The following is a 72,089-nucleotide window of genomic DNA, read 5'->3' on the forward strand; positions in this document are numbered from 1 at the left end:
ACCACATCAAGTCTTTCAAATATTCTATCCCTAGATATAAAATAAATATATATATAACAAGCCATCAAAACAGTCCCGAACCCTTGTTCCATAAAAACCAAAACTCCAATCTCAACCACAGACTAAGGTCTGTAAACCTAAGGCTCTGACCTCCACAATATGGAGCAATCTAATGCGAAGTGTCAGGGAACAAAAAGGGGGGGATTGTAATCCAATGGTGAATATAGGAAAACGGAACAAAACGAAAAAAAGTTATATCAAATATGAACATATATACATGTATATATATACTCCCAACGATTCAATACTAGAGTGCACGTACAGTAAGTGAGACCAAAGCATACCACAGTCTCTGATGTTCATGAAAAAGATAAGTAGCCGGTGAGGTGAAACAAGTTCAAAGCGTGGAAAAAATTTGTAGTGCGCAAGGGCAAAGACAAAGATATGCAGCAGGTCTGTGAACCCAAGACCTGGCCAGAGACAATATGGCAGTGAGCATATAGCCCCAAAACAACAGTGTAAGAGCCAAATAGCCCCAAAACGTCAGTGTACGGATCTAGAAACCAAGAATTCAAAGTGCGTTGTGCAATAATATAGGGATAATTCTAGAACATGAAAAATAAAGATAAAACATGACAAACCTAGGCGGTAGACCTATAGATGAAATAAAGGAACATTAACTCTCTATGTTCAGAGTGGTCACTGGCGCGGCCGTGCAAGCCCTACTTCATCATTCTCTTTGATCTGCCCTGAGCAGGGCAGATCAAAGTATTGTAGTGCACCTGCGCAGGACCTCAATACTGGCCTGTGTGCATGACGGAGGACGCGTCACGCACGCCGGCTTCAGAAGAAAAACTAAGATAGCTGAAAGAGGAGGCGCCAGTCCCGGAGAACAGCGCCACCCATCTGACCAGTTTACACCACACCGACCCCCTTGGTGAGTATTATAAAGTTTTTTTATGTTCTACACAGCAGACTGGGTTCCTATATACCACATGTTAGAATGCTGTATCTGGTGGTGGCCGCAGCTTATAGGGCCCAAATCTGGTGACCGGTTTACTTTAACAGAAATAAACACTTGAAATAGAGCGCTTTGTTTGTAATAACTCTTTATAATATATGCATTTCCTTTTTGTACTGAATTACTGAAATAAATTAACTTTCAGGATATTCTAATTTATTCAGATGCACTTGTAGATACCCTATCCAATCCAGACAGGCAAAGAAATCAAACTATAGATGTCCATAAATTTAGTGATGTGTAATAATGAGAAATGGGGGGGGGGTGAATTGAACACGCTTACTGAAATGTATTTATTACATCATACAGAAACCTTTGTTGGTGATGACAGCTTCATCACTCACACCTCCTGTATGGAGAGACTGGTTGCATGCATTGCTCAGGTGTGATTTTTGTCCATTCTTAGGCCCTGTGCCCACGCCCCACACTGCGGATTTTGACGCGGATTTTGACACAGATTTTCAGAAATCTGCAGCAAAATCTGCATGTCCATTGTGGAGCCAGCAAAGTCTATGACAATTTAGAAGTTCTGTGTCCACATTGTGTATTTTTCCCTTGCATATTTGGTGCAGATTTCTTTTTTGTCTGCACCAAATCTGTACCAAATATGCAATGGAAAAATAAGCAACGTGGGCACAGCACTTCTGAATTCTCATAGACTTTGCTGGTTTCACAATGGACATGGAGATTTTGATGCAGATTTCTGAAAATACGCGTCAAAACTACACAGCGTGGGCACTGGGCCTTACACAAACACTCAAATCCTGATGGTTTCTAGAAGCTCCTTCCATGAATTCTGCCCTTCAATTCCTTCCATAAATTTTCTTTAAGGTTCAGGTCAGGCTGTGCCATTCTGGCAACTTTATTTTCCTTTCATTAAAACCAATTGAGGAGGTTCCTTGGTTGTATATTTGGGATCGTTGTCCTGCTGAAATGTCCAACCTCATCTCACCTTCATCATCCTGGTAGATGGTAACAGATTTTTATTTTTCTTATGTATCCTCCCATCAATTATATGAAGTTTGCCAATGCCGTATTGTGGGGGTGGGGGGGGGACAATAAAAAAAACCAAAACATCATTTTCCCACCTCCAAACTTTACTATTTGTATGGTGTTTGGGGGGCAATATGCAGTGTCTTTTGTCTTACAAACATCGTGTTTATGATGACATCCACAGAGTTAAATTTTTGACTCACCTAACCAGACTGTATTCTCCCAGTATTTCACAGGCTTGTCTAAATGTTAAATTATAAAAATTTGGTTGAACATGCAATGAAGACTCGCCTGCATACAGGCATTGAAGGTTGAGTGAAGATTGGTGACATGTGAAATACCTATATTTCAATCGCTGTATTTATCTCGGTGCTTTAAAAGTAACGATCCATGTTAAATGCTATGAGAAGATGTTGGGGGAGGGGTAGAATTAAGACCTGCCTTAATAATTAAAAAAAATAATATGTGCTTAACCCCTTAAGGACAATGCCAGTTTTGTACTTAATGCCCAGGCCATTTTTTGTAATTTTGACCAGTGTCACTTTAGAAGGTTATAACTCTGGAACGCTTCAATGGATCCTGGTGATTGAGTGTTTTTTTTCGTGACATATTGGACTTCATGTTAGAGGTAAATTTAGGATATTTTTTTATTTTGTGAAAAAAATCTGAAATTTGAGAAAAAAGTTTGCAATTTTCAAACTTTTAATTTTTATGCCCATGAACCAGAGAGTTATGTCACACAAAATAGTTAATAAACAACATTTCCCACATGTCTACTTTAGATCAGCGCAATTTTTGAAACAACATTTTTTGGGGTTAGGAAGTTAAAAGGGTTCAAAGTTCATCAGCAATTCCCCATTTTTTCAACAAAATGTACAAAACCATTTTTTTTTTTAGGGACCACATCACAGTTGAAGTGACTTTGAGAGGCCTAGGTGAAAGAAAATACCCAAAAGTGACACCATTCTAAAAAAACTGCACCCCTCAAGGTACTCAAAACCACATCCAAGAAGTTTATTAACCCTTCAGGTGCTTCACAGGAACTAAAGTAATGTGGAGTGAAAAAAAATAAAAATTAACATTTTACCTAAAAATGTTGCTTTAGCACTAATTTTCTTACTTTTTCAAGAGGTAACACCAAAAATTGGACCTCACACTGTTACCCACTTTCTTATGAGCGCGCCGATACCCCACATGTGGTCAGAAACCTTTGTTTCTTCTTTTTTTGACAGTTGCTGGAATTTTCTCCTTTTCTTCATGTGTTCTCACCCAGGTCAGGGTGTTTCCGTGCACCAGAGGTAAGATTTGGGAGTGAAGAGGGGAGAGCTGAAGTTTCTTCTTTTTTGACATTGCCTTTGACCTTTTCGTGCTCCCCCTAATAACGTTATTTCTAACTGCACGGGTTATTCAACCTGCTTATTTTCCACTCCTTATGGATCTACCTCTGCACAGGAGAACTAAATTTAATTCCATTTTTAACTCTCGCAATGGCACTACTTCTATAGAGGCTACTGTTAAAGACAATGAGGAGCTACTTCAGCTACACAGATTGTTGGAAAAACACAAATCCAGAGAAGCCAGGTTATGGTGGGATTCCACATCATTACGCTCATATGTAGACAAGAATATGATACCTCGTGGCCTGAGGATTATTAAGTCTCCGACGTTTGCTACATTCTCTGAAAATTTCCTATCAGATTGGAATACTATTCTTTCTAAATGTTCCATCCAGTTAATGGAGCTTATTATTAAGCATGAGGAACAGGAATTAGAAGCGGTTAAAAAATCTATTTTGGAAACAGAGACGTTGTTGGATAAATTTAAGGACATTTCTGATTTTACCACACTCAATGACAACTTGGACAAACATCTTAATATTTTGGATGATAAAATCGCAGAAAGGAAAAAATGTAAATTCGACAGAGACACTATGGACTACCAGACTGACAAGATTTATACTTGGAGGAACCAACAGCACCAAAGTTCTATTTTAAGATCGCAATATAAAAATAGGTTTTTCAAAAAAACCACAACAGGAAAGTTAGTTTTGGCGATACCAGTATTTCCTCAGCTACTACAAATTATTCAGTGGATATTTCTTCTGATTCTTCTTCGGAGGGAGTTATGACACCTGCTCCACTTGATAAAAGGTATAAAAAAAGAAAAACCATACTTCAAAAAACGCACCAGGAGAGGAGGTCGCAAACATCGGAAACACCAGATATCCGGACCGCAGGAAGCGGAGATATTAACCTGTCCAGTTTGGAACCTCTCAGCCCAGATTCTTTCACAGCACCACTTATCAGTATTATCTAAAGGACTTAGTTTTTGTCCCACGAATAAATTCAATCTCTTCAACACGCTGCTGGACATTAACAAGTTGGCCAGAAACCTGACTTTGAAGTGCCACTTCACCGATAATGAAGATCTACAGGATGATTCCAGTCTCACTCTGGGTTCTGATATGTTTGATTCTAATGTGATTCCTAGGTGTTGTGAGTTGAAAAAACTTTCTGATTTGAGGCAACTTGAATCAGAATCCAGAAATTATGACTTTCTTCCTGACAGGTTTATCACAAGTAATTATTTATTTTATCCTGTTGAGTCCAGACCATCTGTATTAGATATTTTTCAGGAACATATTGAAGAGGATTTGGTTGCTCTTGATAGGATCACAGGTGTCAGAAACAACAATCTCAACCCCCAAGAGGTTTTGGCTTTACAAGACTTACAATCTAACACTGGTTTAATTATCAGGGAAGCCGACAAGGGGGGAGGGGTTGTTGTTTTGGATGCACTTTTGTATTTTAAAATGAACCATGCCATTTTGTCTGATGATCATACGTATTTACATTTACAAGGGGACCCAACCAATTTCTTTAAGGTAAAAATGGATACAATGCTTCAGGCTGGTTTGGAGGGAGGCATTTTTACACAAAAAATTCATGATTATCTTAAAGTGGACCATCCTGTGATTCCTGTGTATCATGCCCTCCCCAAACTACATAAAGGTGTTTTTCCCCCTCCATTCAGGCCCATTATATCCGGCATTGGTTCCCTTGGTGAAAAACTTGGTGCTTGGTTGGATCATTTTTTGCAGCCTTTAGTTAGAGAATTGCCAGGTTTTCATAGAGACACTAAATCCCTTATCAATAATTTGAATTCTATACAGTCAGGGCCAGAAATATTTGGACAGTGACACAAGTTTTGTTATTTTAGCTGTTTACAAAAACATGTTCAGAAATACAATTATATATGTAATATGGGCTGAAAGTGCACACTCCCAGCTGCAATATGAGAGTTTTCACATCCAAATCGGAGAAAGGGTTTAGGAATCATAGCTCTGTAATGCATAGCCTCCTCTTTTTCTAAGAGTAATTGGACAAGGGACTCTAAGGGCTGCAATTAACTCTGAAGGCGTCTCCCTAGTTAACCTGTAATCAATGAAGTAGTTAAAAGGTCTGGGGTTGATTACAGGTGTGTGGTTTTGCATTTGGAAGCTGTTGCTGTGACCAGACAACATGCGGTCTAAGGAACTCTCAATTGAGGTGAAGCAGAACATCCTGAGGCTGAAAAAAAAAGAAAAAATTAATCAGAGATAGCAGACATGCTTGGAGTAGCAAAATCAACAGTCGGGTACATTCTGAGAAAAAAGAAAATTGACTGGTGAGCTTGGGAACTCAAAAAGGCCTGGGCGTCCACGGATGACAACAGTGGTGGATGATCGCCGCATACTTTCTTTGGTGAAGAAGAACCCGTTCACAAAATCAACTGAAGTCCAGAACACTCTCAGTGAAGTAGGTGTATCTGTCTCCAAGTCAACAGTAAAGAGAAGACTCCATGAAAGTAAATACAAAGGGTTCACATCTAGATGCAAACCATTCATCAATTCCAAAAATAGACAGGCCAGAGTTAAATTTTCTGAAAAACACCTCATGAAGCCAGCTCAGTTGTGGAAAAGTATTCTATGGACAGATGAGACAAAGATCAACCTGTACCAGAATGATGGGAAGAAAAAAGTTTGGAGAAGAAAGGGAACGGCACATGATCCAAGGCACACCACATCCTCTGTAAAACATGGTGGAGGCAACGTGATGGCATGGGCATACATGGCTTTCAATGGCACTGGGTCACTTGTGTTTATTGATGACATAACAGCAGACAAGAGTAGCCGGATGAATTCTGAAGTGTACAGGGATATTCTTTCAGCCCAGATTCTGTCAAATGCCGCAAAGTTGATTGGACGGCGCTTCATAGTACAGATGGACAATGACCCCAAGCATACAGCCAAAGCTACCCAGGAGTTCATGAGTGCAAAAAAGTGGAACATTCTGCAATGGCCAAGTCAATCACCAGATCTTAACCCAATTGAGCATGCATTAAGTGAAATGCATGCTCAAATCCAGACTTAAGACGGAAAGACCCACAAACAAGCAAGACCTGAAGGCTGTGGCTGTAAAGGCCTGGCAAAGCATTAAGAAGGAGGAAACCCAGCGTTTGGTGATGTCCATGGGTTCCAGACTTAAGGCAGTGATTGCCTCCAAAGGATTCGCAACAAAATATTGAAAATAAAAATATTTTGTTTGGGTTTGGTTTATTTGTCCAATTACTTTTGACCTCCTAAAATGTGGAGTGTTTGTAAAGAAATGTGTACAATTCCTACAATTTCTATCAGATATTTTTGTTCAAACCTTCAAATTAAACGTTACAATCTGCACTTGAATTCTGTTGTAGAGGTTTCATTTCAAATCCAATGTGGTGGAATGCAGAGCCCAACTCGCGAAAATTGTGTCACTGTCCAAATATTTCTGGACCTAACTGTATCCTGGCAAAGTAACTACATGTGGCTGACTTGTGACATTGTAAGCCTTTATCCTTTTATTCCACATCATGTAGCTACTGACTGTTTGCAGTTATTTCTCAGAAAACACAGTTCATATCCCATTCACATACAAAATTTTATCATCACTGCAATTAATTTTTTACTAACGCACAATTATTTTTCTTTTGATGAAACATTTTTTCTGCAGAAATGTGGCGTTAGCATGGGAGGGAAATTCTCTCCCTCCCTTGCTAATATTGTTGTAGCCATTTTTGAGGAATTTTACATTTTCAATGATGATAATGAATTTTCAGATCATATAATTTTTTACACACGTTACATAGATGATGTATTAATTATATGGAGGGGGGGATGTGGTCACTGCACATTCTTTCATAAACCATCTCAACCAAAATTCTTTTAATCTCAAATTCACATTTCAAACAAATTCCACCAGTATCAATTATTTAGATGTCACTTTGACAGGTAATGGCAGTGTAGTGGAGATCCTTCCTTATCATAAGGATACGGACTCCAACTCCATTTTAATGGCTAGTTCATGTCATTCTCCGCATGTCATCAAAAATATTCCGCTTGGTGAACTCATCAGGTTAAAGCGCAATTGTTCTTGTTCGGAGGTTCTACAAGCAGAAATGGACTGTGCTGTTACTAAGCTCAAACACAGAGGCTACCCGAAATGGTGTCTAGATCGGGCAAAAATTATAGTTAATGAAATAGATAGATCGGATTTATTTAGAGAATAATAAAAATAAGAACAAGCATAATAGGAATAATGGTGTGACGTTTATAACGAATTTTTCTCCTCAATTCCATGGTACAGTAAAAATAGTACAAAAACATCTGCCTATTTTACTTAGTGATGATTTATTAAAATCGGATTTTCACTAAGAATAAAATCAATTTTGTGGCCAGAAGAGCCCCTAATCTTGCCAACATTTTATCCCCTAGTTTGGTTGTCAGTAAAAGAGACAATGCCATCTCTAAAAATTGGTTATCCTGCACAGGTTTTTTTGGCTGTGGGCACAACTTTTGCATCTCGTGCAAACATGCAAAAAAATGCAAATCATTTACATCTAATCACACAGGGCTCTCCTATAACATCAACAGCTTTATAAACTGCAATACCCCAAATGTGGTTTATTTGATAGATTGTATTTCCTGCCACGATCAATATGTTGGCTGCACTAGCTGTCCCCTTAAACAAAGAATACGTAGACACATGTCAGACACATTAAATACATCTGCGGTAAATGTGTCTGCTGTTTCTAGACACTTTGCCTCTGTTCACAACAGATGTCTTGACAATCTTGTTTTCACAGGCATTGAAAAAGTTTCCAGACCTATTAGAGGGGGGGGGGGATCTTAAAAGAAAGATTCTCAACAGAGAATCTTTCTGGATTTTTAAATTGGGCACGAGAATGCCGCATGGTCTAAATATGAGGAGAGATCTTGTTATGCAGTATACTTGAAATTCCTATATTATTTGTTCGTTATAGGACCTTTTCAGCACCAATAATTATATTATATTATACTGTAGTGATTATCAGACATTTGATGGTTCAAGGTCATTCCCTTAGCACTTGAATTTTCACTATATAGTAATATGGGCAGTAACGGTTTTTCCTTTTTTTGATCCTGTTAGAAAAAAATCTTTGTCTTTAAGAGCCCCTTTTCTATAAACTATACCGGGCATATATATATTTTTTATCATGTGATCTCTCTGGTTACTTCTGTTTTTTAATCAGTTTATGTATATATATTGGTGTTTTTTCTCTTTATTTATTTTTTGTGGTGCTGAATTTTCAGTGCATTGTCTCAGTTTCTATTCTCTCTTTTTTTTTTTCTTCTCTGTGCTCTCCACATCAAATGGGGTGGGTGGTACCACATCTAATCAACTCAACCTGTTCTTGTTGTGCACAGACTTTAAATTCTGTCTTAGGCTACTTTCACACATCCGGTTTGAGCCCTGCGGCTCAATCCGGCTGTGAAAACTATGCAACGGATGCGGTGAAAACACCGCATCCTTTGCATAAGTTTTTACATGCGGCCGGTCCGGTTTTTTCCGGTTGCGGCATGCTACTGAGCATGCGCAGTGGAAAATACCGCATGCGGCGACCGGATGCGGTTTTTTCCGCATCGCGCCGCATCCGGCCTCCATAGGGATGCATTGAAAAATGCGCCGCAGCGGCTAGATGCGGCGCGATGCGGTGTTTTTTGCCGGAGCAAAAAACGTTGCAGGGAACGTTCGATCCGGCCGCCGCATCGGCTACATCTGCCGCATGCGGCAAAAACCGGACCGAACGCAAGCCCCTGCGGCACAATGCGGCACTAATGTAAGTCAATGCAAAAAAAACCGCAATCGGCGTTACAAAAGCCGGTTGCGGTTTTTCTGCAGAACGCCGTATTGTGCCGCAGAGCAAAAATCCGGATGTGTGAAAGTACCCTTAGGGCTGCTTCTCACTTGCGAGTTTCTCGCAGTAGAGCAATGCGAGAAAATCTCGCATTGGAATCGGACACATGTTAGTGAATGATTCAGCTCTCATCTGCGCTCCGACAGGTACGGAGGACACCGGGGGGGTGGGATGGGGGGGGAAATATGGGGTGACCTGGCAGGACCTGGGGAGCAGTTTTCTGTCATATGTGTCATAGCACATTCGACAGAAACCAGAGGAAGAAGGGTAAATGTGTTCGGCGCGCCGGTGTGCGCGTGGCCATCTTGGATTTTCGAGAGGGGGGGGGGGGGAGGCAACCTTTGGCGACACCGGGGGACTGGAGGGGACCAGGGAGGAGATATCTCTTCTGACATGTTTGTTTATGCCAGATAAATCATTTTTTACCGGCGCTGCCATTTAATGTAACCTGATCACCGGTCATCAGGTGAGCAGGGACCGGAAAAACCGGCCTGAATCATGATCTCCAGGGTCTCAGCTACCCCCGGCAGCAGAGACTCCGGAAATTTTCCGACTCTGGGGGGCGCTAGACCCTTTTTTCCCCAACCGCCGTTAAAAAGCGGCGGATCGGAAGTAGTACCCTAATTTGTCGCCGTTAAAAGGCGTATCGGTGGTCGTTAAAGGGTTAATTTAAATAACTGGTGTATGCTTCTTAAAAGAAGAAGTGGTGCATCTCTAATGATTCAATTACAGTAAAATGTTATGGGATGTAAAATGCCTTCTTTGTCTCCCTAAATAATTGTACAAGTATGGCATGCAAAATAATCTGCACCTGACCTAGAAGAAATTACATTTCCCTCTTGTTACTTTTCATTGAACGTCCTGTTTACAGTTAAACCACAAGACATACAAGTATACACACACACGAAAACACCACAATTGTTTTTTTAAACAAGCAAAAAAGTATTTTATTGAAAACTACAAATATTTTGCTTACAAAAAGTGAATTTGGGATATCCAAGTTTTGTTCATAAACAAATAAATACATATTTCTCATCAGTGTACAAAACATTTTACATATCTTCCCAGTCATGACAGCCACAAACGTCAGCCTTAATCTAGAGGAGAACCAAAGCCTCACTTTACTGTACCTTCCCCCACATTTACAACAGACAGAACTGCTCATCTCATGCCAGTGACAGATCAGGTGACAGTGGGTACACTTGCTATGGCATGGAGATTAAACCCAGACTTCAACATGTATTGAAAAACACTGCATACAACAGAAGCATGATGTTTAGGATTGTCACCCAGTATAGTGGCCACATGAGAGCTCCATGTACTGGGCATACTGGTCTTATTTGAGGTGCAGGAACCCCTCCGCTCCCATCCCAAGCACCACTGGGGAAGATTAACATGTTACAAGATGAAATCTGGAAATTAATGGTTTGAGGTAACATGTGCCAGGATTACTAAAAAGCACCCCCTTCTGGTGGTTTTAAGCTTTCCTCAGAAGGGCAGCAGACATCAAGTGATCACTGGCATGATCGTTAAATCTAAAAATATATCATTTAGTGGGATCACACTTAAACTTATCTACCCGTAATTTTCAGTACCAGAAACACTTGTGTGAAATGCTAGAATATATTTCACAGGCTTAGCCAAGAATCATTTAGCACACCACCTATTACTTTTAGGGCCATACTCATAGCACTCTACAACAAGGACCCATAAGCACAGGGAAAAAAAAAAAAAAAGTCTCCATTTAAACCTGGCAATAAACCTGCTCACAGCTTGAGAGGTAATCTCCATGTAATCTGCTGAGCAATGCTTCGCTGTCTGCCAGGGCATTAAATGTTAAAGACTATAGCTGCTTCAAAAGAGGACAAGTAAAATTCAGTAGAAATGTGACATGATAGCCAATGACATCTAATTACAAATAGTAAACCTACTGCAAGCAATAGTAAGCACTGGAGCCACTCCAGTATTATAACAATCCAGTTGTATGATTTCATGAATTAGAGGAAATAACAGATAATCCATAAAAACTGTACATGTTCAATCGAGGATCAATTGCAAATCCATCCAGTTATTTTAATATATTTAGTTCCTTTTAAATCCAATTTAGTAATGAGGAGGCTTCAGTAAACTTCACGTTCTTAATCTTCCTCTCCCCACAAATATAAACAGGCTCAGTATCACGCTTGTAGTTTGTTAAATACTCAAATTACTTGAATACATTTCAAGCAAAATTTTTTACATCCAGAAATTCACAGCAATAGTGGTGGAGAAAAGCTTTGTTAATCAAGTTCTCCGCAATCTGAGATAACTAGTTTTTTGGAAGGACGTCCAGTCTTGCTGCCAAGAACTTCCATTTTCTTTATAACCTCAAAGCCATCTTTAACATGTCCAAAAACCACATGTTTTCCATCCAGCCTGCAATGACAAAGACAGTAGGTATAGCTAGGTATTTGTAAAATAAAAAAAAAAAGTTTATACAAGTTCTATAATGGTGCGTACAGGTCAAAAGACCAGGTAGAGGATTATACTCACCATTCAGTTTTTGTAGTGCAGATAAAAAACTGAGACCCATTGGTGTTCGGCCCTGCATTAGCCATTGAGAGGATACCTATACATAGGGTGGAGGAAATATAATTACTACATTTAGATGTGGTACATTCAGATAGAGGCGTTTTATAAATATCAATTTTAATGTGAATCCACTGCCAAGTCTGCTCACAGATTTGTAGCAAATCTCACCATTTACTTTATGCATAGTCTTCCTCATTTTTATAGATTTCCTAAGCAGTGTGTGGATAGGGTTTTGAAAACCCTTCTCCACATGTATTTATTTATAAATCTGCAACAATTCGGTCACATCTGAAAATGAAACTTACTGATTTGTCATTTTATAACAAGCCAAAATATGGAGATTGGAGGGAAAGTTAAATGAATAAAGCAACTATGCACAATTTATTGTACAAGGTGTTGTGACAACTCCACATCTCAGGATGCTGGTTTACTGCCAATTACCAGGGTACGTCACTGCGTTCACAAGTAAAGCAGTGGCTATCCATTGCAGCATCATGTTCTAATGTGCACAATGAGTAACAGTCTGTGTAGCAGAGGACAGTAGCATGTGCTTTAGGGTACGCCCACACGAGCATATGAATCAAACGAGTGCAATGCGAGAAAATCTGATATTCAATGAGGGAGGGCAGATGGTCAGCTTTTTTCTCATCCAGACTCTGGATGAGAGAAAAGTCGCAGCATGCTGAAATTGTCAGTGAGAGCCATGTCACCCACACAAGTCTATGGGTGCAAGTGAAACATCAGACTGCACTTGGATTATATCTGTCTGCAGTGGGATAATTGCATCAGCTGACAATTGAGGAGATGGGGGAAGGGGGGGTGGGGTGCGGGGGGGGGGAATTAATCCCATCCTCTCCTCCACAACTCTACAACTGAATGACACTCGGCTCATGCTGGAAGCACAGCAGAAGCCGAGGGTCATTAGCAGGTCGCATCGGATATTATACGTTTGAGTGGTGCTTTTCTGGTTTAATTTTAATAGCAGGCAGCTCTTGCATTGCTCCAAGATGCAGACAACGAAAAGGAGCCAAATATATATCTGCAGTTTGCAGTGATGACTTGTCCAAATTTTAAAACAGCTTTCTAAAAGAGAATCTGTCAGCAGGTTTTTGCTAGCTCATCTGACAGCAACATAATGTAGGCAAGGAGATAGATTGTTTCAGAAGGGCTTCAGCCATTTATCTGTGAGAATCAAAGAATTTCGATTCATACAGTAGGGCTGCCGCCACCCACACCAGACTCTCTATAGAGATTGTGCATTGACTGAGATGTCAATCACAGAAGGGGTGTGTCCATGCACACCAGTTTCTAGTCCTGTAATGGTAATTAACCCTTTAGTTTACTGTAAAGCAACACACAAAAGCTTAGATTAACTCTTACAGCATGCTGTCCTCCACTTAAATAACCTCCCGCTGACAGATTCCCTCAATGACAGATTAACTTCACTGTGAACTACATAGATAGCCCCTTACCTGGTCCAGTGTGTTTCAGATTAAAGTTCTCATCAGAGAAACGACTTCCATAAATAGATTTGCCGCCAGTGCCATTATGGTTTGTGAAATCTCCACCCTGCATAAAGACACATTTTTACTTATATGCTGTAATAAAGAGGCTACATTAGCATTATATATGTACATTAAAAAAAAAAAAACTTGCAGCAATGAATGTCAGGCAGTTGTTGTGGATGCAAAAATGATCATGAAGTGCAAATCATTAGTGCATCTACAACTACAGAGTAGAGCGCGAAGGGGTTCTGGGGAGGCACACCTTAGCCGGCTTTACAAACAAGGTTCTCTCTGAAATGCTAGGGTTTCAAAAGTAAAAACATACCAGACTGTACTCTGATCTATGCTGCATGTGGCTCTGATCTATGCTGCATGTGGCTCATGCTCCACTCTTAGGCCATGTGCGCACTTTGCGTTTTTTCATGCGTTTCCGCAGCGTTTTGAACGGCAACGTTTTAATGCCAAAATGCATGCGTTTTGATTTTCAAGCAAATCTATGGGAAATGGGGCTTTCTTGTGCGCACAATGCTGTTAAAAAAGCAGCGTTTCAGTTGCAGAAAATTTGTCAACTCAGCGTTTAAAGAAGCAGCATGTCAATTGTTTTTGCCATTTTGGCAGCGTTTTGCTAACATTAGAGTCAATGAGAACTTTCTAAACGCATCCAAAATCAAATTCTAGCATTTTACATGCTTTTTTGATGCAGAAAGCTTGCATTTTTGACAAAATAAACGCATGCGTTTGACATATTAAGGGCATGATATGTCTCTTTACACACACACTCCGACTATTTACATAGTTACTTAGGTTGAAAAAAAAGACCTAGGTCCATCTAGTTCAACCTTCCTCCACCAATTCTACATTTGGTCACTTAGTCATTTATAACCAACAATGTTGTGTGTACTGAGGAAATCCTCCAGCCCTTTTTTAAAAGCTGTTATAGTATCTGCCATTACTACCTCTTGTGGTAGTGTATTCCACAGTCTGACCGCTCTAACTGTAAAGAACCCTTTCCTATTTAGCTGTCGGAATCGCTTTTCTTCCACTCGTAGCGAGTGCCCCCTGGTCCTTAGTACTGTCTTTGGAAGAAATAAGTCATGTGCCAGTCCTTTATATTGACCACACATGTATTTATACATATAAATGAGATCTCCTCTGAGACGTCTTTTTTCTAAGCTAAACATAGCTAACTTTTTCAACCTGTCATCATATGGGAGGCCTTCCATTCCTTGTAGTAGTCTAGTTGCCCACTTTTGAACTGACTCCAACTTCTGAATGTCCTTTTTAAAATGTGGACCCCAAAACTGGATCCAATATTCCAGATGTGGCCTTACAAGTGATTTATAGAGGGGTAACATCATTAATTTAACATTATTTTATACATAAATATTAGAACACAGTTATTTTCTTAAAATTAGCTATTTTGTTTGATATTAATGATATTTCTAAACTTTTTTCCCCATAGTGTTTGAATGTTTAAACTTTATTTAGTGTATTTGTATTCAAAACGCATCTGACTTTCAGCAATGAAAAAGCATGTAAATCGCGGTAAAAAACGCGGCCAAAACGCATGCGTATTTTTAGCGTTTTTGTGGTCAAAACCAAATTTGCCAGACAATTTCTGCCAGAGGATGCGTTTACAACTGCAACTAACTCAACGCAAAGTGCGCACATAGCCTTATACATACTCTTTTCACTGATCAAAAAAATAACTGTTTACCTCAGTAAAACATTGGTTTGCTTCATAGGTTAGTTATGAAACTGAGAAACTGGGAAAAACTAAAAGATGACAGATTACATACCTGGCACATAAAATTGGGAATTACTCTGTGAAAAGTGGATCCTTTATATCCAAAGCCCATCTCTCCAGTGCAAAGGGACCGAAAATTTTCTAGGGAAAAAAAAAAAACAAAAAAAAAAAACCACATTAGTTTTAAACACAAAAAATAAAAAAAAACAAAAAAAAAAAAAAAAAAAAAAAAAACACAAACTTGGGGCCAAACTTCCCAACAACCTCATCCTCATAACGAGGATGCCAAGTCTTCATATCCTAACAGAACAGACTGCAAAGCTCTTGTCACAAGTCTCTAACACTCTTGACAATGTTTTCAGAGAAGTGAATTATAGACATTCCTTATTTTAGTCCTCAAGAGCCACCAACACATCATATCTTGAGGATTTCCTTAGTATTGACCAAGTGATGGAATTAAGAAAATTCATAAAAAAAACCACAACCTGTTTGTGACTAGAGGACTGGAGTTAGGGCGCTTTTCCATCTCCGATTTCCTGGTGAGAGTGCGATCCAATAAAATAAACATATATATAATCCGAGTCTCAGCTCACGTGTGTGTAAAAAACCAAAACACCGCACTCGCATGTTATGCAAGTGCAGTGTACGTAAAGACAGACAATGGAGGAGATGGAAGAAAAGTGCTCCCTCCCTCTACTCTGTAGCTGTGATGCGATCGCAAGAAGTGACAAAAAAAAAAAATATATAAATTATAATTATATATTAAAATTTATAAACAATCCTGTTGAGAGAGAGAGAAAGACCCAAGACCAGCACTTGCTTTAGCTGACCCACTCCATCCATGCAATACATGGGTCAGTCATTCTAAATTGCAGCATGAAAATATTAAAAAAAAAAAAAAAAAAAAATGTATTTCTTGCATATACACCTTTACTATACTCCTGTGGTTTGGGATCATTGTCTTGTTCGAAGACAAATCTCCATCCCAGTCTCCAGTCTTTTTGCAGACTCCCAACAGGTTTTTGTCAAGAATGGCCCTGTATTTGGTTCCATCCATCTTCCCATCAATTTTAGCCATCTTCCCGATCCCTGCTGAAGCAAAGCAGGCCACTCTTCCATAAAGGGCAGATTTGTGCAGTGTACGACTGCTTGTTGTCCTATGGACAGACTCTCCCACCTCAGCTGTAGTTCATCCAGAGTGATCCTGGGTCTCTTGGCTGCATCTCTGATCAGTCTTCTTGTTAGAGATGAAATTTTTGAGGGACGGCCGGGTCTTGGTAGATTTGCAGTGGTATGATACTCCTTCCTATTCAATATGATTGCTTGCACAGTCCTTCTTGGGATGTTTAGTTTTGGAAATCTTTTTGCAAATAAATCCTGCTTTAAACTTCTCCACAACCGTATCACGGACCTGCCTGTTGTGTTCTTTGGTCTTCATGATGCTCTCTGTGCTTTAAACAAAACAGACTATCACCAAGCAGGTGCATTTATACGGAGACTTGATTACACACAGGTGGCTTATATTTATCATCAGTCATTTAGGACAACATTGGATCATTCAGAGATCCTCAATGAATTTCTGGAGTGCGTTTACTGCACTGAAAGTAAATGGGCCGAATAATATTGCATGCCACAATTTTCAGTTTATTATTTTTTACAAATATTTAAAATAAGCAATAAATATCATTCAACTTCACAATTGTGTCCCACTTGTTGTTGATTCTTCACTATAACATTTCAATTTTTATCTTTATGTTTGAAGCCTGAAATGTGGGAAAAGGTTGAAAAATTCAAAGGGAGCTGAATACTTTTGCAAGGCACTGTAGCTGACAGTTGTTAAAAAGTTAAAACATTATAAAACATTGATGGAGTACATTATAATTACCACAAGACATTCTAATCAAAGCAAGGTGATAATACGAGTAAATTGACCCTGATTGAAGGTGCGCCTCCATATCAGAGACCTTACATAGCAATAGAAGTACAAATATTTTCCATGCCATATCAATAAAAATCTGAGTTTGACATAATCCATGATCATGGAACACATTGGCATCTGTGGGTAATACTGCAAGTGATGGTAGCTGGCATCCAGCAGGAGCACAATATCTCCCAGAATTAGGGATGTATCATTTATGTGCGGCATGTATAGAATGCTGGAAGGATGTTTGGCGAGATCGCGGCCATGTTGTTTCTCTAGGTCGTTTCTGGAGGCCATATCGCTTTCAGCAGAAATGAGGGCTAAAACTGGATTAGGACTGAATAAGGCTGCTTTCACACATCAGTTTTTTTGCAGTGCCGCACAATCCGGCTCAAAAATCTATGCAACGGATGCGGCGAAAAAAACGGATCCGTTGCATAAGTTTTTCCATGCGTCCCGTCCGTTTGACTGATTCGGCTTGATATGGAGCATGCGCAGTTCAAAAAAAACGCATCCGCCGGCCGGATGCGTTTTTGCCGCAGGACGCCGCAATCCGGCGTCCATAGGCTTGCATTGTAAATCCGTTTTTTTCCGCCGCAGACAAAAACGTTCACTTGAACGTTTCATCCGGCCGCCACATTGGTTAAATATGCCGCATCCAGCAGAAACCGGACGCAACGCAAGGCCATGTGGCACAATCCGGCGCTAATAAAAGTCTATGTGGAAAAACCGCACCCAGAGGCAAAAAAAAAATAAAAAAAAAAACGGATGCGGTTTTCCCGCAAAGCGCCGTATTGTGCCACACAGCAAAAACGGGATGTGTGAAAGCAGCCTTAATCAGCAGTCCTCCTCTCCGTACAGTGGAAGTAGAAGTGAGGGGTTCGATAGACCTCTTAATAAAATCTCCTCCACTAAGTGTTTCCTGATGCTTTAACCCCTTCACCCCCGGCCACTAAAACACCCTAATGACCGGGGGATTTTTTGGAATTCTGACCAGTGTCACTTTGACAGGTTATAACTCTGGAACGCTTCAACGGATCCTGGCGATTCTGAGATTGTTTTTTTCGTGACATATTGTACTTCATGTCAGTGGTAAATTTAGGCCGATATTTTTTGCGTTTATTTGTGAAAATTTAGGAAATTTTGCGAAAATTTCGCAATTTTCAAACTTTGAAAATTTATGCCCATAAATCTGAGAGATGTCACACAAAATAGTTACTAAACAACATTTCCCCACATGTCTACTTTACATCAGCGCAATTTTCGAAACAAGATTTTTCTTCGTTAGAAGGGGTCAAAGTTTATCAGCAATTTCTCATTTTTCCAACAAAATTTACAAAAGAATTTTTTTTAGGGACCACATCACATTTGAGGTGACTTTGAGAGGCCTAGGTGACAGAAAATACCCAAAAGTGACCCCATTCTAAAAACTGCTCCCCTCACACTGCTCAAAACCATATCCAAGAAGTTTATTAACCCTTTAGGAGCTTCACAGCAACCAAAGCAATGTGGAAGGAAAAAAAATGAAAATTTTACTTTTTAAACACAAAAAATGTTACTTTAGCCATAAAATTTTCATTTTCACAAGGGAGAAAAGAGAAAGTACACCATACAATTTATTGTGCATTTTCTCTTGAGTACGCCAATACCCCATATGTTGTAAAAAATCAATTGTTTGGGCGCACGGCAGTGGTCGAAAGGGAAGGAGCACGATTTGAATTTTTTGAACGCAAAATTAGCTGCAAAATTAGCTAATTTTTTTCCTGAGTACGACGATACCTCATATGTGGTGGAAAGTAATTGTTTGGGCGCATGGCGGGGCTCAGAAGAGAGAGAGCACCATTTGAGAGCAAAATTGGTTGGAATCATTAGCTGACGTAATGTTGCATTTGGAGACCCCCTGAGGTGCCTAAACAATGGAGCTCCCCCACAAGTGACCCCATTTTGGAAACTAGACCCCTCAAGGAATTTATCTAGATGTTTAGCGAGCCCCAAGGGTCTCCACAGAAGTTGATAATGTTGAGCCATGAATACAATTTTTTTTTTTTTCAACACAAAACTGTTACTTGAACCAGGTAGATTTTTTTTCACAAGGGTATCAGGAAAAAATGTACCATAAAACATATTGTGCAATTTCTCCTGAGTACGGAGATACCTCATATGTGGTGTAAAGTAGTTGTTTGGGCGCATGGCGGGGCTCAGAAGGAGCACCATTTGACAGCAAAATTGGTTGGAATCATTAGCGGACGCCATGTCACGTTTGGAGACCCCCTATGTTGCCTAAACAGTGGAGCTCCCCCACAAGTGACCCCATTTTGGAAACTAGACCCCTCAAGAAATTTATCTAGATGTTTGGTGAGCCCCTTCTACCCCCAAAGCCTCCACAGAAGTTGATAACGTTGAACCGTGAAAATTTTATATATTTTTTTTTTAACCACAAAATTTTTGTATCAACCAGGTAGCTTTTTTTTTTTTTTTTTTAAACGGCATCAGGAAAAAAACGCACCATAAAACGTATTGTGCAATTTTTCCTGAGTACGCAGATACCTCATATATGGTGGAAATAAAATTGTTTGGGCGCATGGCGGGGCTCAGAAGAGAAGGAACGCTATTTGACTTTTCAAACGCACAGACGTGGTGCACTGATCGGCCGCTGCAGGACGCACGTTCGGATGAGATATAAAAAGCGTTGGGGATACGAAAAAAAAAATAGTCACGCCAAAAATTGAGCAGGGATGCCGATCCGTTATGTGCATCCCTGAATCCCTGATCAGCGCTTGGCGGGACGGATGCGATACAAAAAGCATCGCGGATACGGAAAAAAGTCACGCCAAAAATTGAGCAGCGATGCCAATCCGTTATTTGCATCCTTGATCAGTGCTCGGTGGGACGCACGGACAAATGAGGTGTAAAAAAATGGACAGAATACAGGAAAAAAAAAAAAAAAAAAAAAAAAAAAAAAAGCTAGACTCACAGTACCCAGAGGATTAGCAGGAGGATCACTTACCAGAAGACCTGCAGGAGGAACAGAAGGCAAGCGAGATAGACAGCTGTACAGGAGCAGCAGGCAGGATGTTGGACAGATCAGCAGAAGACAAAGGAAGAAGGACCTAGCGATGGAGGCAGATGTGATCGGGCCAGTGAAGACCTCGGACGATCCGGTGAAGGCAGGTAAGAGGATGTCGAGGGGAGAGGGGAGGGGGAGAGGGGAAAGGGGAGGGGGAGAGCAGAGGGGAATACCGGAGAAGCAAAGAAGGAAGGAAGCAGAATAGAGATGACAGATGAGGCAGGCAGATTGCAGGGGGAGCAGATCGGGGCGTGGGGGGGGGGGCGGCAGATTGCAGGGGCCACTACAAGAGCGTGCAGGGGTCATCGCGGGAGCGCGTACGGGCTGCAAGGGGAGCGGAATACTCATGTGGAGCAGGAGCGGTGACATCAGCGGAGGCAGCAGCGGTGGCGTGGTACCAGAAGTACCAGCCAGTGCACGATGCAGACATGTTGTGGGAGGGCTTCCCAGACCAGCACAGACCTGGGGAGGGCGGCCACCTGCAGATCAGACCGCCCCACTGCACACTGATTGGAGAGACTGCGCGTCATAGCACGATCGCTCCAATCAGTGCTGCAGGGGCTGGGGGCGACATGTTTGAGATCCATCTATGATCTGCTGTAGCTGCTACAGCATCTCATAGCAGAATCTCATAGTATCGCACTAATTCTGGCATTATTTTTGCCGAAATCGGTGCGAACGATGTGGTTGGCGGTTCAGATTTGAACAGCCAATCACATCGATCGTCTATAGGGGGGTGGCGATGCCACCCCCCCATGGGGTCAAGCAAAGATCCCCTGCTGTAAGAAACAGCAGGGGACATCATTTGAAAGCCATTGCTATGGCCACGGCAATCAAATGAACTTTAGGCAGTAAAGTTTTGTCCCTGGTCGTTAAGTCACGTTAAAATAGGACGTAACTTTACTGCCCGCGGTTGTGAAGGGGTTAAACATACCTACAAATCCTGAAGAGGGCAAAAATAGCTTGGTTGCGTTATCCTATGTAAGCCAGAGTAAAGCCCCCGTCACATTTAACGACTTACCAGCGATCCCAAAAACGATGCGACCTGATAAGGATCGCTGGTAAGTCGCTGGGAGGTCATTGGTGAGATGTCACACAGTCAGACCTTACCAACGATGCAGGAACGATGAGCAACCTGTATAGAAAGTCATTGTTAGGTGTCAAACACAGAGATATGTCCTGCCCAGCAGGACATCACCTTTGAAGAAAATAATCCAGACCCTTCGGCAACAACTAGCGATCTTACAGAGGCCTGATCACTGGTAGGTGTCACAACGAGATCGCTGGCAAGATCGTTACTGCATCACTGAAATGGTGACGCAGCAACGATCTCGTTGTGTGTGACAGGACCTTAAAAGCAGAGTACTTTTCAGGTGCTCGAGAAAGCTGGGTGGTCTGTGCGCGCTAATGTATGACTCAGTGTAGGAGTCTCGCTGACCTATCAAAATTGCGAGTGGTCACCGCAAAACATGTGGTGTGCATGCGAGAACTGGCTGTAGGGTGCCCTTTGTCAGCTTATTGAGATAGGTGACTAGACGAGAGAGAGTTCTCCTTACAGTAGCTTCTGGAGGCACAGGTGTCGCGAAAAAGTGGTGTTTGTAACAAGTTGGTGGCGATGCCGTTTAATGACAGATTTGATTACCTAGAACAGTTAGGGGTACTTTACACGCTGCGACATCGCTAGCAATTGCTAGCGATGTCGCGTGCGATAGCACCCGCCCCCGTCGTTGTAACGATATGTGGTGATCGCTGCCGTAGCGAACATTATCGCTACGGCAGCATCACACGCACATACCTTGTCAGCGACGTCGCTCTGACTGCCGAACAACCCCTCCCTCAAAGGGGAGGTATATTCGGCGTCACCGCGACGTCACTAAGCGGCCACCCAATAGAAGCGGAGGGGCTGAGATGAGCGGGATGTAACATCCCGCCCACCTCCTTCCTTCCTCATTGCCGGCGGCCGCATGTAAGGTGAGGTTCCTCGTTCCTGCGGTGTCACACGTAGCAATGTGTGATGCCACAGGAACGACGAACAGCATCATACCTGCAGCAGCAACGATAATTGGGGATAGGGGGCATGTCACCGATTTTGAACGTTTTTTTGCGACGATTCAAAATCGCTCATAGGTGTCACACGCAACGACATCGCTAACGCGGCCGGATGTGCGTCACAAATTCCGTGACCCCAACGACATTGCTTTAGCGATGTCGTAGCGTGTAAAGCAGCCTTTAGGCTGTTGGCCAAGTGCTTGTTTGACAGTTATTCCCCGTCTTGCCTATATATTTTACTACAATTTGAAGTAAAGCAAGTATGCTTCTCTACTGCATTTCAGCAGCTGTTACGTAGGGCATTACCGTAAATAGGCTTGTATTTGGTCCATGGCTCCTGGGATGCAAAAGTCACCCAATTTTATAAAAGGGAGTTCTTCCAACATTAGATATTACATTATGGATTTAATACTATTTAATTATATATTGGGGTATTGCATAAAGGCAATACAAATATGATTTTAATAAGTCTTACAACTCCAATCTATATCCCCAATAGGACATGTGAATAGCATAAAAGCTAGCTCTCTATCTGGAGTCTCGGCACATGGACCAATGGAGAGCAGCTGATTTCCACAGTTGCTTTTAAACACCTGTCAGCACAATTTGCATGTGGAATTAGTGGTATAGGTTTTGTAGACACCGGATGTGCTAATTATGGGAAATTTAGTAGAAAAACCATGTGCAAGTGTGGCTGGAAAAGCACAAAGTTTGTCAGTTTGTTTAAAAGAACTGAGAGTCCTCAGTAGTTGATACCTTTTAATGGCTAACTGAAAAGATGGTAATAATTGCAAGCTTTCGAGACTACTCAGGTCTCTTCATCAGGCATGGTATAACACAAAATCTGAAGAGTCACATATTTATACACAACAGGACATAGAATAGCGCAGTGAAAAAAGAAAAAAAAAAAAAAAAAACACCAAGTCCTGTGAAGCAGAACTATCACTATGGCAAGGGGGAAAACCGTTGTGGCCATAAATATTGTTGTGGTTCATAGATAAGCAGTGTGAAAGTTTTATTGTCCTCTGATTGGGGTCTGGTCCGGGCTGTGATGCCCCCGGATGCTCTGAAGAGCACATTTCTTAATTGATTTAAAAAGACATCTGATGAATCTGATCCCTAAAGGACTCTGGATTGCAAACCCAATTCTACATACCTACAACACCCATTATGCACAAAACCTTTGTTACAGGACTTCTGAGAGACTAAGGAACCACCTTTTGCGTGTCTTCTACAGCATCAAGAGTAAAATCCAGAGGGAATTTGAAACACAAATGAAGACACTTCCAGAAAGCACAGAGCAAAAAGTACAACAATACTACTACAGACTACGAGCCCTTCTGATCCACAACAAGGAAAAGAAGCTACACAGACTGCGCCTCAATTCTGGACTTAATACAAACAGGTTGAAAACAAAGCCAAAAACCTAACAACTTGGACAACCACTCCATTCAAGACACAAAATCATCTAACTGTTATCAATCTCTCGGATTATAAACCCAATAAAGTGGAACCTGCTGTGCTTTCTAGGGGACTCTCATTTTGTCCTGCCAAAGCTATAGACAAAACTGAACTCTGCAGCGACATGGAAGATACTTCAGGAGACTACGCCTGAGGGAATATTTTAACAATGCAGAGGATTCGGAATCCACCCAGACTGAAGGAAGATGGATCTTGACAAACAAGAAAAGATCAGATTGGACACCTGCACCCGGACGCAACCCTCATTTGGATACCTACATAGACACTTTCAGACATTTGGTAAAATCCAGTATCCTAGACACACACAGGAGGCAACCATCCAGGGCCGTATTTACCATTAGGCACCCGTGGTCCGGTGCCTAGGGCGGCAGATTGTGAGGGGCGGCACCTTCTGGCAGCAAAAAAAAAAAAAAAAAAAAAAAATTTTTTTTTTTTTTTTTTGTGGCCGCCGAGCACAGGGAGCTGATTGACCCCGGAACTGCCGGCGCCTGCACTTCCGGGGTCACAGGCGTGCACCAATCAGCTCCTTCCTCTGTGCTGCGTCCACTGCTGCGTGGACGTCACATGCAGAGCTCACAGCAGGACGCCGCGGAGGACGTGATGGAAGCCGGTGTCAGAAGAGGATACTCACGTGAGCCAGGAAGATGGCGGCGGGCACTGGAGCAGGTAAGTGGATTCATAAGGAGCGTGGGAGTGTCTCTAATGCAGACCGGAGATCTGCGCATGCGGGGGGGGAGGCGGCAAAGGCAGATACTGGAGGGAGGCAGAGGCTGAGACTGGGGGGAGGCTGGAGGGAGGCAGAGGCTGAGACTGGGGGGAGGCTGGAGGGAGGCAGAGGCTGAGACTGGGGGGAGGCTGGAGGGAGGCAGAGGCTGAGACTGGAGGGAGGCAGTGGCTGAGACTGGAGGGAGGCAGAGGCTGAGACTGGAGGGAGGCAGAGGCTGAGACTGGAGGGAGGCAGAGGCTGAGACTGGAGGGAGGCAGAGGCTGAGACTGGAGAGAGGCAGAGGCTGAGACTGGAGAGAGGCAGAGGCTGAGACTGGGGGGAGGCTGGAGGGAGGCAGAGGCTGAGACTGGAGGGAGGCAGAGGCTGAGACTGTGGGGAGGCTGGAGGGAGGCAGAGGCTGAGACTGGGGGAGGCTGGAGGGAGGCAGAGGCAGAGACTGGGGGGAGGCTGGAGGGAGGCTGAGACTGGGGGGAGGCTGGAGGGAGGCAGAGGCTGAGACTGGGGGGAGGCTGGAGAGAGGCAGAGGCTGAGACTGGGGGGAGGCTGGAGAGAGGCAGAGGCAGAGACTGGGGGGAGGCTGGAGGGAGGCAGAGGCAGAGACCGGGGGGAGGCTGGAGGGAGGCAGAGGCAGAGACTGGGGGGAGGCTGGAGGGAGGCAGAGGCAGAGACTGGGGGGAGGCTGGAGGGAGGCAGAGGCAGAGACTGGGGGGAGGCTGGAGGGAGGCAGAGGCAGAGACTGGGGGGAGGCTGGAGGGAGGCAGAGGCAGAGACCGGGGGGAGGCTGGAGGGAGGCAGAGGCAGAGACTGGGGGGAGGCTGGAGGGAGGCAGAGGCAGAGACTGGGGGGAGGCTGGAGGGAGGCAGAGGCAGAGACTGGGGGGAGGCTGGAGGGAGGCAGAGGCAGAGACTGGGGGGAGGCAGAGGCAGAGACTGGGGGGAGGCTGGAGGGAGGCAGAGGCAGAGACTGGGGGGAGGCTGGAGGGAGGCAGAGGCTGAGACTGGGGGGAGGTTGGAGGGAGGCAGAGGCTGAGACTGGAGGGAGGCAGAGGCTGAGACTGTGGGGAGGCTGGAGGGAGGCAGAGGCTGAGACTGGGGGAGGCTGAGGCTGAGACTGGAGGGAGGCTGAGACTGGAGGGAGGCTGAGGCTGAGACTGGGGGGAGGCTGGAGGGAGGCAGAGGCAGAGACTGGGGGGAGGCTGGAGGGAGGCAGAGGCAGAGACTGGGGGGAGGCTGGAGGGAGGCTGAGGCTGAGACTGGGGGGAGGCTGAGGCTGAGACTGGAGGGAGGCTGAGGCTGAGACTGGAGGGAGGCTGAGGCTGAGACTGGAGGGAGGCTGAGGCTGAGACTGGAGGGAGGCTGAGGCTGAGACTGGAGGGAGGCTGGAGGGAGGCTGAGGCGGAGACTGGGGCAGGCTGAGGCTGGGGGGAGGCAAAGGCTGAGACTGGGGAAGAGAGGCTGATGCTGAGGGAAGATAGAGGCTGATGCTGGGGGAGAGAGGCTGATGTTGGGGGAGTGGGAGAGAGGGGCTAATGCTAGAGACAGAGGACAAGGGATGAGGGATAGTGCAATGACAAAATCGATTGGGTGGGGGGAGTGTAAGGACTCAGAATAAGAGGGGGCAGCATTGGGAGCTCATTGTGAAGAAGGGGCAGCATGTGTGGGATCAGTATGGAGTGGAGCAATGTAGGGGAGTCAATATCAAGAGTGAGGTAGTGTGTGTGTGGGGGGTCTCAGCATAAGCGTTAGTGTGGTGGTCTTAGCATGAGTGGGGCAACATGAAGGTCTCATTATGGAAAAGAGGAAGGCAGCATTAGGAGCTCATGGAGAGGGACAGCATGCATGAGACATTGTGAGAAGGGGGCAGCATGCATGGGACACTGAGGAGGGGGCAGCATGCATGAGACATTGTGAGGAGGGGGCAGCATGCATGGGACATTGTGAGAAGGGGGCAGCATGCATGGGACACTGAGGAGGGAGCATCAAGCATGAGACATTGTGCGGAGGGAGCAGCATGCATGGGACATTGTGAGGAGGGAGCAGCATGCATGGGACATTGTGAGGCGGGAGCAGCATACATGAGACATTGTGAGGAGGGGGCTGCATGCATGAGACATTGTGAGGAGGGAGCAGCATTCATGGGACATTGTGAGGAGGGAGCAGCATGCATGGGACATTGTGAGGAGGGGCAGCATGCATGGGACATTGTGAGGAGGGAGCAGCATGCATGGGACATTGTGAAGAGGGGGCAGCATGCATGGGACATTGTGAGGAGAGAGAAGCATGCATGGGACATTGTGAGGAGGGGGCAGCATGCATGGGACATTGTGAGGAGGGGGCAGCATGCATGGGACATTGTGAGGAGGGGGCAGCATGCATGGGACATTGTGAGGAGGGGGCAGCATGCAAGGGACATTGTGAGGAGGGGGCAGCATGCAAGGGACATTGTGAGGAGGGGGCAGCATGCAAGGGACATTGTGAGGAGGGAGCAGCATGCATGGGACATTGTGAGGAGGGGGCAGCATGCATGGGACATTGTGAGGAGGGGGCAGCATTCATGGGACATTGTGAGGAGGGGGCAGCATGCATGGGACATTGTGAGGAGGGGGCAGCATTCATGGGACATTGTGAGGAGGGGGCAGCATTCATGGGACATTGTGAGGAGGGGGCAGCATGCATGGGACATTGTGAGGAGGGGGCAGCATGCAAGGGACATTGTGAGGAGGGAGCAGCATGCATGGGACATTGTGAGGAGGGGGCAGCATGCATGGGACATTGTGAGGAGGGGGCAGCATGCATGGGACATTGTCCTCACATCATGCTGCTCCCTCCTCACAATGTACAGATCATATTTCATAATCGAGGAAGGTGTGGTGCATATACAGTAGTTTATAAGGGAGGGCAGTGTGGTGTTTATTAGGGGCAGTGTCACAGTCACAGTATATAAGTGGGGACGGTGTGGTGGGAATATTTTATACTCATGCTATGGTTTGATGTGCCTGTGGTGATTCCCATTGGGGGGGGGGGGGGGGGGTTCGTTTCTTATTGATACTTTTTCAAGTGTTTTACAGAGTAGATCTGCCTTAAACAGATGTCGTGTGCGAAAACTCAGTTTTACGTTGTCACTAAGGGGCGCGACCACTTAAAGTGCCTAGGGCAGCATGAAGGCAAAATACAGCCCTGCAACCATCCAACATCAGTGCCCAGGAGAGAAGGGCCATAAAATCTTTGAAAGCCAACAAAGAAATCATCATTAAACCTGCAGACAAGGGGGGTGCAATAGTCATGATGAACAATCAGACCACATGAAGGAAGCACACAGACAACTGATGGACACACGCTACTATAAAAAAAAATTGGAGTTTGACCCTACACAGGACTATTACAAGGAACTTAACAAGTTGGCCTCGTCTGCCTGACATATCCATAACAACTGATGAACGGATACCGGTCAGTCCAAGGGGTACTTTGCAGATTGCGACATCGCTACTGCCATCTCATCGGGGTCAAATCGAAAGTGACACACATCCGGCGCCGGTAACGACGTCGCAACGTGTAAAGCCTAGAAGCACCGATAAACGATCGCAAAAGCGTCGAAAATCGGTGATCTGTGTAGTGTCGGTCATTTCCATAATTTCGCTGCAGCGACAGGTACGATGTTGTTCCTCATTCCTGCGGCAGCACACATCGCTGTGTATGAAGCCGCAGGAGCGAGGAACATCTCCTTATCTGCGTCCCGCCTGCAATGAGAAAGGAAGGAGGTGGGCGGGATGTTTACATCCCACTCATCTCCGTCCCTCCACTTCTATTGGCCGCCTGCCGTTTGACGTCACTGACGCCGCACGACCCGCCCCCTTAGGAAAGGAAGGAGGTGGGTCGCCGGCCAGAGCGGCGTCGCAGGGCAGGTAAGTGCGTGTGAAGCTGCCGTAGCGATAATGTTCGCTACGGCAGCTATCACAAGATATCGCATCTGCGACGGGGGTGGGGACTATTGCGCTCGGCATCGCTACAAATCGGCTAGCGATGTCGCAACGTTCAAAGTACTCCCAAGAATAGGCACATTATACATGCTTCCCAAAATTCACAAATCTGGAAACACAGGAAGACCCATCATTTCATGTGTGGACACCCTCACTGAACAAGTCTCTGGATGGGTAGAGGGTATCCTTAAACCCTTGATAAGGGATACAACCAGCTACATCCAGGACACTACTGACCTATTGAAAAAACTATCAGCAATAGGTCCTCTACCAGAGGGAACCATCCTTGCTACCATGGATGTGGAATCCTTGTACTTGAATATTCCACACCAGGATGGATTAAATGCTTGCAAAGGTTTCCTGGAAAATACAGGAATTGATGCCAATTCTGTGGTAAAACTTACAAAATTCATCCTCACCCATAATTACTTTGCATTTGACAATAACATTTCTACAAGAGACTGGGACTGCAATGGGAAGCAAAATGGCACCACAACATACAAATCTTTTCATAGCCAAGCTTGAGTGTGACTTTTTATCCTCTAGTCCTATCAGGCCTCTGGCCTACTACCATTACATTGATGATGATATTTTAATAATCTGGATAGAGTCTGAGGAACAGCTGAAGACCTTCCATGAACACTTTAATCAGTTTCATCCCACCATCAACCTAACACTCAACTACTCCTGCACTGATATCCACTTCTTGGACACCACCATTAAACTACGGAACAATGAAATAGAGACATCCCTGTACAAGAAGCCAATTGACCGTCCAACATACCTGAAATGGGACAGTTTTCATCCAAAATACATAAAAAAAAAACAAAAAACACTATAGTGTACAGTCAGGCCATCAGGTACAATCGGATATGTCCCAACACTAGAGAACTGGAGAACAGCTGATGTTACCGATTAGCTGCAGCAGACGATATCGTAGGAGACGTCTGCTGCAGCTAATCGGAGTAAGATCAGCTGTTCTCTAGTCCTGTTGTGACCACGCGCGCTCCTGCGGTCACAACAGATCTGAAGAAGCGAGGGCGCGTGCGCCGCCCTCTCATGCACCATAATACTGTGGGCTTCAGAAACATGGCGCCGGAGATGAGTGCGGGGGGGGGGGGGGGGGAATACACGTGCATAACCCGCCCGGACATTTGCAGCAGAGGTGCACACATCAATCAAAAAGTGCATGAATTTTCAAACTTTATAAAGTTGAATTTCACAGCCTAAACACCCGAGCTGCCCACTAATGGTATGCACACAATGTGCCTGATAGTGCTGGCTGCACCTTATACATGAAAATCCTGATGTTTGGTTCCCTTTAAGTAAAGAGGGTCTCATGGGAAAAGAAAAAAAAAAAAAAAAAGTATCATAGCTATCTCCATTTGAAATCACCATTTCTATGCAGGACTCACTTTCTTGATGTTCAGCACAGATTAAACTTACCAGCAGTTTTTGGCACCACATCTGCTTTCAACTGCAAGAAAAAGAAATGATAAAACATGTAATTTATGGAAGAATATGCAATTCACATAGAAACCAGATATGACATGCCTTCAGATAGTGATGTAGTCATGTGCAGTGCACATTATCAGCTACAAACAGTAGATGTGGCTATTTTTGTTCCTGTTATGAGCCGACAGCAATAAAGCTGCATGCCAGAGCATGAAACATGACTGCATCCAAGGACTTCCTGCACAGCGCAGAAGAGGACAGTCTGCCTTTACAGGGGTCGGATTACAGTAATATAACACGTGAGCCATGTCTCTGCTCCAAGCATGACCAGCGTTTACACTTTTTTTAGTGGCAATTAATAGCCATTATTAGAACAGCAACACACATTTGTCAAGCCCTTATCTACAGCCTGCAGATGGCCAGCTATCATGGAAAGCTTGGGACAAGTTATCAAGTTATATGAAGTAACTTCATCCCATGTAAAGAGAGCTCCACTTGATTGATGCAGATGGCTACGGTCTCATCGCTGGTATATACAAGTTATCACCTGCTTTATGGACTGGCAATTGCCAAAATGGGAGCTTTCATTAAGGGCTCATTCACATGACCGTTCCGTTTGTCCTTGTCAGTTCCTGTTTTTTTTGCGGACCCATGGACAGGACCATTACACATCTGGTATCAACCCCATATATTACCCAGTTTGCCACCGCACCAGGGCATTGGGATGAGCTGTGGCAAAGCACCCAGATTGGCACATCTAATGGATGCGCCACTTCTGGGAGGCTGCGGCCTGCTAGTCTTAAGCTGGGGGGGGGGGGGTCCATTAGGGATCTCCCTAGTCTGAGAATACCAGACCACAGCTGTCCGCTTTACCTTGGCTGGTAATCCAATTTGGGGGGGGGGCAGGGGGGGACCCCACGTCTGTTTTTTAAATTATTTATTTATTGGCTAAATACAAGGCTAAGCATTACAAAATGCTGGGGGGTGGGACATTATATGTCTATTTATTATCTATCCATATATCTAGCTGCTTCCGTGTTTTGCAGTCCGCAAAAAAAAAAAAAAAAGACGGAAGGCACACGGATGACACACGGCCCATATAACGGAACGGATGTCACACGGGTGCATCCGTGAAAAGAAAAAAAAACAAACACGTGTTTTGCGGACCACAAAAACAGAACTGTCATGCGAATGTTGGCATCTTAGATATACTGTGCACAAAGCCTAAAATGCAGCTGCTTGATGGAAGATTTTCTCGCTTTAAATTTCTAGGAACTAGGTGGGGGGGGGGGGGGGGGTTGGGGAGTTGGCATTTACCCTTCATAAAATTACAATTAACCTTAAAAGGGAATCAGTCAGTTGGATCTACCCTCCTATACCTTCTTTATGGATATGTAGGTCATGGGACGCTGTATAATGATGGCTGTGATCCAATGTCTTATTCCTGAGAAACGTTTCTCTCATATGTAAATGAGCCGTTAAGATTTATGTGCCGTCTACAGTCCCCCTCCAAGAATGTGCCTCCATAGAAAATAAATGAAAGTGAGCATGAATGGTGTGACACGTAATGACTGACAGTCTGCTCTCACTGCAGAGGTGTGTGTGATTATAAGGCCGGTATCACACATCCGGTTTGCTGGATCCGTCACACTCCAGTACAGTGCAATACAGTACAATGGCATCGCGGCAAGCTTTGGTCACAATCTGTCATGTGACCGGAGCTTGCTGCGATGCCATTGTACTGTATTGCACTGTACTGGAGTGTGACGGATGCGTCAAAGCAGCGAAATGCCGGATGTGTGACCCAGATCTTCAGCTTCCATCTCACATGCAAACAGAGTTGCAATATTCTAGCAATACAGCAGAGCTGTGAGAGCTGCAGGTGTGTTTGTAAGGAGGCAAAAGTTCCGTTCTGCTGTGCTGTGTTAGGCCGGTTTCACACATGTGGCTTTTCGACGGTTTGCCGTTTCCGGCACACGCCATTACAGTGTATACAGTACAGTGGCAGCGCTGTAACTTCCGGGTCACATGCTCCTGTCACATGACAGCATGTGACTGGAGCTTGTCGTGCTGCCACTATACTGTATACACTGTAAAGGCATGCGCCGGAACCGGCGAAACACTTGTAACTCCTCCTTTCATGTAAAATTAAAGAGTTAACCACTTCTTGAACATCCCCTATTCATTCCCCCAGTCACACCTGTAAAAAAAAAAAAAAAAATCCTATAAACCCCTGTGATGCATTTTGCAGTTCTAGCGATGTATAACGCGTCGTTCACAGGGCCCGGGTGACACTCTTATGACACGCAAGTCCCACTACCTAATAAGCGTCAGCTTCCTTCTCCCCTCCTTTGGACGTTTGAGCAGGAAGTCAGCGCAGCGTTCACATCCTGCTCAAATGTCCAAAGGTGGGGAGACAGACACCAGGCGCTGATTGGTCACAGAGCTCACGTGTCATAGCGGCTTTAAACATCGCTAGAACCGCGGCCGCACTGGCGAGAAGTATAGGCTTTTTTATTTTTACAGGGGCGAACAAGGGGAAGGAGTAAGGGTTGTCCGAGTAGTGGCAACCTCTTTAACTCGAGGCAGATTCTTGGATCAGTGTCCGGCCTATAGCTTGGAACAACTCATTTACATATAGGAAAAACATGGATTTCTCTGGAATAAAATATTGGATTCCAGATATCAAGGTAGAATTTTATTCAACTTCCAATGACCTACATGCCAATATAGACGGCTTAGGAGGGTTGATCCTACCCACAGATTCCCTTTAACAAAATCAATGACTAAGGCTGGCAGATGCTAATCTATAAATCTGAACGGTAGGAACCAGAATGTAAATTATGTAACAAAACCTTAGTCAGCGACTTATGCAGCTAGTGTCACACACCCATAACTTTAGCCAAAAGTTTAGAAACATTGTTTCAGTTTCTACATTGGCAAGTTTATGTGGGAACCAGAACAGCTTCCATGTTATTGTTCCTCACCTTTGCCAAATCTTGAGCAGCACATACCCTTGTCACATACGGATACACGGTACCGTCACATAACTACACAATCTCCATGCTTGGTCCTACCGTGTTTTTCCAAAAATAAGCCCTCCCCCAAAAATAAACCCTAGCAGGGATTTTCAGCATTTTCGGAGAAAGGCTTAAATATAAGCCCTCCCCTGAAAATAAGCCCTAGTCGCGGATCAATAATGAAGTGTCCGTGCAGCTAAAAAAAGTTACAGATACTGCAGGACACTTCATTATACACAGCGGCACCCGGCAATTACACTCACCCGATACTGAGCGGCAGGACCTGCAGTGATCACACACCCGCACACATCAGCTCTCACACACACAATCAGATCTCACTCACACACAAACATCGGATCGCACACACAGTCAGATCGCACACAATCAGATCGCACACACACTCACCTCATCCAGCGACACCGATCTCTTCTCGCCGGGAGAATCCTGAGAGGCAGTGCGGTGCAGCGCGACGAACAGGACCTGCGGTGGACACGTGACTTGCTCTCATTCCCTGCTGCTGGATGTGATGTGTGTGTGCCTGCGATCGGCCGTGTGTGTGCCTGCGATCGGCCGTGTGCCTGTGATCTGCTGTGTGTGTGATCTGCTGTGTGTGCCTGCGATGTGCTGTGTGTTTCAGCGTGTCAGCTAGCAGCAGGGTGGGGTGGGGGGGTGGGGGGGGTGTCGTTTTTTTTGGGGGGTAAACTTACCCCCAACCGTGTTTCTCCAAGAATAAGACCTCCTCCAAAAATAAGCCCTAGTGCTTTTTTGGGGGGGGGGGGGTATAACAACTCATATAAAAGCTGGAATGGCATCCATGTCGGTTCCCACCCAGCTTTCCTAAAAAGCTGGAATACTAAAGTAGGTGCTGAAGGGCACAGCTCAGTGACATTGAAGGGTTTTTAAAGCGTTCTGTAAAGCCAGAACAGGCATTAGTCATTTTAGTCATTGCATGTAATATCCAGTACGTCACTACTGTTTACTGTTCAGCAGATACGTCTACATCAGACTAATCCCATACACGTCACCAACGTATAAAGTGTGTTTATTGGGATGGGTCACATAGTTTCAATAGTATGGGAACTTACAGACTAATGAAACTATGTACATCATTACATTGGAGATAGAAGAGTATGGACAATATGCAAGAAGTGACAAATATGTGGAAATGTCTTATTTAGCAGTCCTGTAAATATTTACCACAGATCCCGCTTATATTGAGGAATATGTGCGTTATATACAGGAGGCGTTTGCAGAGGGAGGCCCACACCGTCCCCTGGTTACACATAATGGGAGCACTGGTGCTGAGCCCATCAGTAAACACAGTTCTGCCAGCTGCACACTTTCCACTGGCGGTCAGCCGTGTACATGGCTGAACTGGATGTAAGGTCACATGTACACCTCAGCTAGCAAACACCATGACCTTGTCTGGGGGAAACAGGACTGACCAGACAGACATGTCACCCTGCACATGGCACAGAGGATTAGTACAGAATATACAGCACGTCCCCTGCCATTACCATCAAGAGTGCACACTGCCCCGCCATTCCAACCTGGAATACAGGGTCACAGTCAGGGGAGCGTCCATGCAGGAATCAGGGAGGATGGGACATTGACTCCACACTCTCTAGGACATGGCCCTCATGCCTGCGGGTCACCCTGTAGATGCAGATCTTGGCTCCTATAGCTGTACAGTATGGCTATGGTCACCACGCTGGGACTGACCATAGAAGTGTCCAGTTTCTCTAAGAAACCTGCAAGGGCCCATAGATCCACAAGAGCAGTGCGGTCCACACTAGTTCTGCACTGACGCTGCCCAGATATGATGAACCATGATGGGTTAGTGACAAATCTAAACTGATATGGCAAAAATAAAGGAGCAGATACAAGAGCGCAGTACAACCAGCCCAACCTGTGCCAGGACAGCAGGTCACTCACATCCCGGCTCCCTATAGGGGGCGCCAGATAAGCCTGGTCACTTCTCTATTCATTCACATGTAATAGCTGCTGCTGGCACTAGATGGCGCCACATATGATCCCCAATAAAGTACAGGCAGATGACAAGCACAGCACGACCCTAGAAAGTGACAAGACGGACACTTACCTCTAAGACAATGCGCCCAAGTGGCTGGTTGTCGGCGACTATGTCCATGTATACCACCGGGTTCTCTTTCCGTGAGCTCCGGCAGCCATCACCAGCGCTGCTGCACGGCCTGGTGGAGGCAAGTGACCCGGATGCAGACCGGCAGATCCTCAGCAGTACACGACTGGAAGACGACAGCATGATGCAGGCAATGTGATCTGTAAGTCATGCCGGGCGGGGATATATACTCTGCGCACAGCGACACCAGCGGCCACTTCTGGCACTGCAGGGCGCACACTTATCTGACAGGAATTCTGACCAGACAGAAACGTGACAGGACGCAGTGTCCTGAGGTGACAATGTGCTGAGGTGACGGGCATGTCGTGTATTTACTCCTCTAGTAAATGGCGCCTACCGAAATGTGCCACAACACCAGACACCTGATTCTATGCACTTTTCAGTGAAGAGCAAATTAGGGTACTTTCACACTTGCATTGTGCGGCATCCGTTGCAATCCGCCCCCTTGAGGAATTACGGTAACCGTTGCAGGAAACCGTTTATTCCTCATGGGCTTCTATTAAGGGCGGATTGCAACGGATGGTCTTGGGTTGCGTCCGCCCCGCAGCGCATCAGTTGTTTTGTCGGTGACCGGCAGTGACCGTCGGGCGGAAAGAACGCTGAATGTAGCGTTTTTTGTTAGTGCAAAAAAACACACTCCGCAAGATTCCATCGGAATCCGTTAAGAGGCATAATGAATGTTTATGGTGCTGGATTCCGTCGCCATACATTTGGCGACAGATTCCAGTGCAGGAATCTGTCACGTTCTACTGAGCATGCTCAGCATGTCCAACAGAAAGTTCTAAATCATTTAAAATCACTCCTGGTCTCTCTCACACTGTCGGTCTCTCTGTGGGTCGGTCTCTCTTTGTCGGTCTCGCTCTCTGTCAGGCGGTCTATGGGTCGGTCTCTCTCTCTCTCTCGGTCTCTCCCTCTCCCCCCTCTCTCATACTCACCGATCACTGACCGATCATCGGCGCAGCGCTGCACGGCTGTCACGCTGATCTGGTGGCTTCTCCTGCTTTTGAAAATGCCGGCCGCTCATTATTCCATCTCGTATTCCCTGCTTCCCCCACCCACCGACGCCTATGATTGGTTGCAGTCAGACACGCTCCCACGGTGAGTGACAGCTCTCACTGCAACCAATCACAACCGCCTGTGGGCGGGTCTATATCGTTCAGTACAATAAATAAATAAATAATTTAAAAAAGCCGGCGTGTGGTCCCCCCCAATTTTGATACCAGCCAAAGTAAAGCCACACGGCTGAAGGCTGGTATTCTCATGATGGGGAGCCCCACATTATGAGGAGCCCCCCAGCCTAAAAATATCAGCCAGCATCCATTAGATGCGACGGTCCCGCGACTCTACTCGGCTCATCCCAAATTGCCCAGGTGCGGTGGCAATTGGGGTATTAAGGAGTTAATGGCAGCCCATAGCTACCATTAAGTCCTAGGTTAATCATGGCAGGCGCCTATGAGACACCCCCAATGATTAACCTGTAAGTGAAAGTAACTAAACACATACACCCGAAAAAATACTTTATTTAGAATAAAAGACAAAAAAAACACCCTTGTTCACCACTTTATTAATCCCCAAATACCATCCAGCTCTGCTACATGAAGCTGACAGGAGCAGCCGTAGAACACCGCCGCTCTCTGTCAGCTACACACAGCAACTGAAGTGAGTTGCGCTGTCAGCGGGGCGTCACTGAGGTAGTGCCTGCGTGTAGTGCCTGCGTGTGTGGTGATGATGATGGGTGCGGTAGTGCCGGTGTGTGCGGTGATGATGGGGGTGGTGGTGGCGGGGTGTGTGCGGTGATGATGGGGGCGGTAGTGCCGGGGTGTGTGTGGTGATGATGGGTGCGGTAGTGCCGGTGTGTGCGGTGATGATGGGGGCGGTAGTGCCTGGGTGTGTGCGGTGATGATGGGGCGTTAGTGCCTGCATGTGTGGGGGGATGATGGATGCGGTAGTGCCGGTGTGTGCTGTGATGATGGGGGCGGTAGTGCCGGGGTGTGTGCGGTAGTGCCTGTGTGTGCAGTGATGATGGGGGCGGTAGTGTCGGGGTGTGTGCGGTGATGATGGGGGCAGTAGTGTCAGGGTGTGTGCAGTGATGATGGGGGGGGGGTAGTGCTGGTATGTGTGCGGTGATAATGGGGGCGGTAGTGTCAGGGTGTGTGCGGTGATGATGGGTGCAGTAGTGCCTGCGTGTGCGGTGATGATGGGGGCGGTAGTGCCGGGGTGTGTGCAGTGATGATTGGGGCGGTAGTGCCGGGGTGTGTGCGGTGATGATAGGTGCTGTAGTGCCTGCGTGTGAAACTAGCCTTAAGGTTACTTTACATGCTGCGACATCGCTAGTGATCTCGTTAGCGATGTGACACGCCAGATCGCAGATGCGATCTGCCGAGATCGCACATGTGACCGGCGCTATAAAACACAACCTATGCTCGGCAGATCGCATCTGCGATCTGGCGTGTCACATCGCTAACGAGATCGTTAGCGATGTCGCAGCGTGTAAAGCACCCTTTAGACAAATACTGATTTCTACAAGAAAAATATTGCAGATATGTGGGCGCTAGCCTAGGCCTCCACAATGGTCAAGATGAGGGGCTTGAATACAGAGTAGAAAATTGCGCCAAATGTATTAGCAGGGCCGGATTATAGGCGGGGCAGGCGGGGCTCCAGCCCCGGGGCCATACTTGCCACTAGGCACCTGTCAGCATTTTTTTTTTCTTCTTCACACTCAGGACACTGATTGACCCCGGAAGTACCAGCGCTTGCACTTCTGGGGTCAGAGGTGTGCCAATGAGCTTCCTGCTATGTGCTGCGGCCATCATGCGTTTACCCAGCGAGGGGCAGGGGGGGCAGCTGCCCCCCCCATAGAAGCAGGGGCACGGTGTAGTGGGCCGCTGTATCTGCTGTCACCGCTGCGCTCCTCCGCAGTGTGTGCATGCCTGACACACTAGCTGCAGCAGGAGGCAGCGCGCTGTGCTGTGCCGGCTCTGCTGTGTGCTGCTGTGTGCCCGGCATGTACACACTGCGGAGGAGCACAGCAGAGCCGGTGCCGCAGCTTCCTCCTTCCTATTCAAATGTATTTGCGTCTTTCAGACGTAAATGTGTCGCCCAGGGACAAGGGGTACTCAGATCCGGGCCACGGAGTCACTTCCGTGGGTATCACGGTGGCGTGACCCGGTCTGTGATCCCAGGCTCCACAGTAAGAAGGGGATTAGGTAAGGGAGATTGTCCGTGACGCCACCCGTGGTGTGCGGTGAGGTAACAGAGCACCGCCGCTGCCGGTTAACGGATCCCGGGGATGGTGGTGGGCAGCAAGGTGGTGATTTCCCTCCACGGGTAGGGTGTTGGTGTCCCGGGACCCCGGTGAGGTGGTGCAGGGAGGAGATGGAGACGGTCTGAGAGCTGTGCGTCCGGATGGACCGGGGAAGGTTGTTACTCACAGTTCGCTTTGCAAGGAAATTCACACAGAGTCAGGAATTAACCAGAAACTGCCGGAGTCCGCAGCCTTCGGTATGGAGGGTGTTAGTGTCCCACACACGGTGCAGCAGCCCCTGTTCTTTCCCTGCAGCCAGGTGCCTCTTTCTCCACTCTTTCTCTTTCTTTCTCCTCAGCCAGGAACGGGGAGTCCACTCCCCTGCAGTGATCCGGGTCACCCTTGGTACCGGCGGGCCGCTACCCTGCCCCGGCTACCTCTGGCCCCTTCCTCACTAACAGCCTGTCCCAGCCCTTTTGCAGCACGCTTCTGTAGCAGCCCGGGAGCTACAACTCCGGACTCCTCTCCTGTCTCTCTCCCCACACACTCTGCTCCAGCCCCTCCCCTCCTGCTCTGTTTTGCTCTCACACTGGGGGGAGGTGGTTTGTCCTGCTGCACTGGTGTGGGATCAGGTTACCAAGGAGGATTAACTCTTTCTGTGACAACCTGGCTTTGCCAGGGCGTCACATAAATACATTTGAACAGCGCGCCGGGACTGTGCCCCGCCCCCGACGTGCAGCAATGTGATGAGATCAGCACCTTGCTGACTTCATCACAGTGCTGCGGGCACCACACAGGGGACATCAGGCAGCGGTAAGTGCTCCACGGAGGAGCCGAAGAGACAGGTGTAATGAATGGGGATGAGTGGGGAGGGGCTGAGGACACATAATGGGGAACATTTGGGAAGGAACACAGCTTTGTGACAGGCAGAGGGGGAGTACTGTATTCCGAGGGGGGGGGAGGCAGGAGTGTGTAGGGATGGGGCAGTGTAATTTGTGTGTGTAGGGGGTGATGAGGGCTGCATTGTATTGTGTGGGGGGGAGGGGTAATAGGGGGTGCATTGTATTGAGTGTGGGGAGGGGGTAATGGGGGGGTGCATTGTGTGTGTGTGTGTAGGGGGTGATGGGGGGTGCAGTGTGTGTGTGTGTCTGTAGGGGTGATGGGGGGTGCATTGTGTGTGTGTGTGTGTGTAGAGGGTGATGGGGGTGTGTATTGTGTGTAGGGGTGATGGGGGGTGCATTGTATTGTGTATGTGTAGGGGGTGATGTGGGTTGCAGTGTGTGTGTGTGTGTGTGCGTAGGGGGTGATGGGGGGTGCAGTGTGTGTGTAGGTGGTGCATTGTATTGTGTGTGTGTGTGTAGGGTGTGATGGGGGTGCATTTTGTGCGCGTGTGTGTGAGTGTGCGTAGGGGGTGATGGGGGGTGCATTGTATTGTGTGTGTGTGTGATGGGTGGGTGCATTGTGTATATGTGTGTGTGTGTGTGTGTGTGTGTGTGTGTAGGGAGTAATGGGGGGTGCATTGTATTTGTGTGTGTGTAGGGGGTGATGGCAGGGGTGCATCTTGTGAGTGTGTGTAGGGGGTGCATTGTGTGTGTGTGTGTGTGTGTGTGTAGTAATGGGGGGTGCATTGTATTTGTGTATGGAGTAATGGGGGGTGCATTATATTTGTGCGTGTGTAGGGGGTGAAGTGGGTTGCAGTGTGTGTGTGTGTGTGTGTGTGTGTAGGGAATGATGGGTGGGTGTAGGGGGTGATGGGGGGTGCAGTGTGTGTGTGTGTGTATGTGTCTGTGTGTGTGTGTGTGTGTGTCTGTGTGTGTGTGTAGGGGGTGCATTGTATTGTGTGTAGGGGTGATGGGGGGGTGCATTGTATTGTGTGTGTGTGTGTGTGTGTGTAGGGGTGATGGGGGGTGCAGTGTGTGTGTGTGTGTGATGGGTGGGTGCATTGCGTATGTGTGTGTGTAGGGAGTAATGGGGGGTGCATTGTATTTGTGTGTGTGTAGAGGGTGATGGCGGGGTGCATTTTGTGAGTGTGTGTAGGGGGTGATGGGGGGTGCATTGTGTGTGTGTGTGTGTAGGGAGTAATGGGGGGTGCATTATATTTGTGCGTGTGTGTGTCAGAGCTGTGTGTGTAAGCAGTACTGTGTATGTGTATATATGAATTGAATTAGAGCAGTCTGTGCGGCCCCCCAGAACTATATGGGTCCCCCTGAGCGCTATGTCACCCATCCCAGTAATAAGTACACCACCAGAGCTGTTTGCCACTCCAGTAACGTCTATGCCCCCTGCCCCTCCTGTGATGTATATATTGTAGCCCCCAGCCCCTCCTGTGATGTATATACAGCAGTGCTGTCAGTGTGTAGTCATGTCTGTTAGTGACAGCCATCGTGAAACACAGCCACATGTCCTGAAGGAGCTGGACGGAAACAAGCGGGAGAGGTGAGTGAAGCTGCTGGCGACTTCCCCATATTAATACCTGTAAGGGCTCATGTGCACGTAACTCCTGTTTTTTCTGCAGCGATTTGACAGCACATGTGCGCGTCAAATTGCTGCAGAAACACTGCATGATGGATGCAGTTTTTCTGAACAAAAAAAGCCGATTTCATGCGCTCTGGCCGCTGCCTCCACCATAGACAGAGTGGGAGCTGCATCCATAGAGCACTGAATAAATGACATGCTCATTTTATGAACGCACAAATTTGGGTCAAAATTTTAGCACCCAAATCGCTGCGTTCATAAAAGCAATGTGCGCACGTCTCATGCACAATATTCAAAGATTGTGCAGGGGACGCAGGACGCATGCATTTACACTGCAGTGCTATACGCAGCGTAAATGCATGCAATTACGCAACGTGCGCACGAGCCCTAATGCGTCTGTGTCTGCATGTATGTCAGTGTATATGACTGTGCATATATTTGTCTGTCTATATGTATTTTTCTGAATTTGTCTTTAAGTATGTATATGTACGTATGCCTGTATGTGTATGTGCGTGTCTGTGTGTGGATGGGGTCCACTGAGACTCTTTCACCCGGAGGCCAGAAAAACCTGGAGCCAGCCCTGGCTGCCTTAACATTGGGATCAATAAAAAAATATGTGAGTAATGTGTATATGTGACTGCTGTGAGTGATCCTGGACTGTGTCTGTATTGTACTGTGTGTATAAGTGATGGCTGTGAGTGATCCTGGACTGTGTCTGTATTGTACTGTGTGTGTATGTGACGGCTGTGAGTGATCCTGGACTGTGTCTGTATTGTACTGTGTGTATATGTGACGGCTGTGAGTGATCCTGGACTGTGTCTGTATTGTACTGTGTGTGTAAGTGATGGCTGTGAGTGATCCTGGACTGTATCTGTATTGTAGTACTGTAAATCTGAATGTGGCAGAACAGGATAAGATAAATGTTCATTGTATTTATATCTAAATGCGACAGTTTGCGCTCTACTGTTATGGCTAAAAATGTTAACGTTATGGGGCCCCCACCAGATTTTCTGCCCAGGGGCCCCACCAACCTTAATCTGGCCCTGTGTATTAGTATCATACACAGCGGCAGTGTTTGTTCTCCTGTTATTCCCTCCACTCCCCTTACTCTGGCGGTTCTCCATATTTTACCTTATTTTTCTATTGCGGTATGATTCTCCAGGTCAGTACGATTACGGAGATACCAAACTTCATTGTTTTTGTTTAACTTAAGCTGTGAAATATAAATTCAGACATTTGTACCTTGCTTCCTTCTTGTATTGACATTCTCCGGAGCCGTATGGTTTCCCGCTTTGGGAGTCGGCGCTGTGTGAGGGCCGATACGTTTGTGGATATCATTTTGGGATAGATACAATGTTTTGATCTCCTGTTAGTCAATTTTTTTTTCTTATTGCAACAGCCAAAAAAACGCAATTCTGGTGTTTTCTTTTTTTTTTCTCATTACACCGTTTACTTTTGCGTATTAATATATTTAACCCCTTCAGCCCCCGGGCACTTTCCGTTTTTGCATTTTTGTTTTTTGCTCCCCTTCTTCCGAGAGCCGTAACTTTTTTATTTTTCCATCAATCTTGCTATATGAGGGCTTGTTTTTTGCGGGACGAGTTGTACTTTTAAAAGAAACCATAAGTTTTACCATATTGTGTACTGGAAAACGGCAAAAAAATTCCAAGTGCGGAAAAATTGCAAAAAAAGTGTGATCGTACAATAGTTTTTGGGATATTTTATTCACTGTGTTCACTATATGGTAAAACTGAGGTATCTATGTGATGCCTCAGGTCGGTGCAAGTTTGTAGACACCAAACATGTATAGGTTTACTTGTATCTAAGGGGTTAAAAAAAATTCACAAGCTTGTCCAAAAAACGTGGTGCACGTTTTGCGCCATTTTCCAAAACCCGTAGCGTTCTCATTTTTCAGGATCTGAGGCTCAGTGATGGCTTATTTTTTGCGTCTCGGCCTGATGTTTTTAACGGTACCATTTTTGCGCATATGCTACGTTTTGATCGCATGTTATTGCATTTTGCGCAAAATTTGCGGCGACCAAAAAACGTAATTTTGGCGTTTGGAATTTTTTTGCCGCTACGCCGTTTACTGATCAGATTCATTGATTTTATATTTTGATAGATTGGGCATTTCTGAACGTGGCGATACCAAATATGTGTGTATTTTTTATTTTTTTAACCCTTTAATTTTCAATGGGGTGAAAGGGGGGTGATTTGAACTTTTAGGTTTTTTTATTTTTTTTAAATTTTTTAAAACTTTTTTTTTTCACTTTTTTTTTTTTTTTATTTTACTAGTCCCCCTAGGGGGCTATAGTGCAGAGCGATCGGAATGCTGATCGCTATCTGCAGATCTCAGCTACAGAGCTGAGAACTGCAGATTTGCTGCTTCACTTTCAATGTCGGCTGTATTCCGGCATTGAGAGGAAGTGAGTCATGTTAGCTACAGGCGTCATCACATGACCCTGTGCTACCATGGCAACCGCCGAAAGTCACGTGATCATGTCACGTGACTTCTGGTGGGGGCGGGGTAAGTCACTGTCATGGCGGCGCCCATATACATATTGCTGCCAAGATTTTGGCAGCGAAATGTAAGGGGTTAATGGCCGCGGGTGGAAGCGATTCCACCCGTGGCTAGCAGGAACACATGTCAGCTGTTGATAACAGCTGATATGTGCGCCGATCGCCGCCTGCCGGCGGCAGGGGGCGGGGCTTACCGGCACATGATCCATGATGTACCCAGTACGTCATGGGTCATTAAGGGGTTAATATTTTTTAGATCATAATTTTACGAACTCAGCGATACTAAATATCTTGTTTTCTTACATTTATTAATTGTTAATGTGGTAAAAAAGGCTGATTTTAACTTTTTATTTTTTTCATATTTACATTTTTTTTCAGTTTATTTCTTTAGAAGCGGAGGGGCGGAGCTGAGCGGGACGTAAACATCCCGCCCACCTCCTTCCTTGCGCATTGTGGGCCGGGAGCCGCAGGACGTAGGTAAGATCTTGTCAGGGCCAGGCGGTCGGGCAGACCCAGGAGGTGGATCCACTGGGCCGAACTCTAAGATGGTGGTAAGGAGTCCGGTAGCTGAAGCACTATGGGCAGTAGAACAGTCCGTGCCAGTGAGTGTAACGAAGGAGTCCCTGGGACCGCGGAGTCACAGATGGTAGTCCGGGTGACGTAGCTCAGGTTCGGAAGCCGAGGTGATGTCAGGCGGGGTCCGGAACCTTTGGAGCGAGATGACGGGTCACCGCAGGGATCCGAGATGGTACGGACTGTCAGATGGCAGACGGACAGCGTGCGGGGTTCGGGATTCAGCAGGACCGGATGGCGAGGCAGGATCAGCTCTAGAAGAGAGATACGTGAGTATGGCAAGACGACACAAGGAGACCTGACTCCTAGCTTGGAAAACACGAAGATCAGGCCCCGCCCTCTTGGACAATACACCCCTATATACCCTGTACCTGTTCAGCCTCATTTCCTGTTAATGGACGCTGGCCCTTTAAGAAAGGGTCAGTGACCGCGCGCGCGCCCTAATGCGCATGCGCGCAGCCCGGGTGCCAGAAGCCAGGGAAGGAGGCTGAGAAGAGGACGCAGGGGAGCCGGCCAGGGCCTGGGAGGCCGTCGGGCGCCGCGATCGGAGACCAGGGGGCCTGGGAAGGACGGGCACCGGAGCCAAGGACCCGGGGAGCGTGGCAGGTGAGCCGGGGAGCGGGGCTGAGGACCCGGGGAGCGGAGCGGAGGACCCGGGGAGGGGAGCCAAGGACCCGGGGAGCGTGACAGTACCCCCCCCCCCACGCCCCCCTCCCCGCAACCGGGACATGAAGGCACGGATCAGAGGAGTGCCCACGTTCTCCCTGGGCTCCCAGGACCTATCCTCAGGACCATACCCCTCCCAGTCCACCAGGAAGAACTGTCGACCTCGTACGGTCTTCATGGCCACGATATCCCTTACCGCATAGATGTCGTCATCGGCAATAGGTGGAGGAGCCGGACTAGCAGCAGCGGAGAAGGGACCAAGGACAACCGGCTTGAGCAGGGAGACGTGGAATGAGTTGGGTATCCTCATCGTGGCCGGGAGCTGTAGCTTGTAGGAGACCTCATTGATCTTGGCGAGGACCTTAAACGGCCCGATGTAGCGAGGACCCAGCTTGTAGGAAGGTATCTTCAATCGGATGTACTGGGAAGCAAGCCAGACCAGGTCACCAGGAGAGAAACACGGAGGGTCCAGACGCCTCTTGTCAGCGTGTTTCTTCATCCGCTGGGAAGCGCGTCCAAGGGACGCCTTGACAGAGTCCCAAATGGTAGCGAAGTCACGGGCTACAGTATCAGCCGCAGGGACATCCGAAGAAGGGGATATAGGCAATGGAACGGAGGGCTGAAGTCCGTAAACGACATGGAAGGGAGATTTGGAGGACGACTCACTGATGTGGTGGTTATGTGAGAATTCAGCCCAAGGCAGAAGCGTGGACCAGTCGTCGTGATGGGTGTTGACATAGTGACGTAAGAAGGATGTCAAGATTTGATTGACCCTCTCCACTTGGCCATTAGACTGAGGATGGTATGCGGAAGAAAAGTCCAGAGTTACTCCCAGGTGTTTGCAGAGCGCCCTCCAGAAGCGGGAGGTGAACTGAGTTCCTCTGTCGGACACGATGTGGGATGGAAAGCCATGCAAGCGGAAGATGTGATGGATATAGACTTCCGCGAGTTCCTGAGCAGAGGGCAGTCCAGCCATGGGGATGAAGTGGGCCATTTTGGAGAACCGGTCCACCACGACCCATATGACTGTGTGTCCAGAGGATAATGGCAAGTCCGTAATAAAGTCCATCGCAATGTGTTGCCAGGGAACTGAGGGTATAGGCAGAGGCAGAAGACGGCCATAGGGCAGGTGTTTGGGCGTCTTGTTTCTGGCACAAGAGGAGCAGGCAGAGACAAAAGCAGCGACGTCCTTGCGAAGGGATGGCCACCAGTAATGGCGTGCAATCGCACCCCATGTTCTCTTCTGGCCTGCATGACCGGCTGTTTTTGAGGCATGACCCCAGTGTAACACTTTTTGCCTGTCAGTCTCAGAGACATAGGTCTTTCCGGGCGGTATCTGGGCCAGGGTGACAGGGGCCACCGAAATGATCTTGCTAGGAGAGATGATGGGTTGGGTAGTCTCTTCCTCCTGTTCCATGGGCATGAAAGACCTAGACAAAGCATCAGCGCGTACGTTCTTGTCCACGGGTCGGAAATGGAGCTGGAAGTCAAACCTGGCAAAGAATAGGGACCACCTGGCTTGCCGTGGGTTCAGTCGCTGAGCGGACCGCAGGTATTCCAGGTTCTTGTGGTCCGTGTAGATAATCACGGGGTACACTGCTCCTTCCAGGAGGTAGCGCCACTCCTCCAGAGCCAGTTTGACCGCCAATAGTTCTCGGTCACCGATGGTGTAATTGCGTTCAGGTGCTGAGAAGCTCTTGGAGAAGAAACCGCACGTCACCATCTTGCCGGAGGAGGACTTCTGCATGAGCACTGCTCCGGCTCCCGAGGAGGAGGCATCCACCTCCAAGGTGAACTGGCGGTTTAACTCCGGACGGTGGAATACAGGCGCGGAGGCAAATGCTCGCTTCAGTGAGCAAAACGCGGCGTCGGCCGCAGGTGACCAGTCCTTTGGATTAGCCTCCTTTTTGGTCAAAGCGGAGAGAGGAGCAGTCAGGGCAGAGAAGTGAGGGATAAACTGGCGGTAGTAGTTGGCGAATCCCAGGAACCGTTGGATTGCCTTCAGTCCAGAAGGGGGAGGCCAGTTGAGTATGGAGGAGACCTTCGTTGGATCCATCTGCAGTCCAGTGCCCGAGATGATGTATCCCAGGAAAGGGAGAGAAGACTGCTCAAAGACACACTTCTCATATTTGGCGTAGAGACGATTCTCTCTCAGTCTTTGTAGAACCAGCTGTACGTTCTCTCTGTGGGTCTGGAGGTCCGGAGAGTAGATAAGGATGTCATCCAGATAAACTACTACACAGATGTAGAGAAGGTCCCGGAATATGTCGTTCACCAATTCTTGGAAGACTGCTGGTGCGTTACACAAGCCGAAGGGCATCACGCAGTATTCATAGTGCCCATCGCGAGTATTAAACGCGGTCTTCCATTCGTCCCCGGAGCGGATACGAACTAGGTTGTATGCACCCCGCAGATCCAGCTTGGTGAACACACGGGCTCCTCTGAGCCGGTCGAACAATTCGGGGATGAGCGGCAGAGGGTACTTGTTTTTGACGGTGATCTGATTCAGACCCCGGTAGTCGATGCATGGGCGTAGGTCACCCTCTTTCTTCTTAACGAAGAAGAAGCCCGCTCCCGCAGGAGAGGAGGATCTCCGGATGAATCCCTTTGCCAGGCTCTCTGTGATGTAGGTAGACATGGCCCTGGTTTCGGCGGGAGACAACGGATATATCCGTCCTCGAGGTGGTGTTGTTCCTGGGAGCAGGTCGATGGCACAATCGTAGGGACGGTGTGGCGGAAGTACCTCAGACTCCTTCTTGTCAAAAACGTCTGCGAAGGACCAATAGGCCGAGGGCAGTTCCGGTAGGTTCTCTGGAACCGGAGGTCGTCGGATGGGTTGTATGGATTTCAGACACTTCTCATGACAAGCAGGGCCCCATCGGGTGATTTCGCCAGTACCCCAGCTGACTGATGGTTCGTGTGTCCGCAACCAGGGAAGTCCCAGCAGGATTTGATGGGACATGTGTGGTAGGACGTAGAGAGCGATGTTCTCGGTGTGCAGGGCACCGATACGCAGTTCGACCGGTCTGGTGACCCAGGAGATGGTATCAGAGAGGGGTCTCCCATCCACAGAGGCAATCACTAGGGGCTTCTCGAGTAGAGTAACAGGCAGCTGGTACTTGTCCACAGTGGCCTGCTGGATGAAATTGCCTGCTGCTCCAGAATCGAGGTATGCCTCAGCCGTGAAGCGCGTCTCTCCCGTAGACACTTGCACAGTCCACATAACCGGATCTGAGAGAGTCCCAGCACCTAGGGTGGCCTCTCCTACCAACCCTAGGCTTTGGAGTTTCCCGGCCTTTCTGGACAGGAGCGTAGGAGGTGTGTTCCCTCTCCGCAGTAAAAGCAGAGGCCCTTGGCGAGCCGCTCTGCTCGACGTTGTTCAGACTGTCGTACTCGGTCGATCTGCATGGGCTCGTGGACGGGAATCCCAGCTGTTGATGACTGAGGTACGGAGGGCTTCTGTGGAGGAGAAGAATGCCGTACCGGACGTCTCTCACGAGACAGCTCTTTGGAGCGCTCCTGAAAACGAATGTCCACTCGAGTTGCTAGGGCAATCAGGGCATCTAGGGTGGAGGGCACGTCACGACCCGCCAACTCATCTTTGATGCGACTCGAGAGTCCCTCCCAGAAGGCGGCTGTTAGGGCCTCATTATTCCACCCGAGTTCTGAAGCCAAAGTGCGGAAACGGATGGCGTATTGGCCCACCGTCAGTGTTCCTTGACGTAATCGGAGAAGAGATGAAGCAGACGCAGAGGCGCGTCCCGGCTCGTCAAAGGTGCTGCGAAAGGCCTGCAGGAACTCTTGAAGATCCTTGGTCATAGGATCCTCCTTCTCCCACAACGGGTTCATCCACGCCAGTGCCTCGCCCTCCAGGTGAGACATGATGAAGGCGACCTTGGCTTGGTCGGAGGCAAACAGATGTGGCAACTGCGTGAAATGGAGGGAGCATTGGTTTATAAACCCCCTGCAGGTCTTGGGATCTCCGGCGTACCGGGGTGGTGAGGCCAAACGCAGTCGGGAAGCATCCGAAGAGGCAGCCACGGGAGCGGGGGACGTGGCTTGACTAGTGGCGGCTTTGGATGTTGAAGACGTGACTGCCGCTTGTAGCGTGGTCAGGCGAGTGTCCACGGACGTCATAAAGTTCAGCATGCGGGTCTGGACTTCACGCTGGCGTTGGAGTTCCTCTTGCAAGGCCGCTAGTGCTGCAGCGGGATCCATGGCCTGATCTTACTGTCAGGGCCAGGCGGTCGGGCAGACCCAGGAGGTGGATCCACTGGGCCGAACTCTAAGATGGTGGTAAGGAGTCCGGTAGCTGAAGCACTATGGGCAGTAGAACAGTCCGTGCCAGTGAGTGTAACGAAGGAGTCCCTGGGACCGCGGAGTCACAGATGGTAGTCCGGGTGACGTAGCTCAGGTTCGGAAGCCGAGGTGATGTCAGGCGGGGTCCGGAACCTTTGGAGCGAGATGACGGGTCACCGCAGGGATCCGAGATGGTACGGACTGTCAGATGGCAGACGGACAGCGTGCGGGGTTCGGGATTCAGCAGGACCGGATGGCGAGGCAGGATCAGCTCTAGAAGAGAGATACGTGAGTATGGCAAGACGACACAAGGAGACCTGACTCCTAGCTTGGAAAACACGAAGATCAGGCCCCGCCCTCTTGGACAATACACCCCTATATACCCTGTACCTGTTCAGCCTCATTTCCTGTTAATGGACGCTGGCCCTTTAAGAAAGGGTCAGTGACCGCGCGCGCGCCCTAATGCGCATGCGCGCAGCCCGGGTGCCAGAAGCCAGGGAAGGAGGCTGAGAAGAGGACGCAGGGGAGCCGGCCAGGGCCTGGGAGGCCGTCGGGCGCCGCGATCGGAGACCAGGGGGCCTGGGAAGGACGGGCACCGGAGCCAAGGACCCGGGGAGCGTGGCAGGTGAGCCGGGGAGCGGGGCTGAGGACCCGGGGAGCGGAGCGGAGGACCCGGGGAGGGGAGCCAAGGACCCGGGGAGCGTGACAGATCTGTTCATCGTTCCCGGGGTGTCACACACTGCGATGTGTGCTACCCCAGGTACGATGAACAATCTGACGTGCAATTCTAGAGAAAGATACGATGTGTATGCGATGAACGTTTTAACGTTCAATCGCAATCGCACGTACCTGTCACACACTGTAATGTACCTTACAATGCCGGATGTGCGTCACTTACGACGTGACCCCGCCGACACATTGTAAGATACATTGCAGCGTGTAAAGCAGGCTTTAAACCTGTGAATTGCTTGTGTTGCTGTATACAGTGTGTCCACCCATATCCTGTCTACCGCCATTAACTTGAGAACGGCGGCAGCTATAGGCATAGAAGTGGTGTCTAGGTATAGTAAAGTAGCCATGCGCTACGCAATGAAACCACATATAGCGACACCTGGTGAAAAACAACGGAGTTAGCATTTTTATCTCGAAAACGGAACGAGAAAATAATTGAATTTCAAAATTGTAGGACATCATCAATTCAATACGAATCGACACCTTGCATACAGAAATGCTATGATTAGAACGTGTAAAACTCACAAGGCTGCGGATGTGAAGCGATACCTCATGGAGACCTTACTACAAGTCATTGGGTATGGTGGTTGCGTGGAGTGGACTTCTTTCTGTGAGGTCACATCAAACAGCAGGTGTATGTGACCCCTCCACCAACATTGCAGGACCTATGACGACGTATCACAGATGCTTGTGCAAACGTGTCACCTACCATATTGCACAATGTGCAGCGAGATACAGTATGCTGTCCAGAGTCCACATGTGCATTGCAGCTGACGGTGGCCACTTTGAGCATCAAAGTTAAATGAGCACCATATGTGTGACCAGCATTCAATGTTTTGGGGGGTCATGGGTTTCATATCATAGCATTTCTGTATGCAAGGTGTCGATTCGTATTGAATTGATGATGCCCTACAACTTTGTCCTGTATTCAGTTTTTTTCTCTCTCTCATTCCGTTCGTATTTTTTTTCGTTTTTTAAAAAATGCTAACTCCGTTGTTTTCCACCAGGTGGTGCTATTTGTGGTTTTGTTGCGTAGCGCATGGCTACTTTACTATACCTAGACACCACTTCTATGCCTATAGCTGCCGCCGTTCTCAAGTTAATGGCGGTGGACAGGATATGGGTGGACACACTGTATAGCAGAAATCACAGTCTCCATGAATGGCCGATGACAGGCACAAGGGTCTTCAACAGATCCCTGGCTGTATTGGAAACCCGTCAGCATCCTGCGATCGCATCGTGGGTATGCCGATGAGGTATTAGAACAGTGTGCAGGCGCACTGTAAATGCCATTGTCACAGGTTAACAGTTGCATGTAGAGCTGCACCCCACCCCCATCTGTTAGAATAATAATAATAATAATTTTATTCATTTATATAGCGCTATTAATTCCATAGCACTTTACATACATTGGCAACACTGTCCCCATTGGGGCTCACAATCTAGAGTCCCTATCTGTATGTCTTTGGAATCAGATGATTGCTGAATATCAACACTGCCATCATCTGCTGGGAAAGAGGTGGGCTCGGCTTATGAGCCGGCATCAAAGTCAGTGAGTCGGCATATGATTTACATAGTACGATATGGAGTTTAAGTATCCAAGTGAAGATAATTTCCCATACAGCAGATCTTCTGCCATGTATTCTTTAGTGTATAATCTGCTGCATTTTACGTGACAGAGATTTACCTCCTGAATGTGGCCACAGACGCTGGGTATACCTAACCTTTGAGAAGAGGGGGAATTAATCAAGCGGGGATTTTTTTTTCAGTCCGTTTTACTTGAGGCTGCGTTGCCTTTATTTGCATTAAATTTATTAGTGGGACAATTTGACCCTAAAACATTTCTTTAAGCAATAAAGGTCATGGGACTGTTTACAAAAGACCTGAGGTTGCAGTGAATTATGGCTACAATGAATAGTATTCGGAGCTCAGTGCTGCTAGACAGCTGCAGCATCCACCTTTTTTTAACGGCTGCATATGCTGGTGGTCACTGAGGCTTTCACACATAATATTGAGCACAGATTGTAGCAACAATGTAATGAGCGGCAATATTGTACATATTGTCATTAGATCATGTACATAACATTGTGTCATGCAGACATATGACACACTGGACACAGCATTCAGTCATAGGAGGACATTTGCAATTATAACATCCAGATACATTGTTACATTTCTATTCTGTGTGTCATACATAGACTAATTACATTCAGTATGTTTCTACCACTGCAGGAGGATAGTAAATCTACACAACACCCATAAGTCTGTATTATTGTTACTCTACATTTATTATAGTTGATAAATATAACCTGTTATCAATGATTTTCACTAACAAGTTAATGTAATGTATTTTTATTCATTGTTCTTTCACTGTAGGAAATTATTAAGTATACTTCTAAGATTAAAGGGATTTCCTATAATTGTCTGCTCAGGGCAGATCAAAGTGCGCCTGCTCAGGACCCCAATGTCGGCTTGTGTGCATGACGCAGGACGCATCATCCACACTCCCATCCGACCCATCTGCTGCGCACCGATCGTTTAGATAAGTATTATAAAGTGTTTTTTACATTCTACACAGCGGCCTGGGCTCTTATATACAACATAGAATGCAAAAGAACACGGTCTTGAAAGCGCTAAGGAGGCCACGGTGATATAATAGTTTTGTAGATTTATTAGATGTTTACAGCCACAACGCGTTTCGATATCACAATATCTTCATCAGGTAAATATGTTATCACATGCGCTCCTTTTTTCAAATTCTTTACTTATATACAACATGTAAGAGCCCACTGGTGGTGGCTGCAGTTTATAGTCACCAAATCTGGTGACAGGTTCTCTTTAGTGATGGAGCCAATTTTAAACTTAATGAGCAAGTTCCATTCTATCAAATGTGACTGATGTCACTTTATGTGGTAATAACTTTGGAGCTTCTACATATAGAAATTATTCTGAGATTGTTTCTTCTTGACATATGATACTTTATGTTATCAGTAAATTTAGGTTGATATTGTGATGCTAGTCACTAGTCATGGACAAGCCATGAGGCAGGGTATTCAAATGTTCTGAGGACAGATACCATGAGAGCTGGTCGTGAACCAAGTGGAAAGACAAACACATAGTCAGGCAATGGTCCAGGGTCAGAATTCCAGGAGAATAGCAGATCAAAGCAAAGGGGTAAAGCAAACGTAAGAAGAGGTTCAAGGTCTGGCAGCAATAGATCAGAGCACACAAAAATCTGGTGCAGACATTTCAGCACCAAATTTGCATTTCCTGGCAGGAAACCAAACCCAAATAGCGTCAATCTAGTTTCAGCCTTTCTTTTGCCAAGAGATTCAGATTTGGTGCTGAAAATTCAACCAAATCCTGCATGAAATCTGCATCTTCTGTCAAAAAAACTCATCTAAACACGATGACTTATTGCTAGGAGATGCAGATTTGGTGCAGGAATTTCGTATATAAAATTCAACACCAAATCTGGATCTCTTGGCAAAAATAAACTCTGTTTTCTGCCAGGAGGTGCAGGTCTGATTGAACTCAGTTCACCTGAGGTCACCTGCGATCGTGGGGTATCATGGGAACCTCCAGTTGTGGCCACAAATAAACTCAATGATGTCACCACTCAGCTGCGGCTCAGTCAGTCTCTTCCTGAAGTTGCAGTGGACGGTTATGTTCTGTGCTGCAACTTCAGGATATACAGTGGGAATGGAACGTATTCAGACCCCTTTAAATGTTTCACTCTGTTTCATTGCAGCTATTTGGTAAATTCAAAAAAGTTCATTTTTTTTCTCATTAATGTACACTCCATCTTGACAGAAAAAAACAGAAATGTTAACATTTTTGCAAATTTATTAAACAAGAAAAATTGAAATATCACATGGTCATAAGTATTCTGACCTTTTGCTCAGTATTGAGTAGAAGCTCCCTTTTGAGCTAGTACAGCCATGAGTCTTCTTGGGAATGATGCAAAAAGTTTTTCACACCTAGATTTCGGGATCCTCTGCCATTCTTCCTTGCAGATCTTCTCCAGTTCCATCAGGTTGGATGGTGAACGTTGGTGGACAACCATTTTCAGGTCTCTCCAGAGATTCGCTATTGGGTTTAGGTCAGGGCTCTGGCTGGGCCAGTCAAGAATAGTCGCAAAGTTGTTCTGAAGTCACTCCTTTGTTATTTTAGCTATGTGCTTAGGGTCATTAACTTATTGGAAGATGAATCTTTTGTCAAATCTGAGGTATAGAGCATTCTGGAAGAGGTTTTCTCCCAGGATATCTCTTTGTACTTGGCCACATTCATCTTTCCTTCAATTGCAACCAGTCGTCCTGTCCCTGCAGCTGAAAAACACCCCCATAGCATAGCATAGCATAGCCCTCAGTCCAGTAGACCACTGTGCAACCAGCTCTGTCCTCACCTATTGTACCATCACCCATTCCCTGTAGACTGTGAGCCCTCACGGGCAGCGTCCTCTCTCCTCCTATACCAGTCTGTTTTGTACTGTTAATGATTGTTGTACGTATACCCTCTTTCACTTGTAAAGCGCCATGGAATAAATGGCGCTATAATAATAAATAATAATAATAATAATAATAGTAATAGCATGATGCTGCCACCACCATGTTTCACTGTCAGGATTGTATTGGGCAGGTGATAAGCAGTGCCTGGTTTTCTCCACACATACCGCTTAGAATTATCACCAAAAAGTTCTATCTTCGTCTCATAAGACCAGAGATTCTGATTTCTCATAGTCTGGGAGTCCTTCATGTGTTTTTTTGCAAACTCTATGCGGGCTTTCATATGTCTTGCACTGAGGAGAGGCTTCCGTTGGGCCTGACTGGTGGAGCCTGTAGTGTTAGTTGACTTTGTGGAACTTTCTCCCATTTCCCTACTGCTTCTCTGGAGCTCAACCACAGTGATCTTGGGGTTCTTCTTCACCTCTCTCACCAAGACTCTTCTTCCACGATTGCTCAGTTTGGCTGGATGGCTAGGTCTAGGAAGAGTTCTGTTGGTCCCAAACGTCTTCCATTTAAGGATTATGGAGGACACTGTGCTCAAGGAACCTTGAGTATTGCAGAAATTCTTTTGTAATCTTGGCCAAATCTGTGCATTGACACAATTCTGACTTTGAGCTTTTTGTGCAGTTGCTTTGACTTCATGACTCTCATTTGGCCTGACATGCACTGTGAACTGTGAAGTCTTATATAGAAAGGTGTGTGCCTTTCCAAATTAAGTCCTATCAGTTTAATTAAACACAGCTGGACCTCCAATGAATGAGTAGAACCATCTCAAGGAGGATCACAAGGAAATGGACAGCATGTGACTTAAATATGAGTGTCTCAGCAAAGGGTCTGAATACTTATGACCATGTGATAGATGAGTTTTTCTTGTTTAATAAATTTCAAAAATTTCTACATTTCTGGTTTTTTTTCTTCACGATGGGATGCAGTGTGTACATTAATGAGAAAAAAATGAACTTTTTTGAATTTACCAAATGGCTGCAAGGAAACAGAGTGAAAAATGTAAAGGGGTCTGACCTCGTGTAGATTACGGTGAACCTGGGTGTTTTGGGAGTTAATAAAGGGATGAAAGAGGGTGAGTTTTTTTGTATTTTATTTCAAATAAGGGATACTTTTTGTTTATTTATTTTCACACACAGAATTAGTAATGGTGAGTCTCAAAGACCCCTGCCATTACTAATCTAGGGCTTATTGGTAGCTGTGAGCTGTCATTAACCTCTTATATTACCTTGATTGCCACCCCACCAGGGCAATCGGGATGAGCTGGGGAAAGAGCCAGGATTATCGGATCTAATGGATGCCACAATTCTGAGTGGCTGAGGGCTGTTATTTTTAGGCTGGGGGGGCACCTGTAAACATGGGCCTCCGCAGCTTGAGAATACCAGCCTCCAGCTGTCGGCTTTATCATGGCTGGATATTAAAATGGGGGGAGGACTGCACGCCGTTTTTTAAATTATTTATTTAAATAATTTAAAAAATGCCACATGGGGTCCTTCGTATTGTGATGCACAGCTAAGATAAGCACATGGCTGGGAACTGCAGTCTGTAGCCATCTGCTTTATCTGCGCTGGGTTTCAATATTCGGGGGACCCTACACCAATTTTTTTAGTTATTTTTACACTCCATTAGTGGACCCAGACAACGTGTGTGATTCCAACCTATAACAGCTGCTGTCACATTGGTTGCATTCAAACCGTGCCCACAACCTATCAGAGATGCTGGGACTGACTGTGGGCGGGGGAAGCAGTGAATATGTATGAGGATTAATGAGTGGACCCAAAGCAATGTGACAGCCACGTGGAAGACTCAGTAAGTATAACTGTCCTGCTTTATTACATATTTTCTTTTGCAACACCCCTAGCCCTTACTAACACCAGCCCCCCTAGCCTTTACTAACACATAAGTGTTGCCTCCCTGTTATGATCTGGTAACCGTGGACGATCACAAAAAATCCCATTAATCAGGAAAAAACAAAACCACAAGAGTAGTTGGAAACTGAGCTGACCGTAATCCCCTATCAGACAACACTAAAAGTAGCAGTGGGATGTTCCTAACACACCTACACACATCGTCACTGCCTGAGAAACTTGCTACACCTCAAAGATCGAAATGAGGAATCCTAACTTGCCTCGGAACAGTCCCCAGAGAAACAGCAAGCCCCCAACATGTAACAACAGTGATGTAAGAACTGACAATACACACATAGAAAAAATAGATTAGCAAAGGTGAGGCCTGACTTACTAGATACAATAGGACAGGACAGATAACCCGATTGTGGCCAGAAAAAAACCCTGAAAAAAATACCAAACTCCTGATAAGAAAAAAAATACTGAGACCACACGGTCTCTCCCCCACTACATCAGGTACTCTTGTGCCAGACACTTTAAAGAGAACTGCAGATATAATGGGAAGGAACAAAACCACAGAACAAATAAAATTCTAAAGTGCAAATAATCCAAACATGAACAGGGAGCAAGCTCCCTTTCTTGCTGGAGGAACTGCCCTGCTCACAGAAGCATAAAGACAGATTCTCACATACAAGAAGCCAAACATAGAACCAAATAAAATAAGCAGAAAAAACCTTAAGCAATTAAGCACAGAAACTTGCAAACTTATCTGGAGTAGATTCAGGCACAGAAGAAATGGAAGAAACTAAAGGGAAAACTCCCAGGCATCTTCAGAAGCAGGCAAAAAAACACTAACACCAGCAGCTGCCAGGCAGAAAATGCTCTCCTAAATACACTAGGCTGATTTGCAGTAGGATTTCCTGGATTCCCAATTAACTCCAACACCTGTCTGGGTCAAAGATTCAGACTCAGCTTCATTACCATTCCTGACCACCAGAGGGAGTTCCACACCAGCACCCACTCGGATGACATTCACAACACCTCCCATTTAATTCAATGGCATTCGGATATGTTCATCGAGTTGTTCGGCGAACACTGGGAATGTCAGCGAACACAAACCCAACAAAACCTTGACAGGTTCTACTCCTAAAGGACAAACAGTGCCAAAAGGTTCTTGGTTGGTTGGCAGATATTTTTTTTATTTTTTTTTATTATTATTATTATTATTATTATTATTATTATTATCCCACACTTTAATCTGAGTCTCTCATCTCCATCTCTTGCTGCATGTTGAATCTCTCCTTTGAATTTTAGTTAGCCCTTGCAATAAATGTACAGGCTGGATCAGGGTAGGAAGTGGAATCTTTTTAAAATTGACAAAAAATGTATTCACAAGCCCTCTTCTGCGTCTCTTGCTGCGTGTACAATCCCTCCATGGAATTTTAGCTAGGCCTTGCACTGTGTGCATAGCTTTTGCCAGTTTTCTTTGTAATATTCGTACCATAATTGAATCTGAGTCTCTCTACGTCTCTTGCTGGCTATATTCAGGTCTTTTCTTCTATTTTTAGGCTATACCAGTCTAGGAATCCCATTCCTTAAAATGGTCAAAATATGTTGTCTGAGACCCTCATCTATGTGGGTTCCAAGGGGTATTGCAGTTCCTCCTAATTTTTGGCAGTCCTTGCACTTAGTCATAGCCTTTATGAGTGTAGCAGTCTCATTATCTAACAGAATGTGTATGACACCCTCCTTTATGTCTAATACAGGGTGTATCGGAGACCCTCTTTCTTCTAATTTTCCCAGTTGTTGCCTTGTCCGCATAGGCTTTGCGAGGTTCAGACTCCCTTCTTCATAAATTAAACAGGATGTGTCTGACCATATCACACACACACCACATGCCCAGATAAGGTAGTAAAATGTTAAAATTAAATTTACCAGCGACTACCGGCAGGTGTAGTTTTATTTCCCTCTATACCACACATGTTACCCTCTGGCTCGTGGGTCAAATCTAGCCCGCACATCATTTTTATTTGGCCCGTGATGCTATTCAGTATGGAGGACTATGTGAAGACCATTATTCTGTTTGGAGGACTATGTGGGGCCCATTATTCTGTATGGAGGACTATGTGGGGCCTATTATTCTGTATGGAGGACTATGTGGGGCCCATTATTCTGCATGGAGGGCTAGGTAGGGCACAGTATTCTGTATGAAGGACTATGTAGGGCACATTATTCTGTATGGGGGGCTATGTGGTGCCAATTATTCCGTATGAAGGACTATGGGAGGTCCATTATTCTGTATGGAGGACTATGTTGGTGCCATTATTCTGTATGAAGGGTTATGCAGGGCCAATTATTTTGTTTGAAGGGCTATGTAGGGCCTATTATTATGTATGGAGGGCTATGAGGGGCCTATTATTCTGTATGAAGGGCTATGTGGGGCGCATTATTCTGTATTGAGGGCTAAGTGAGGTACATTATTCTGTATGGTGGCCATGTAGGGACTATTGTTCTGTATGGAGGGCTATGTCGGTCCCATTATTCTGTATGAACTGCTATGTGGCGCACTATATTCTGTTAGAGGGCTATGTGGGGCACATTATTCTGTATGTAGTACTATATGGGTCCCATTATTCTGTATGAAGGGCTATATGGGGCCCATTATTCTTTATGGAGGGCTATGTGGAGCCCATTATACTGTTAGGAGGGTTATGTGGGCTACATTAATCTGTATGGAGGACTATATGAGGCCAATTAATCAGTATGGGGGGCTATATGGGGCACATTATTTTGTATGGAAGGCTATGTGGAGACTATTATTCTTTATATAGGGCCCATTATTCTGGTTGGAGGGCTACGTGGAGCCTAATATTCTGCATGGAGGGCTATGAGGGGCCTATTATTCTGTATGAAGGGCGTCCCCTGCTGCACTATGCTACGGTGGCCTTCATTTCATCCACACTCCTTGCCCTGGCAATAGACAGGGTGGAGGAGTGCGTCTCCTTCTTTCTAACAACTGCAGCTTTAACCCAATCCCACCTCTACCCTCCCATGTCCTGCCTTCCTTTGAAGTGCACTCTGTCCGAATCTATTCTCCCTCTAACCTCCAAGTGGCCGTCATATACAGACCCCCGGGCCTTACCACTGCATTCTTCAATCAGCTCTCTGCCTGGCTTCTACACTTTCTCTCTGCTGACATCCCCACTATCATCATTGGTGATTTAAACACCCCCACTGACAACCGCCAGTCGGCAGCCTCCAAACTCCTGTCGCTTGCCTCGTCTTTTGGTCTAACTCAGTAGTCCATCTCTGCCACCCATAAAGATGGACACACACTAGACCTTATCTTCACCCATCTGTTCCCTTTCTTGACCTCACAACCTCCCCTCTCCCCCTATCTGACCACCATCTACTGACCTTTTCAGCCCTGTCCTCCTCACCTGACCCCCCTGTCCAATACCTAGCACACCCCCGCAGAAACCTTGCACACCTCAACATGCACACCCTCTCTGACTGTATCCTACCACTGTCCTCCATATCGTCACTCCATGACACAAACAGTGCTACCACTTTCTACAACACCACTCTCACATCAGCTATTGATTCACTCACTCCCCTTGTGCATGGCAGAGTGAGACGAATCAATAGACAGCCCTGGTACAACAGCCTCACTAAACATCTTCGGCAAGTGTCTAGGGCTGCAGAGCGTCGGTGGAAGAAAACGCACTCCCAGGAAGACTTCACGAAATTCAAAAATGCAATTCACACATTTCGTTCAGCCCTCACTTCCGCTAAACAGGAATACTTCAGAAACCCAATATCCTCTTTAACCCACAACCCCAAACAGTTATTCAATACTTTCAACCTCCTCCTTCGCCCACCATTGCCCCCTCCAACTTCCCTCATTTCTGCAGAAGACTTTGCCACTTATTTCAAAGAAAAAAATCGACCAAACCAGGCAAGTCTTCTCTACTCAGTCACGACAACCCCTTCATATAACTGACCACTGCCCCTCCCCCATAAACTTCCTCCCCACCATCACCGAAGGAGAGCTTCTGTCAAAAGCGCACCTCACTACCTGTGCACTTGACCTCATCCCATCCCACCTCCTCCCTAACCTCACCACTGTCCTTATTCCAGCCTTAACCCATCTTTTCAACCTGTCTTTAACGACTGGTACCTTCCCCTCTGCCTTTAAACATGCAACAGTCACACCTATCCTAAAGAAACCTTCCCTCGACCCAACGTCTACTACCAGCTACCGCCCCATATCACTACTCCCGTTCACCTCAAAAACTCATGGAACAGCATGTCCATGCTGAACTTTCCTCCCACCTCTCATCTAACTCCCTCTTTGACAACCTACAGTCCGGCTTCCGTCCACATCATTCTACCGAAACTGCCCTGACTAAAATCACAAATGACTTACTTACTGCCAAAGCTAACAAGCACTTCTCCATACTCCTACTTCTAGACTTGTCCTCAGCCTTTGATACTGTCGACCACTCCCTCCTATTTCAGATTCTCTCTTCCCTTGGTGTCAGAGATCTTGCCCTCTCTTAGATCTCTTCGTACCTTTCCAATCGCACTTTTAGTGTCTCCCACTCCCACACAACCTCTTCATCCCAGCATCTCTCTGTTGGCATCCCTCAAGGCTCTGTCCTGGGACCCTTACTTTTTTCTATCTATACATTTGGCCTGGGACAACTCAAAGTCCCATGGCTTCCAGTACCACCTATATGCCGATGACACTCAGATCTACCTCTCTGGCTCAGATGTCACATCTCGGCTGTCCAGAATCCCGGAGTGTTTATCTGCTATATAGCTATATAGCTTTTTCACCTCTCGCTTCCTAAAGCTCAATGTGGCCAAAACTGAACTAATCATCTTTCCTCCATCTCACCTACAGCCTCCACCTGATCTGTTACAATAAAAAACACCAAGCTCTCGCCAGTACCCAAAGTTCAGTGCCTTGGAGTGACCTTTGACTCTGCCTTGTCCTTCATACCACACATTCCAATCCCTCACCACCTCCTGCCGTCTTCAACTTAAAAATATTTCCAGAATCCGTCCTTTCCTCAGTTTGCAATTTACAAAAATGCTAGTGCATGCCCTAATAATCTCCCAACCTCGATTACTGTAACAACCTCCTCTGTGGCCTCCATGCTCGCCCCTCTCCAGTCCATCCTTAATTCTGCTGCCCGACTGGTCTACCTCTCGCCTCAATACCACCCCGCTTCTCCTCTCTGCAAGTCCCTCCACTGGTCCCAATCTTCCACCGTATCCAATTCAAACTACTAACACTTACCTACAAAGCCGTCCATAATCTGTCTCCTCCGTATATCTCTGAACTAATCTCCCACTACACCCCAACATGCCACCTCCGGTCCTCCCAAGATCTCCTTCTCTCCGCTCTCATTTGCTCCTCATGCAACCGACTCCAAGACTTCTCCCGAGCATCCCCAGGCTTCTGGAACTCACTGCCTCAACACGTCAGACTATCTGCTACCCTTGCAAGCTTCAAACGAAACCTGAAAACTCATCTGTTCAGAAATGCCTATAATCTACAATGACCTCACTGCTTCACCACCATGCCGCCTAACCACTATGCAGAGCCGCCGCCTGGCCACCGTGCGGAGCCGCCGCCTGACCACCATGCAGAGCCGCCACCTGACCACTGTGCGGAGCCACCGCCTGACCACCGTGCGGAGCCGCCGCCTGACCACCATGCGGTGCTGCCGCCCAACCTACACCTCACCTACTGTCTCCTTTCCAAAATCCTATAGAATGTAAGCCTGCAAGGGCAGGGTCCTCTTCCCTCTGTACTAGTCTATAAATAAATAATAATAATAATGTGGGGCACATTATTCCATATTGAGGGTTATGTGGGATACATTATTCTGTTTGGAGGGCTATGTGGGGCACATTATTCTGTATGTAGGACTATGTGGGTATTATTATTCTGTATGAAGGCCTATGTGGAGCCTATTATACTGTTAGGAGAGCTATATGGGGCACATTAGTCTGTATGGAGGACTATATGAGTCCAATTATTCAGTATGGAGGGCTATATGGGACACATTATTTTGTATGGAAGGCTATGTGGAGACTATTATTCTTTATATAGGGACCATTAGGCTATGTGCGCACAGTGCGTTTTTCGGGTGCGTTTTTGGCCTCAAAACTGCATGACTTTGCTTCCCCAGCAAAGTCTGAGTTTTCAATTTTGCTGTCCGCACACAACTTTTTTTTTAAGCTGCGTTTTTGAGCTTGAAAAAAAAAATGGACATGTCAATTCTTTCCTGCGTTTTTCTGCATTTTCTCCCCATGCAATGCATTGGAAAAACGCAGCAAAACGCAGAGATCAAAAACGCAGCAAAACGCAGCCAAAAACGCACCAAATCGCGGTAAAAACGCATGCGTTTTTTGATGCGTTTTTTCGACGCAGGTGTGTTTCTGTGCGTATTTAGCGGCCAAAAACGCACAAAAACGCAGCGTCAAAAAACGCAGTGTGCGAATTTAGCCTTATTCTGGTTGGAGGGCTATGTGGAGCCTATTATTTTGTATGGAAAACTATGTGGAGCCTATTATTCTTTATGGAGGGCTATGCAGGGCCCATTATTTTGTTTGGGGGCTATGTGGGGCACAATATTCTGTATGGAGGGTTATGTGGGGCCCATTATTCTGTATGGAGGGCTATGCAGGGCCCATTATTTTGTATGGAAGGCTATGTGGGGCGCATTATTCCGTATTGAGGGCTATGTGGGGTACATTATTTTGTATGGATGGCCATGTGGGGCCCATTATTCTGTATGGAGGGCTATGTGGGACACATTATTCTGTGTGTAGGGCTTCGTGGGGCCTGTAGTTCTGTGTGAAGGACTATGTGGGGCACATTGTTCCAAATGGAGGGCTATATGGAGCACATTATTCTGTATGGAGGGCTATGTTGGGCCTTCAACTAGGTTGACCTTCAACTTTGTCCATTTTTTTTTAATTTTGACAATTTGTGTATTTGAGTTTGACATCCGTGCCTTATACTATGTCATCTACTGTAGTCATAGGTAACTGGGAAATACGGTGAGCAATGGCCCAGCTATTAAGGCTATGTTCAGACGTTGCATTTTTTTATTCATTTTTTGGCAGTGTTTTTAATGAGTTTGATGCAAATTAAAAGCTGATTTTACTCTCGCACAAAAGTGATGAGATTTCATAATGCTAATGCACATGATTGTTTATTTTGCCTAGCTCAGATGGGGAAACTACTGTTTTTTTGCAAGACTGTGCATATAGCCAAAAGGGTGGAGCAGGCAGTTTTTCTCTCTAGTTAAAATTATTTTAGAAACATGTAATTATACAGGAAACAGTATTTCCTAACATTTTGTCCATTAAAGTCTATTTCAGAAATGTGGAGGAAATAAACTGGAAAGATAGGGTCTTAAGTCAGATGATGAATTTGGAGGGGATAATTGGATTTGCTCACCTGAAATGGTTGTGAGAAGTCACAAGCCTATGAAGGCTTGAAAATTGGCTGCTGCAGTCCCCAAGTGAAATGATTGCAGAGTGAGAAAAGAAGGCTTTAACACCGTGCCGCCGTGGAGAGAAAACTCGATCACAATTTGTCCTTAATGATCTTTATTCTACGCGTTTCAGAGATATCTCCTTCCTCGGGAATATGATCACAGATGTACATCTTGATCATATTCCTGAGGCAGGAGACAGGGGCATAACAATCACGGTCACAGGGATTGCGACCGGGCCTGAGGGTGCAAGGAGCCTATCGACTCCAGAACCTGTTTCAGCTGGATGTGCTTCCAAGGGCATGCATCTAGCTGAAATACATTACAGCACAGAGACATGTCAGGTCCCTGTGCTGAGATGTGCTGGCCACAAATTAAGGCTATGATATATTCCCTGCTCCCCATGCCCATAATCCAGGGCAGAGGGAGCAGCGAATATTCTGCCACAGCTGACCGTGCTGTAAGTGGGTGCACATGACAGTAACGTAATGCACTGCGATGCTTACATGCTGGTCGGTTGCCAGCATGCCAGCGCTGAAGGATGACACCGGAGGAGAGGCAGGAAGGTGAATATAATTGTTTAGTTGTTTTTTTGCTGTGTGCAGCGCTCTGGTGGATCTTAGTTACCAGGATGGGGCTATATACAAGGATGCGACCTGGATGGGGGACATACACCAGGATGGGGCTATATACCACGATGGAGACATGATGGGGCTATATATATCAGGATAGGATTATGGTGGAGCCATATATCAGTATATCAGGATGGTGACATGATGAAGCTATATACCAGGATGGTGACATGATTGGGACATATATCAGGATGGGGCTATATACCAGGATGGAGACATTATATGGCCATATGTACCAAGATGGGGACATGATTGGGACATATATCAGGATGGAGCTATATACCAGGATGGGGACAAATATTAGGATTGGGACATGATGTGGCCATATATACCAGGATGGGGACACAATGAAGCTATATACCAGAATGGAGACATGATGGGGACATATGTTATGATTCTGTGACCGACGAGGATCAGAAAAAGGACAAAAACTCGGAAACCCAAAAAATAACCAGAGTGGCTGGAACCTTAACGGACTGTAGACCTAATACTGATGCACAACTAGAAGTAGCTGTGGGGCGTGCCTACGATGACCTGATCGCCTCGACATAGCCGGAGAACTAAATATTCTTAGAGAGAAATATTAAAAAAGCTAATCTGCCTCAGAGTAGTCCCCAAAGATATAGATAGCCCCCCACATATAAAGACTACGGTGATATAGGAAAACACAATATGTAGCTAAAGAACAGATTCGACAAAGATGAAGCCCAAACTATCTGCATAGGAAAGGATAGGAAAGAGTGGAGCCATAAAAACCCTAGTAAATACCAGCACGCCTGATATGGAATAATACTGAGCCTACACATGCTCTCCCCCACTATATCAGTACTCTGGTGTTACTGGGATCCAAGAAAAATATTGATATAGAGGAGGGACTGAATTTTGTACCAAGCATGACAAAATACAATACATAGCAGAACATTGAGCAAGGTACACAGACATTCCCAGCAGAGAATTATCCAACTCCACCAAGAACTCCACACAGGTAAAATAACAAGAACGTGGAAACCATAAGCAGAGGTACAAAGACCAACTTATCTGAGAGGAGTTCTAGTAGACACAGAGAAAAGGGCTGGTTTAAGAATGTCCTTAGCACACAGGAGATACATTGACCACCGGCAAGGAACAGGAGGAAACTACTCAGTTATATAGGCCCAATCCGAATGGCCTGATTGCCAATCCTCCTCAGCTGGCTGGTTCCATTCAGCGAGTCAACTGCACTACCAGCACTGACCACAAGAGGGATCCCCAAACTGGAATCTAATTCAAATGTATTCACAACAGTACCCCCCCCCCCTTGAGGAGGGGTCATCGAACCCTCACCAGAATGCCCAAGTCTGTCAGGATGGGCTTGATAAAAAGCACAGATCAAGCGATCAGCATTTATGTCAGAAGCAACCACCCAAGAATTATTGTCCTGACCATAACCATTCCACTTGACCGGGTACTGGAGCTTCCGTCTGGTAATATGGGAATTCAAAATCTTCCCCACTACATATTCCAGATGCCCTTCGACCAACACAGAGAATCAGGAGGTGCAGCCATGAGAACTTTTGTACCTATTTGTAATGCATATCTTTGATTGTCCACCTTTGTACTTGCAACTGTTGTTGTTATTTAAATACATGCAAATATTTTTAATCACTTGATGACACAAGATCCGCATTACCCTTAATAGGGAGACGGATCTTGCGTCTCATATCACTGGACCCATGGAAGCACAAAGGTGCGAAACATAGGTTCGCCATCACTGGTCTAGAAGCTTCAGCATTTTCTTTGTGTTTTTTTTCTCCCTCCAACGACTCATCTCTCCATATGTAAAGGTGCCAGAGCGAGGTAGTTGTGAGTGACCTGCGCCTCTGGCACTCTACAGAAAATGTGTGTCCGTGATTAAATATGTGACCCTGTGTAGTTTATGTTGCACTCATTTGCATATCACCATCCTCCGCCTTCTCCAAGTCTTCTGTTCCAGGAACTGTCACATGCAGATTAGGAGACACCCAGTTTGTTTCATACAAAAGAATGCTACTTAACAATCCACTTTCATCCTTTTGAAACATGTAATAGCGGACACACAATATTCTGCAGTTCAGTTTCATGGTACAGTATACCTCAAGGCTTATTTTATGTTCCACCTGGACTACCTTTGTTCTTACTGACCCTGTCAGTTTCAAGGTATCCCAGCCCAGGTCTGCAATACTTTTAGTAATTTTAGAGTCATTTTTGCTACCCGCTGCTCTACATCTATATTCCTCCAAGAAGAAAGAGTTAAGGTGCCTGCCATGGTCACCACAATCGAGCCTCGCACTCCAGACTTTGCAGGAGCATCTGCATGAGGAGAACTAGTCTGACTCTGTACTGCACAAAACATGTCCTCACCAGCACTATCCAGCCTTTACACCATACCCAGGAAATATGTACTTATCCCTACTCATTAACCCTTCCGACAATAGGCTAGTCCCACACTCAACTGACTCTTTTTTTTCATTTGCTTCTGTTTTATCTGATACCTACATGTTACATTCTGCATAACATACACCAACACTGCTACTTCAAATTATGTACCAAGACGCATGGAAAAAAATTCATACTACAACATGACAGTGTGTCAGTTTCTTTAGGGTCTTGAACACGACCACCTCCTTAGATTCCTCCCCTCCATAAACATGGTCGTCCCTATCCATGTGGCAAAATGAAAAACACCAAACACAATGCACAAAACATACAATAATTAACAGTATCTGTTCCAATGGACTTAAGGTTCATTTTATTTTCCTCTTATGGGTCTGCATGACCAAAGTCTCATTCAGCTGGGACACAACAGAGTGTCCAAGTTCTCTTATCAACAGCTCCAACAGTCCAGAAACACAGTCCATCAGTTCCTGACCATCGGGTCATCAGTCTCCCTTCCCCCTTTTGAGGGACAGTCCCTTTATTTGAACAATAGTGCCCTTGTGATAGACGCACAGTCCTTTTAGACAAAGTCCATGGAGACTTTGGATAAAGCCCATGGGGCTATGGAGCAGCCTCCATGTTGGCATGGGGCAAAGTCCATGGGGCTATGTGCAAACTCTATAGGGACAGAAGGGTGTGGGGCCCGACCCACCGAGGGCAAGTGCGCCACTTTAACCCCCAAAAGGGATGAGGGTTCATCTATGAACCGGGACTGGATTCCGAGATTTTTATGTCCCGGAGGGATGTGGCCCCTCCTCTACCTACAGGTCACCCGGACCATGAGTTGGAGCCCGGGGACCTAGTGAGTTTTATCCAGACTGTGGGGAGTGAGGCTGGTTTGCCCTTGATGTGCAGAAATGGGTAGTGGTGAATGAGAAACCCTGTCTAGCTTCCATAGCTTCCTGTATGAAGACCAAGAATAAGAGGTAGCGGTTCCCAGCTACCCGTCCAGTGTTAAAGTTTACCACGTTTACCGTTATTTAATCATGGACCATGACCTCAGGACTGGTGAGGTCAACCCAAAACTTTCTGGGTCTTGTAAATACCCCTACATACCTACTTGTTATTCCTCATCACCTACACTGCCTCAGGAGAGGTAGATTGGAGGAAGGGCCTGTGGTAGAGTAGGCCGAGGCCCAGCCACTACAGAGACTGGTGGCTAACCTCCAGGCAGAGGGTCCCCCGGACTTGGGGTCCTTGAGATGGACTGCCGGGTAAGGAACTTTTTACCCGGCCCGAGTAGGCGTTACCCGGAACACCTGTGGACTGGGGAAAAGGGGTCCCCACCATTCTTAGCAGTGGCACCAAGGAACCAGGTTGTTTGGGTGGCGGGTGAGGAAAATGGGAATGTAATGTTTCATGTTATGCAATGTTCAAGAATCTGTGCCTCCCATAAAGGGAGAAATGTTTACATGTTTTATCTTTTTCCCGTTTCTCTTAGAAAAATAAACGTTAGTGGTCAGACAGCCCGCAGACGGGCTGTATTCAACCAAGGGGGAATGTGACGCCCTGGCGCCGCCAGGTGGTCACAGAAGTACACAACACCCCACATAACACCTTCCCACACAAGGTCCCATCAGCCACAAAATCCTAGCCACCCCCCTCAGGGTAGGAAGGACACACCAGTGGGCAGGACCAGGCGGATTGGGAGAGCCCACCTAGGGGTCTTGAGGATCCGGGAGAGGGAACACAGTAGATTAAGTTTGGAGTTTGAAGTTGGAGGTCAAGTGGAGAGGAGTGACAGTGACAGACTGCCAGAGGAAAGCGGAACCTAGTGGAGAGTAGACAGGGTAGTGGCCCTGGTCTACTGGCTAGGTGGCAAGCAGTGGACCGTGTCCAAAGGCGACGGGAATACGGTCGAGGGAGATCCAGAGTGGACCAGGACAGGGTTGGAGCTCACCGGTACCGACATCGGAGATCCGGTCCAGAAACCGTGCACAGGTGGGGTACCTGGACCCTAGTTATAAGACGGTTGTAAGCCCCTTCTCTAATTCAGCAGGCCGGGAGCAGGTTTCAAGCCTAGCTACAGAAGTGTTAGCCCAGATAGAGCGAAACGTCAGCCCACCACGGGGGATAGGGTATCCGTAAACACCCACTGAAATCCCAAGGGTCCATTTTTGCAGGCACGTCTCCCAACCAGAATACACTGGGAGTGGACTTCCACATTCCAAACGGAGTCGTCTAAAAGTCAGGAAAATTACAGAGAGCCGGAGGAAGGGACATCAATACACCAGCCGGGTGAGGGACCCAAGTACACCCGGACGCGGCAGCCGGCCACTGACACTTTGGTTTGCCAACAGACTTGTGTGCCATTATTCCACAGTGAGTACACCAACACTCCACGGTCCGGCCCGGCACGCCACCTCCAGCCTACAACACTCCCCGTGTTCTGGACACTGAGCCCTGGGGCAACCATCCCTACACACGGAGGGGTTAACATCCAGCTGCTATCCCATCGCCCCCGGGTGCTCCCCAACAGCAGCGGTGGTACCACACAGTTCTTTTGGTAAACCAAGGTGATGGTGGCTAGCCTCCGCAGACGGGTGTATCTGGTCCCACACCCGGGCTGGTGATCAATGTCTCTTTCCTCTGCACTTTGTATTTTCTGTGATGGACTTCCCGGTGTGTAACGCAGGAGTCCGCTCCCGGTCCTTTGGTTGGGAGCGGTGCCCGTCAGACGCTGACCCGTGGGATCTACCGGGCCCTGGCGAATGCCCTATCCCTCTCTGTGGGTGGTTGTCTACTTTTCGGGACTTAGGTTGAGACAGGACCTAAAATCCTGCCCTCAGTTGGTTAATTACCTAGGCCGTTGGTGCCAGTCCTGGCTTCAGGGTCCACGTACCGCCTTTGTGCACGGTTTCCGGGTTGGTTCTCCGGTGTCAATACCGGCAGGCTACAACCCTGCCCCGGTCCACATCGGATCTCCGGCAGCCATCTTCCCGTCTCCTCCTGCCACTGATCACCGTCTGCCACCTAGCCAGTACGCCGGGGCTCCAACCCCGACGCCTGCCAACTTGAACTTCAGCCTGTCACTGACTGATCTGAACTCTTTCTGACTGTTTTCCCGCCCTGGGTTCTCCAGACCCCTAGCTGGGCGTTCTCCATCCGCCTGGTCCCGCCCACTGGTGTGTCTGTCCTTCCCTGAGGGGGTGACTAGGATTTGAGGTCGGCTGCTTTAACCCTGTGTGGGAGAGGTGTTGTGCGGGGGCCTAAAACTGTGTGACTACCTGGTTTTGCCAGGGCGTCACAACTGCCTTCTTCCGCCCGCGCTTACAGGAGTCATAGGCGGGGTTTCTTTTCGCGCCTTTTGGTCTGCTGTGGCGCAGTTATTTTTCACAGCAAAATGGCGTCGGTTTTTCAAACAATAAAGCACAGTCCATAAAACACAGTCTTTAAGGCACACGTCACCCAGTTTGACAGGTTCCAGTTCAATCCTGTTCGTGACACCAGGAAAAAGGGTTGTTGCGCCCAGGGATATGGGGTACTCGGTCCCGGGCAGTGTCTCTCTTGGGAATGTCACGGAGGTGGCCGTTGCCCGGTTCCGTGCCCTGGACCCTTTTTTGTAATGGGGTGTGTTTACAGGGGATTTAGGTTAATGTTCATACGTGACGCCACTTGTGGTGTTGCGGCTATATATATATATGGAGCCGCTGCTGCAGAATGTCACTACTGGGGCTGGTGGTACTTGCAGCCTGGATGGTAAGCCCTCCGCAAGCAGGGCCCCAGAGGATGGGTGTTGTGACAGGCGTCAGAAGAAGGTAGTCCACACAGAGGTATAGTGCAACTGGTTTTTACTCACTGCTTGTAGGTGGTAACAGGTTACCCGAGGCCGGCTGGTTTCACCTTCAGGTCCCCTTCGTCCCAGTGCCAGGTAAGTATTCTGGTACCTTCTTCCCCTGCACCTGTTTCTGATAAATGGGTCCCCGTGGTGTGGAGCAACTGGGGTCCCCGTCCGGTGGTTTGTCCACTTCTGTCCGCCTGATCGTAGCGTGAACCCTGTGGGGTTGAAGTCTCTGGTCCTGTCCCCGGTTCTCCCTTTGCTACTGAGTCTTCGGATTTTTAGGGTCAGCGAGGTCCTTGATGGTTCCCTCACTGTGCAGGTGTTAACAGGTCGGCTTGGAGCTCTTTCCTGTCCTAGGGTCCCGTACCCAGTCAGTGCGTAGTTCCGGGAGTACTCCACCGTACTCCACTGGCAACTACTCTCCTGGGTACCAGGTTACCATTAACCCGGGTCAGAACGTCTCCTCACGTCCACCTTCACTCTAAGACTTTCTCTGACTACTCTCCACAGTCTTCCCCTCCCACCTGGTCAACTAGTGGACTGGATTGGCTCCACCTCTAGGCAGCCATCCATTGGTCCGACCCTAGCTATGTACCATTGTATGGGGCATTGTTGGGGAAAAAGTGAGATTACCTGGGCTTTTGTTGTTATCGGCACTGGTCTCCCGGGGCCCTAGAGAGTAGGCTCTGCATCCTTGTGGGGATGCAGAACCTTGTAGCACCCTGATGGCTTCAGGGGCGCTACACATAAATTGACATTGTGATACATACCAAGTAAAGGGAGCTGGCGAGTCGGGGAAGAAGCATAATACATTTCATAAGCAGGGAGACCATAATGATCATGCTTCGGAATTGACACAGCACAATATCTGAAAAAGATGTGCCTAATGACATCCAGTTTCAAGGCTTGGAAAGATGTTTCATCTCAGGGATGAAAAAGATACAGTATGAGTGATAGGAGCCCCTGACCGTTGATGACGATCCATTTTTAAATTTCCAGTGCATGCTGGAAAACTCAAGCAAACCGTCATAGGAAATTAGACAGCAATATGCGAAGAGGCACTTCAAGGAAATGGTGCACTGGCCCTTTAAGACAAGGGCAGATGTGTGTGCGCATACCACAGGCTCACTCCCGGAGGACCTGTACTGCTTGGGAGCAGGAAGCCATGGATACCTACGTGGAGGAGTACAGAAAGGCCAAAGACACACGGCGAGAAAAACAGTGCGAGTGGAGTGCGATTAAAAAAAAAAATCGCATTCCACTCGGACCAATATTACCCTATGTGTCAGCGCTTATAAGCGATTATTTCCTCAACCCTAATCGGACCGAGAAAACAAATCGCAGCATGCTGCGATTGTAATGCGATCATTGTTTCTCTCGCACCCATTGAAGTCAATGTGGCGAGAGAAAAATCGCACTGCACTCTAGTGCAGTGCAAGAATGACAATAGCCAGTAACGGAGGAGAGAGGGAGATAAATCCCTCCCTCCCCTCTGCAGCGCCGGCCCGCCCTCCGCAGCTGAGGTCCACTCGCACGAATGGACCTCAGTCGCAGGGACACTCGCATGACACTCGGCTCTGCTGTACTGCCAGCGTGAGCCGAGTGTCATGCAAAGGGGTTGCAGTAATCCCAGTGTGGCCCCAGCCAAAAGGTCACAGTGGTAAGTGAGTCGATCTCCCTGCAGGGAGGACAGGGAGAGGTGCAGGGAAGACAGGACATTCTCCTTAAGCTGAACTATTGCTGGGATTAGCCGGGGCTCGCTGCTTTGAGGACACCGAAAAAGAAAAATCAGGGAAGCCTCATCTATATATTTCCAGTGCATGCTGGGAAGGAAAAAAAGCGTCTCCGTAAGTTAAATGATTGCTGGGATTAGCCGGATCTTGCTGCTTTGA

General features: G+C 46.7%; 1 protein-coding gene across 1 annotated transcript; it reads right to left on the bottom strand.

Moving 5' to 3' along the window:
• Positions 1 to 10,219: 10,219 nt before the first annotated feature.
• PPIF (peptidylprolyl isomerase F) lies at positions 10,220 to 35,087 on the bottom strand. The gene is made up of 6 exons (XM_075349057.1): positions 34,890 to 35,087; positions 29,760 to 29,790; positions 15,144 to 15,232; positions 13,312 to 13,408; positions 11,801 to 11,876; positions 10,220 to 11,683 (listed from the first exon to the last, which is right to left on the bottom strand). The coding sequence occupies exons 1-6, from the start codon at positions 35,067 to 35,069 to the stop codon at positions 11,548 to 11,550; spliced, it is 609 nt and encodes a 202-aa protein (XP_075205172.1). The 5' UTR covers positions 35,070 to 35,087; the 3' UTR covers positions 10,220 to 11,547.
• Between the last annotated feature and the right edge of the window lie 37,002 nt (positions 35,088 to 72,089).

This window comes from Anomaloglossus baeobatrachus, chromosome 5, assembly GCF_048569485.1.
Source record: "Anomaloglossus baeobatrachus isolate aAnoBae1 chromosome 5, aAnoBae1.hap1, whole genome shotgun sequence".
Lineage (NCBI taxonomy): Eukaryota > Metazoa > Chordata > Amphibia > Anura > Aromobatidae > Anomaloglossus > Anomaloglossus baeobatrachus.

Bases quoted from the DNA above. Each gene is read 5' to 3' on its own strand.
- PPIF (XM_075349057.1), bottom strand. From the start codon at position 35,069: ATGCTGTCGTCTTCCAGTCGTGTACTGCTGAGGATCTGCCGGTCTGCA. The intron at 15,233-29,759 runs GTAAGTTTAATC...TTTTTTCCCTAG, and splicing joins TGTGGTGCCAAAAACTGCTG to AAAATTTTCGGTCCCTTTGC. The intron at 11,684-11,800 runs GTGAGTATAATC...TTGTCATTGCAG, and splicing joins TGCACTACAAAAACTGAATG to GCTGGATGGAAAACATGTGG.